Genomic DNA, 72,089 nt, shown 5'->3' on the forward strand with positions numbered 1-72,089 from the left:
TCAGACACATTTTCTGTCATACCTAAGAAACTGCCAAATGTTTCCAAAAGAAGCACATGATGAGAACACTTCTTGATGAGAAAAATGAAAAGAAAATATGTGCCTGACTTTTCCAAAAGCCTGTTAGGAGTTCTGTCTAAATTTCTGTTTTCCTCCCATGTATGGCTTTCAAATGAACCTTACACCCAACACCAAATGGACAGAATTAGCCTTTTCCACATTTTTCCAGTGACTAGGGGAAATATGCCCCCTCCACCCCACCTTCTGCTCTATCTCTCACTGTGAGGTTGTTTAGTTTCGCTGTGTTAGCATCCAATGCAAGTCATTTTTGCTGTGTGTAACTGGGTCTTTTAACTCTTGTAAAGCCTTTGAAGTTTCCTCTTTCTGCAAAGAGGTCAACGCGGTCTTTCTTTTGCCCTTTCAAAAGGACCTTTCATTCATTCCTGTGTTTGGTCAAGTTGTTGTGGGTTCTGCTCTGGCCTGGCACCATGAGTCCCCTCTACACAAGCAATTGCTGCTTTCGTGGCTACTGCTGTTTGTACTCCTTATTGCTTCTTTCATTTATCTTCGCTGACACACCAAAGGAAAGAGGGGGCCGAAAGGGGAGAATTTGGCTGTAAGCTAAATTGATTGCATGTTATATTTCATGGAAGTCTGGCAGGAAGAGTTGAGTGATCTCAAGAGTTTCGGGAATATTTTCGTTCCTATTGTGCAAATCAATCAAAGCGCGCTCGGCCCCGGCTGCCCGCCCCCCTGGCAGCCCCGAGCAGAGCTCGCTGCATTGTCAACAAAGGTTTGAATAGAACAAAAGTCTCCCAAGTGGACACTGCATTCACTTGATGGGGTCACATATTACCCAACATTTAATAAAACTCACATGAATTTGAAAAGGATTCCCAGATAGATCAATGAGCGGAAAAATAGTAAATTTAGCAGGTTGGAGGGATTTCCTAAAATCAAGGTGATGGTATTACATGTGACAGTTACTGTTCTGTTTGGATTTTAAGTATCATGGGTGTCTTGGGACTATTAGAATGAATTCTTGCCAAATAAACATATCCGCCACTTTCCTGGGATGCTTCCACCCACCGTGCATCTGTCATGTAGGAATTTGTTTAAAGTGGGTTGCTTTTTCCTAAGCCTTCATCCCCAACCCCAGCTGACCAGCAGAAATGGGGAGGTTCAGGCAACACCTAAGGCATTACCCCCTTAAGTGCTTTAGCAGAGATGTCTCCAGGAGATCATGCTCCCTCCCTTTGTGCCAGAGCAATGTCTTAACCTTCTCTAAAAAACAGAACCACAATCCTGCCACCTCATCCTGCCTTTTCCTTTAAAATCCAGAAGATCCCCAGGCTGTAGCCACTCTGCTCACCTAATATTCCACCAGGTCCTGAAAAAAAGGTGATCTTGGTAATAGTGATTCTTGCTGCAGTAACAAACTCTTAAATGCTGGCACAACGTGGGAGTTTTTAATTTCATGCTTGAAAGCAGAGTGAGAAATAATGACTGTGCATTCTCCCTCAGCAGAGGCACAGCCTTAAGCTATCTAAGGAACACAAGGCCATATGGTGTGTCACTGTTCAAAAATTCAAAAAGAATCCAAAGGAGTACTTGGTGCTTGTTCCTCCACCCTTATCTGGCTCCCCACTAGCTTTGGCAATCCCTGTCACAAGTGAGAGTTGAGGGAATGCTGAGTCTGGAGTCATCACTCAGCCAACAAGTTAGTGCTTCTGCAAGATACACAGAACTTGCTGACTGCTGGCACCTTATTTTGGACACAAGTCAGACTAGAAGGAGAGAATGGGTGCTTGCAAAAACCTGTGGTTCTGGGCAGGCCTTCATTCTGCAAAAACTTCAGTGCACCCAGTTTGAATTTTGTAATTCTGTTTGCCAGAACATCTTGCATTTGGGGGCCTTATTAATCACCCCTCTCTGCAGCAGGACACAAAACAGACCATTCATTTGGAGTGTTTGTTTTTTGGCAACTCAGCACAAATTTATGTCCAATTAACATATTTACGAGAGGAGGAATATGCAAGTACAATTTTAAATCAATATAAATATGGATTATGAAGAATGAAATCAGAAGAAAATCCCTGAAAAGGAGCATAGAGGGACATACTTTCAATATGAGAATTATGTTCATACTGTTTCATTCTATGTCTCTAAAGAACAAACATTTATTTTTAGAAAATTATACAGGATTAAATTTTCCAGCTGGCTGTCCAAATTATTTGCACCAATGCCATGCTTCTGCAGCCAGAAAAGCAATAGTGCACAAAATGTACATAGATTTGCCCTTTATACATTGTCATGCACAGCTACTCTGTAAAATAGTTTCAGCTGGATGGTTCAGAAACCCAAATTGCAACTTCATTGGAAAGGCTGAGATTTTCAGAAGAGTTTAGGGATCCACTTCTACTAAATGTAGGTGACAGTTATTGTCTGGCTACAATAATCTCTTCAAAAAATTACAGCCTGAAAATCCCATGTGATAACTATCAGTTCAAGAATCTAGCAGAAAAATTGTATTCTTGCTGGCACTTTGCAAAGGCAGCCAGAAAACCACAGTTAAGGAACATTTAAAAACAGAACAAAACATTGCTGTTGAAGAAAGTGAGTACTGTGATGTCCAGCCAGTTTATTTCATAAACTTTTCAAACATAAAGCTCTCACACTGCCACACAGCAACCCAGTTTGAAGCCACCTGATCCACCCCAGCCATAAGCATTAACACTGTACAAGAAAAGATTATTATCTGGCACAATTCTGCATTCCAGCAAGGATGCTAACTGTTGATTCCATGGATGCTAAGCTAAACATTGTTTCTAATCAAAAGTAAATAATCTACTTAAAGCCCACAGCTGTTTTCAAGGTCTCAGATTTATAGATAGAATAGGTATGTGGGATACACTTTATTATTAACCTCAGAGTTAATTGTTCAGTTTTCTACCTGCACCATCAATTATCAAACCAACTTCATTGACTAGTACTGGATGAGCTGTTATGTACCAGAGCTCAAAAGAAAGGTATGCTGATAAGAGAAAATGTGTGTTTAAGACTCATCTGCTGTTGAAAACCCTCAGAGCATGAGGTGAATCCCCTCCCTCCCTCCCTCATGCTTCTGCCCATGCTGCACTTGGTGCAGCCTTGAACACAGCTGATTTTCTGGACTGAAAGTGCTGGGTCGTGTTCAGCTTCTTATCAACCAACACAATCAACAACCTTCTCCTCAGGGCTTGTTCTTAATCCATTCTCTGCCCAGCCTCTATCTGTGCCTGGGATTGTTGCCCACCCAGGGGCAAGACTTTGCACTGGGCCTTGCTGAATTTCACGGATTTCTCATGGGCACACCTCTCAAGCCTGTCCAGGTCTTTCTCAATGGCATCCCTTTCCTCCAGCATGCTGACCACACCAACACAGCTTGGTGGTGGTGGGAAACTTGCTGGGGGTACACTCAACCCCACTCCCCATGTTCCCAACAAAGATATCAATCAGTATAAGTTAAAATTAAAGAATTCTGATTTCCACCAAATGTTATTCTGATTTGCCTTGGTTTATTCCTTGGTTGATTTAGTAAAGGAGGTTGGTGGACAGTTTTAAGCGTTCTCACCATGGACTGGCACATCCCACCAGGGGCAGCAGCAACATGAGGGAGCACAGTAAGTGGGGGACAGAGACAGAAAAAGGCATGGGATGCACATCACATCTTGGGAGTGAAAAATCCCATGGGAAAAATTACCTGCAGTCTCAGTCAGGACTGCAGGAAGCCTGTAAGACTTGGATAAAATTTGCCTCTTTTCTCCATGTGTGCATTTCAATCACAACTCATTCCACTCTCTCAGATACACTGTTAATATTTGACTGGAGTCACTGACAAGTGTGTTTGGGTTGTGCTGTGTAGACACTGGTGAAAAGGCCTAGGTTGATTTGGCTCTGCTTCAGCGCTGAATCTGTGAACCAATACATCCAGAAGGTATCATTTAAAGTGTAAGTCAAAATCTGTTTCCTCAAGTTTTCCAGCAATCCACCTTCTGCAGATATTTCAGATGGTCAAGTCTGATCATACAAATATTATGGAAAGCAAACACCAAACAGCTGTGAGCCAAATAAATCAATTGCAAATCCAGGGAGGACATTTGCAGAATTCAATAGGAACCATTATCCTTAGCTCCCAAGGAAAACGGGTCTCAGTTCCTCTTGCTGAAAGTGTATTATTTTGTGCAATTAACTAAGAAGTTGATGGATCAAGGATTTGAGGGCCAGATCTGGGATGTACTGGAAGGGGTGAACAGTGAGGAATATTTCTATCTACTTAAGCTTGGGCTTAGCCTGCAGTGCAGTGCAGTCACATGGAGCATTTGCTGTATGGATGCTGTGCTGGATCTAGAACTGTTATACAATTAAAAAATACAGTACAATCATTTAAATGTGGGGGGTTTAAACTAGACCTCCTGCATTGAGTACTTCCAGTATTTTTCTCTTTCATTTTTCTTCTTTTTAACTTTATCAATTTATTTATTTTCTCTTTGGCTTCTGGAATGTAATCAGCTGGAAAACCAGGCACAGAGAAAACATCGTTGTGGGGCTTCCAGCCAGGTCCAGCAGTGCCCCAGGAAGCACCAGGGCACCATGACTTTGCCTGGTATCAGGAGGCACTCAGCACCTACACGGCTGGCCAGTGTAAATGAATGCTGGCAGCAGACCCGTACTCTGGGAGCAAAGGTGATATATAATTAGTCCATATGACTTCTGTTGATAATAATTGCAGGTAACTGGCTGCATTCTGCTGGTCCAAATGACTGTCACCATATGCCAAGGGCACAAGTTATCTGCAAAGGTTTCATATTTCATTTCGAGCAAGGAGTTATCCATTAATAAAAACAGAAGGCGATTACACAAATGTGCTCTCTGCCAAGGCTGCCTAGCAGAGCACATGCAGAGCTTTTTAGGCAGTGCCTCCCCCCTGAGCAGCACTGCCCCTGTGCCTCCCTCTGCAGCACAGCCAGGCATGGGAGGGGCTCCCAGGGAATGGTAGAAACGCCTGAGTAATTCACTGTGGGGAAATGCAACAAGTAAATACTTGAACTGTGTTTTCCAGTGAAAAGGAAACAAGACCATCTTGCAGCGGGAGAAGGGGCATGAAAAGATGTTAATCGCATGAGCAGTAATCTCTTTGGCTGCTCAGTGTGCCACACTTGGGCTTTGTTTGCCTTTACTTATCTGGCTTACTTACCCCAATCCGTGTGATCATGGAGGTGCTGGAGGGCCTCTTTAAGTGTGCACAAGATCAGCTACTGGAGAAGGGCAATGAAACGTTAAGGAGGAAAGGTGGGACCACTGCAAAAGCAACCTTCAAGGCCACCTATCTCGACAAAAGGGCTCTGACAGGCAATAAATGCAAAAAATCATTGAGACAGCAATGAATTATGAAGGCTATTAAAACCCACAACTGAATTTACAGAATCAGCTTCCCCTGATGTATTATAAAAATGCTTTACCCCAGGAACTGGAGATATCCAAATTTGTATTGCAGATTAATTACGGCTTTATTTAGCAGAACTGCAGAGGGGCAGTTCGCCTCAGTCAAAATAGCACGGGTGTTAATAGTGTTAAACTTTCTGAATCTCATATACTGCCAGGAAATCATTAACATTACATTTAACAATTTCAGGTACTTCTGGTTTTGAACTAGAATTTTATTATTTATGGAATTTTGATTGCAGAAAAAACATACCCAGCACTTGTATTTAGATTCTGTTTACAAAGGAGCTCTGTCTTCTCCCTGGAACTTGCATAAGAACAGAAAAGTAGATTATGGGGTTTCTTAATAGTTCTTCACAAAGAGTCTTCTGTTTCTGACAAATGGTTTATGCAAATGTATTCTCTGAACTGCTTTAAGCTGTACTCATGGAAAAATGACATTTTGCAAGAGGGAACAATGAATATTCAATGCATCATTTCTTAGGTGAGCTAATGGACAGCTTGTATTCTACAGCCACTGCTATTCTCTAATTTTGAAATTTTGACAGAGGGCAGAGAAGTATCAACAGAGAGTGGGAACTGAAAAGCACTGGTTCTTCCATCAGAATTCCAATAAAGGCAATTCAGGACTTTAAATTACAGGCTGGAAGCAAATTTTCAGTTTCCCCAAGCTCAACTAAAGGACTGTTTTACAAAGGGCAGTACAGAGAAAAAAAAAATCTATCTGCATCCTTGAAATCATAGCTACTGCTGGGCTGTGGAAGGGCAAGAGGGTGACGGCTTCACAAAAGCCTCCCATAGATATTAATCCCTGGTGTGAATGGCACAAAAAAAGAAGCAATTTGGAATGTACAGGCTGTGTCTTACAGGCCTTATTCATAAGAGCAGACACGCTGAAGTCAAAAGCTTTGTTTGTATTGGGCTAGGACTTGCCTGAAAGCAAAGGAGCCTGCATTTTGTAGTCCTGTTCAGAAAGGATGGGCTGCAGGAGGAATTTGACCTTTCTATGACAAAACCAATTTAAGTAATCAATTCACATGCAACTCCAATTTAAGCCATCAATTCACATACAACTACTGTATAAAAAAGAGTGTTAATTTGATAGAGAGTAAGAAACCAAAAGGAGGAAGAAAGGCAAAGTAAAGAAGCTGGAATGTAAATGTCTTAAGCCTCCTTTGCCTCTCATGCACCTCATATGACAGAGGTAAGATTTTTGAGTTGAGTTCCACAAGTGAACAAAACAGTTTAGGGAAAGTAGGCAGGCTTTGCTCACTCTTTTCTGCACTCCCGCAGTTTTTGACAAGTATTTTTCTGGTTTGGAGATAGGATGCAAATGGTTCTCAAGGGTTGCTTTCAAGAGTAACAGTATCTCATCTTGTCCAATTCCTTTGTGTTTAGCTCTTAGTAGTCTTCTACATTTACCAGAAAGCTGGATAACTATATCTGTGAAACTTAGACATTTAGAGATAAAGAATTGTTTAGAAAATCTCCACCCAGATGGAAAAGAGGATCAAATCTCTTACGTTCATTTATAGGAAAGCTATTCAGCATATGAAGCAGGGTAACTAATACCTTTGATTGCTCACCTTCTCAAGTTTATCACATTAAGTGCAACTAGAGATTGGAAAACAATTTCGTGGATATAAATGTCTCCTAGTAAGGACATTTAAATAACAGGTGACCTCAACAGAGAAACTTCTGGACATGCTTTAAAACTCAGCCTTCCAAACAGGGAATTTAACAGCATTATTGTAAAAACATATACGCAGTAGACATCTCATTTCCACACAGTCATCTGAAATTAATAGTCCAAATTCAGAGTTTAGTTACCTCATCATAATTCCTGAATTAGTTCAACCTATAAGCCTTGGATTCAACAAGGCAATTGTGGAGAAGAACTCAAAAACTGAGATTGGAGATCCTGCGCTACAGTATCAGATCACACTGAATCTGCCTCAGTTGTTTTTACAAACTATTCCCAGAAAAATCAGAAACTCACTGCTTAGTCCAGGTCTATATTATATAGCCTATAATAGTAATATATGCCAAAAAGATTGCAGTATTGCACCCTTTTTTAGTTCCATTAGCAGAAGTGCTTTCAGAAATTTTCTGAACTAACTGTTGGGGGGAGCAATGAGCAATCACAATCTGCGTGTAGAAATATCCACTGCTAGACATTTAAATTAATCTTCCAGGATGGTGAAAAAACCCTACTTTGTGGAGGGGGATGAGATTTTTGAACAAATATTTTAAATAGCCTTTTGTGGACTGTACCTGCTACTATCAAGATTTTAAGCTGGGCATGGTTTCCAACTTTTCTTGGACAGCATTTCTGGCTGACAAACAAACAAATTCAAAAGTAATTCACAGAGGAAAAAATTTGCTGAAAACACCAAAGACGTGCTTCATTTGTAGATTTAATTAAGATATCACGCCAATAGAAAAGCACTTAGCCGCAGAATAACAATTTTTTGCTGCTGTGTATGCACCAAGACTAAGCTGAAGAGCTTATTTTCAAAGTAGGAGATACTGGTCCTGCCACAGCTGCCAAGAGAAGTGATATAACACTGTTACAGACAATGTCTGGAGATGGTTTAATAATTTAAGCTCGTGGAAATCCTGATCGGCCGCTTGACAGAGAGGAGGAGACTGTGAGAGGAAAGGTCAGGTCTGTACTTACTCTTCCCCTCGAGGTCAATTGCTGGACACTGTCAGACCCTGCAGACAGAGTTACTGGCTGATTAGTCAGACCCAGCAAGGCCATTTTGGAGCAGATGAAAGTAGCCTGCCTGACAGATTCTCAGTGTCACCACAGCTCTGGATCTCCCACTTCACGTGACCTCTCGAAATCCAGTCGCTGCTTAGTGCAGGGTAAGGAACTGGAGTTTGTGTCATCTGCCCAGTTTGCTACCTGACACCATTCAGGACAAGCCCGATCAACAATCAACACCTACAGGTAATCCATGAGCAAAGCTGGGCTGTTCTCACAGGGTGAAGCCGTGGCTGAGAAGCCGCACTTCTCACTGAGGGTCACAGCTGGGAAAGGGACAGAAAATTAGAGAGAACGGAGTAGGTGGAGCACTGTGACAGCTCCCTGGGGGACCATGGTCCTCTGTTACCTATATGGAGCCTAAACAGGTAAGAAAAGCCTGTTGTGTAGGGCCAGAGGGACGGGGAGATTTGGGATGCTGTATCCAGTGCTGATCACTCCCTCACTGATGCATTCAGTTCAGGCTTTACACAGCAGAAGCTTTAGGTTAACTTATATATTTTTAACAAGTAAAAGGCCAGCTAGGTTATTTTCAGCAAATAAAAATGAATCATTACTTTGATTTGCAATTTTCAGGGACTATTCCTTCTGACAAATAAATAAACAAGTACAAATGCATCTAAACTAGTAAATTAATGGCCTCAGTTTGCCCAAATATTTGCATGCCAAATTGCAGCTAAAATATCTCTCATCTTTCCATCAGGCTGTTTTGTTTGTTGTAAGTAAAACCTTGATGCACACAAAGCCAGAAAACACCATGTCCCAGTTATTTTCCCCAGACAGGCACAGATAGGTCTTACTATGTTTGCAAATCACATTTCTGACACTGAACTTATTGTGAAAAGAATATGGCTTAAAACTTGACCAGAAACAATACTGAGACTGCAACAGAAATTGGAGTGTAAACTCTGGCTCCTAATATTGTAACCTCAAAGTTTCTCTCAAATTCCTTCTTGGGAGTTATTCTTGCACTGCTTAGAATGATACTAAAATACTTCTTATATAAGTGCTCAGGAAAAGCTGTACATGGGGAATAAACTACTGAGCTGGCATTAATTTAATTTAACTCTAGTGTTCTGCAATATGGCATCTCCACTGCATAAGGTTCTTCTATCTATCAACTTGAAGAGACAAGTTTGACATTAAATTTATTTCTTGGATAAATTACTAGATGCTTCTGAAGTCTAAACTGAAGCATGAAGTGATAGTGTCTGCTGAAGCCATCAGTTCTTATTGACAAGTCTGGTTAAATTATCAGGTTGTATGTAATTTTATTTGAGTGTAGGAAAATGAAGGCTATAGCCAAGAACTTGGTGGGGTTTTCTTTCCTGAGATGATGATTTATTCATTTTGGCTTCAATAGCTACGGTGTCAGGCGTATTTTATATTTTTCCAACTTTGACACTTCAAACATTTGATTTCCCTTTGCAACTTCCAGCCTAAAACATGTTTCCCATTATATATATTCAAGTGACTGCCTTGCACACACTGACTCATGAGGCTGGTTTTTATTTTCACAAAATATATAACCCTATTTGAATAAAATACAGATGGTGTCCAATACATTAAACACAGCAAATTTGCCATTCCCTTCTCCATCCCCTCTGTGTTCCCTTCCCCAGATTTTCTGTGGCTGTATGAAATCTTATCAGCCTCAACAGCTTGGACAGGACAGGGCAACAGAAATTTGATGCCATTTATATATGGTTTGCTGCAATAAACAATGTGCATTTTTTTAATTATTAGCATTTTTCTGTAGGATTCTGCAGTTGGAGCTCTGCTTTAAATGAGATTTGTGCCCCTTGGAAGGTACTGAACAGGCAGCTTCACATTGTCCTGTGGTAGAGTTTTGAATAATGGGCAATCAACATGGCATATGGCACCAAGGCCCCAGGTGACAGCTGGAGCAGATTCAGCTGCCCCTTACATCACCAAGCAATTTAGAAGGAAAAAAAAAAAGCAGCCATATACAAGTGTATTGGAAATTACCTAAGTAAATTAGTAAAAACTGCTAAAATTTATTGAAGGAAAACCTGTTCTAGGTTTGCTCTGAAAGCATAACTATACTTCATAGTATACACACATATAACATTTACTTGGAATGCACAAGGTTTGGGGTTTTAAATGAGATTCTATCAGCATCACTAGATGGCATTGGAGGGTGCTTTATCTCATCATAAGAAAACAGTCTATAGTAATTTTTATTAGGAACACTAAGTTTACACACTGAATTTATCCCAGGCAAGCTGAAGGCATGTTCTGTGGTGAGGGAATTGCAACATGAGGCAAGAACCAAACCTGGCTGAGCAGCTACAGCATTGCTGCAGTTTCCTTCTGTCACACACAAAGGAGTCCACCACCTCTGAGCAAGAAGGGGAGGGCTGAAATCTGGAGAGAAATAAATTGCAAAGGGTACTGAAGAAATTGTGAGCTGGTATTACACGGGCTAGTGACTTCAGAGAGGTAAGAGTTAATCTCTCCCTGAGATGTAGGGTGGACTTTTTGGGCTGCGTATTTGCTTTTCCCCCACAGCAAACTATACAATTATTATAAAAATAGTATTTCTGTTTTCCTTACACCTTTTTTACTATATAGTTCTCATGGTCCTTTCCTATTACTTTTAGAATGAGAGATGTTTGCCACCCAGTGATATTTGTAGTTAGCTTCAACGTCCACTTTGGAATTACTGTTAACTTTGGCCACGGATTCTTGTCCATTGGTTGTTACTGCACAGAAGCCATGCAGAATCAACTGCACCACAGCTACCCCGGTTTCTGAACTGCAAGAGTATTATAATATTATTATACTCATAGAGCTCTCCTTTACGCCTACTCTTCAGTAGTTGGTAAAAAGAGGCAAAGAGGAGTTTGTTCACCTATGAATACACAATTCCAGGAGCTCAGTCTCTAAGAAATGAACTGTATATCAGAATAACTATAGGCCATGGAACATATGTTACAATGTAAGGCAGCAAAATGGTGATTTCTTTTCACATCTGCCACGTTGACCCATAATCCAAGTCATTAAACTTTTCAATTCTCCAGGTAAACAGTATCTGTTCACAAATTCACTTCATGAATGTGCATTATTTTTTGCCACTGTAATATTTTTTCTGCTTAAGAGCTGTCATTGACCAAAGTTCTATAATGAATCATAAATCAGAGCCATGTACAAATCAAAAGCTGACATTTAATTGAAGTGTTTCCATTCTTTAAACAGGCTTTAGGTTTGTATCTTGTGGGGGTTAAAAGACATGTAAAACATGTAGAAATAGTAGCATGCATGTTGATCCACTGCTTGTGCCCAAGAATGAGGCAATATTTGCCAGTAAGTCATATGAGGTTTTTCATAGGTCATGAACTTGCACAAACCCAAGGTCTTCTATAAAACATTAAATACACCCACTTCTAGAAGTGCCACTGTGCCCCTGGTCACCCATTTGTCTGACTGGCTGCTCTGCATTTCTTCTACTCTATTTATGGAAAGCTGTAATTCATAAATACCAATTTGTACCATTATCTTCATACATGCCAGGTACTTGTAGTATTGAAAACTGGAACTTGTTCTTAGGGCATACTTGAAGTTGGCAGAAGGATGATAAATAGGAATGGCATTATGCCTATGAAACATTGAGTGTAAATGTGTAGAATTCATATTCCTTTCCTGGTATTATTTATTAAATAATATGTCTTTAATTTTCTGTCTCTTGTTAAAGCTTCTCTCTAAATGAAAGCTAAGTCTTTGCATTGTCATTGTTTAAATGTCACAGGAACCTACACATGTTCACATGGTGTTGTACATATGAGAAAATCAGTGTATTTTTCCTCACTTAGATGGCTCAAACATTTAGGTCCAAGAGGTAGGTTTTACTGAGTGCCTTCTCTGTAGATACTCGAAAACCTAACAGGATGATACTGTTTTATGTGAGGATAAATCAAGGATTAACTCACCTATACTGGTAAAATTAAGCTAAGTAAGATCAGATTCTGACTTTATGAATTTCAAATAGCCACTGGATAGTTTAGTCTTCCTTCTCAGTCTCCCAGTCATTTGCTAAAAAACTGTGGTTAGCAGGGATTTTTTTGTTTAAAAGCCACAATTTCCAATAAATGTGTTGTTCACCCTCTGGCTTAACATCAAAGATGGTTTCATAACGAGGGTGGCTCCTACTGAATTATATTTCCCATCAGTTTGCAGAGAAGTGGGGCACCCATTACACAAAGGCAACTGTTGACTGTACACACCACAGAGGAAAGTGACACAACATCTTGTTTCCTTCACGTTTTTTAAATGCACCTCTTAGAAGCATCCATTCCAATTAGGAAAAAATCACTCGTACTTGCAACAAACTTACTTCTTAGAGTTCAAATGCCCAGGCCCATGTCTGTGTTGAAGGAAGGGCAGGGAGTCTGCATGCCCTGGGAACTCTAGAGAAGGGCAGACCAACAGGTTTCCCTCCTGCTTAAAACAGAGAAAAAATATATTTTCATGACCAAAAAAGAAAATGATTCAATGATCACATCTCAAAAAACATTAAGCAGAGTATGACTGTGAAGTCTTTATATACTGCCTGCTTTCCACCAGTGTTCCTATTCTTTTTTGAGTCCCATTTTTTTTTCTGCAGTCAATTGATGAAAACTTCAGATGAGTCTTTTCAACCCAAATCTGTTTGACTTCTTTCAACACTATTTCACATTTTGACCAAAAGGTTAGGTGTATGTTTTCCTCCAAAAAACTTGTGAAGAGTCTTTCCACTCCATTTTTCCCCCCTGACTCCTTAATAGTAGGTTGTAGTTGAGCCTTCACAGAATTTAGTGCTAAAGAACAAAATATAAGGCTCTTCCTACTAAATCTGAACATCACTGTTCACATCATCACTGTTCATATTAGTACTTCCTGACAGGCAACATAATATGATCTCTGGATATTCACTACCACCCTCCATATGCTTTGAATTACAAATCCTCTTGGTACAAGTTGATAAGGTGAATTCCAGAGGCAGGGACACGGTCTTTGCTATGCACCTACCACGGTCAGGTCCTGCTCTAGGTGAAGGTCTCCCAGAATGAAGAGCTGCCTTCATGCCAAGTTGTTGTCCTCCCTGCATCCCACAAATCTCACGGATCTTATGGGAAACTTTGATAATGGCTGGCAGAAGGACTAAGCAAAATGCCTCAGTGAAGCAGTGAGAGGCAGGACAAATCACAAATATTTGTACTACACTGAACTCCATTATCTCATGCTGAAGGAGTACCTCTCTGATATTCTTTGCCAGCATCTCACTGCCCATCCAACCTCCTTCACTCCTTATACAAATTTACCTGAACTTCTCAGCTGGAAACAGGGCCCACTTGTTTTCAGGCTTTGTCTCATGGCAATGAATTCTCATGGCAGTATTACTAATTCCACCATAGATTTCTCCCAGATGGGATGTGAGTTGTGACCAACTGTTTGAAGCTGATTACAGGAGACCTCAGCTTTCTACTTAAGAAGACACACTGAAGTTGGGGAGAAAGCTCTGAAAAATGAGTTGAGATAAAGCAGTAGGCTCAGACAAGACAGAGAAAAACAGAAGAATGCATTTTTATTTTGGTTTAAGCAAAGATTAAAGCTTTCAGCACGTGTCCCCTGCAATCCTCAGGACATCAGGTGATGCTGGTCAGTGCTTGTTTCATCGCCTAGAACTTGTTCCCAGTGGTGGGGCCAGAATCACCTCCTCACCAAACCATCAGGAGACAGTGGGCAGCTCTTGGAGGTGCTCTGAGCCTCAGACCAGCCAGGGCAGCGTGGTGCCGGACTGGGCCAAACACTCAGCACAGCCCCTTGCAGAGCTGCAGCACCCATTGCCTCACACAGCTCTCACTTCTCCAGATGAACTCAACATCCTGTTTAGCACTTCATTTTGTGCACAGGCAATTGGTTTTTCACTGAGGAAATAAGCTCTCTCTGTTCAGCATGACACGTACATAAATACGTATACACATACACACACGTGCATGTGCACACACAGACAGCAGTCGTTTAAAGCCCTGTGGGTGTCTTCTTTCATATTTCTACCTGGTGGCTTGAGGAAGCCAGGAAATGTAAAAAGCAGTCAAAAAGTTAGGGGAAAAAACAGATAGAAATGCCTTTTTCACAGAAAACATGAAGCAGGTCCCAGGCTGAGTGGCTCAGACCTGCCGACTCACTTTGTGCCTTGCTTCCTCCTCTTCCTCCTCCTCTGTGGCTTCTCAAGGGTTTCCATGCCACGTGTGCCAGTCAGGCACTGCTGAATCAGACCCACTGCTGCAAAAACCACTTTCTCCACATAAATTCAGAATTTTACCAGTGCTTATTATGGCTGTTCTCTTATTGTAGTATCACACCTCTCTCACTAAGATTTTAATCAGCATTTCCATTGGAAAGCCTTACTCTCAGAGTTATAAAACCTGCCTGCATAAAGTTGATTACCACTGAAATTTAAAATCCAGCTTCTTGGCTCACAGCTATGTTTCTTTCTTGCTTACATGATCTCTGTTTGCAAAAGCTGATATAAATTGGTTTGGCAACCTTGTTTAATTCTAGGCATAAACAATTCCTGACTTAAGAGGCATTTTTTCCAGTGAGCAGAAAGCGATGGAATGAAATTATTGAAGTTACCTACTACAACTTTAAAGTATTGCCCTGAATGTCTTTTCTTTTTCTTTTAAATGTTGGCATTTTTTACATAGGAATGCAACTAAAGAATTTAAATTTAAAGAATGTTTTTAAATGCTGAGTATTTTTGGAACTGTGCAGTGCTTAATGGGAAGGAAATCACAGGAGGTTAAAGACTTTCAAAATACATACCAGCACCTCAGTGCCAACAACCCATATCACTTCAATGAACTGTGCAGTATGTGTTGGCATGATTTATGCAGCAATTTTAAAAGAATCCGTAGTGTTTGTTTATTACCACAGTATGATTGATGGGTTCCTAAGTGCACGGTGACACAATCAGCTGAGCTATTACGGCTGGGAGTTTGATAATTTGTGAGTTACAGCCATTACAGGGTGTCCCTTCAGCCAATTGCCAGAGCCATTAGGGCATGGGTGACCTCAGGGAAACTGGGGTGAGGCGAGATCCACTGTTTGTGGTGTCACTGTCAGACCTTCCCTCCTGCACAGCCACACTGCTGCCCGACCTCCCTGACTCTCCTGCTCTCCTTCCTTGCCCCTCCCTGGCAGGGGCTGCTGCCTGGCTTCCCTTTTGGCCCAATGAGCAATTTCAGCAAGTCCTGCTCTCACCACTGCCCCTTCCAAGCTGAAAGACTGACACCAGCATAAAGTAAAGCACAGAGCAGCAAAGGCTGCTCAACCACTGTCTGCTGACCATGACTCACTTTATGACAGGCAAGCATGTAGACAAAGCCACCAAGTACTCTAGGTACCAACAGACCCCCCCCCCTTCCCTGGGAAACACTGGAACAACCTCAGTCCTTTCTAGAAAAAATATCCCAAGTTTAGGTTTAGGTTTACATACAATGCACTGGATTTAGGCATTTATTTGAAACACAAACACACAAAAACCAAGAATAAAAGAAATTTTATTTATCTTTTATTTTTATTTTTTTTTTACAAAAATAAACAATTTGAGAAACAAAAGCACATTTTTTTTCCTGACTGTACAAACTACAAAACAGTATGACATTGGTCACTTTAGCATTTACTTCATTGCTTTCACTGAAAGCAAATTCTTTAGACACACCCCGCCTTTAAGATGCATTTTATATAGAATTAAGGCTAGCATTCATTTGACATCATTAAGGTCATTTACTTCATTCACTCTAAGAATCAGCAAGCGATGCTTTAGAAAACCAAGGACCTGATGATAAAAGATACGAATAACTGCAAGATAGTCGTTAAATTAGTGCTGTTCAACCAGCTGGACTGCTTTGCCAGTCTGTTGAAGATGTGGCTTCCTGAACAATTCAAACTGATTCAACGAAAGTCTTAAGCACAGGCTTAATTGTAAGCATATGCTTAGGCCTATCCAGCAAAGCACTCAGCACTCGGGTGAGACCCTGCCCTTTCAGTGGGACTATTCATATGCTTATGTGATTTGCTAGATCTACAAAATGGCTCTTTCAAATTAAAAATGAAACTTTATGATAACAGTGGAAGCAAAAAATGAAAATTAGTTGCAGTCTTGCAATTCTAAACATAAGCAATCCCTTCCATTTGACAAATATGCCGGCATTGCATATTCCATAGCTTTAACACAAATGCTGATTGTCCTCAGTATCGTTTGCTATTCAGCAGACAAACTGATACGCTTCAGTTCCTCTGTTGTGATTGTACGTGCCCAAATAAATATCAGTGTTGAGGATATAGGCTTCCCAGAGAAATGATCAGCTTTCATCCCTGGACACACATGTATAGGTCAGAAATGTTATGCTAACCTTGGTTAGAAAAGCCAGAGCTGCCAGCTGATTTATAACCAAAATTATACTCTAACAGTGTATCATCTCTTGTACTTTGCTTTGGGTTGTTTTGGTTTATTTTTAAATCACATTTTCAAAATCTTGTTTTATTGCACATTCATCCTGGTCATGCAGGTTATTTCTTTAAAGTTTCCTTTAGCACTCTATAGAGTAGAATGAGTAATAGTGCAATTATTTCTCCGGCCACAGCCGCCTTCTACCTAACAGCTGCCTATATTTATACACAAACAGCTCTTATCACTCATGTGTCAGACTGAGCCATTTTAGGTGTCAGTCTGTCACCTTCACATATGTTATCTTGTCAGGATCAGGCACAATATGATTTGAGGCCATCTTGAAGAAGACAAGCTGCCGACCTGCATTGAATAGAAAAGGGGGAGGGGAAAAATACTTAGAAGTGATGAGCAAAAGGTTGCCTACCTTTAGATACTGACATTCAAATTCTACTTCAACCTATGCATTTTTCAGGCCATGCAAGACTGAACTCGCTCTTAACTTCAGCTGGTATAAAACTGGATGTTTTTTGTCTAAAATGGCACCAAAGTTCCCCTGGTTTCCATATCTTTTCTCTAACCACGGTCAAAATACAGATGTGCACAGCTAACACAGTAAATGAAGGAAATGTCTGAAGTTATTAATACTAATCCCATGTGGTCTTTAAAAAAAGTATTTTGAGACTCCTACTGATAAAAACAGGCTTTAGTTTAGGGCTCAAATGAAGGACATCCTTCATGTTTGGTTCTACAGAAGCAGAATCATATTTGCACACTTGATCCTTACAAAACTGATCAGTGCAATGTGTGTTAAACATGACTTTCTCTGAAACGGCTCTCACTGATCACTTTGTAGCTCTGGGCTTTAAACAAGCAGGAACAAGCTTTCTAGTCCTCAGACAAAAAGCAGCAGCAAGTGACAACAGCCTGGGCAGCATAAGGCACCTGCTACACGTATATCCAAGGCTAGTGGGGGCTGAATTTGGCAAGGTTTGTTTGTTTGAGATCTGTGGGAGCCACAGCACAGCTCTTCTATCTCCTCACACTCACTGACCTGGCATTCACATTCCTGCCTCCCAAGGAGCTGCTGCTGCCCCACAGACCTACAAAATCACTGTCTTTCCTTGCAGCAAGGACCACAGAGATACACTCCATATCTGCTGTACTTCTGCCTTCCCTCTCTAAACTTGGGAAAATCAAATGCTATTTGCTCCCAGCCTGCCTCTCTAGGGGGCTCCCATAACACTATTTTCTTTTAAAGTATCATATGGCAAATGGGATGTCTCAACCACTGAGCAAATTTCCGAGCTGCAGGTTTCAGGGACTCAAGTGCTCATGAATTAGGAATGAGATGGCAAAAGGAATGACAAATAAGATTACAACTATTGCTACTAGGTCCCATTAGCTTTTAGTATTGTAACCTGAGATAGGAGCTGCTATAAACTTCCTATGAATCCCCCTGAGCCAGAATAAATACTTTTTTAGTGTATTAATTATTTTCAATATTCTAGCTACAGATAGTCTGACATGATGACCTAGTAGTCACTGGTTAACCATAGGCAAGGTTAACAGAAATTAGTTTTCTCTTGGTTCCGTGGAAGTGCCTGTTAACACCTCCCAGAAGCACAAAAATGCAAAAAAATAACATTCCAGATCCTGTGGTTTGGTAACCTGGGGTCCACATGCTTGGCCCTCTAGTGCCAGCTCCTGTGAGCCTGTCTGTAGTTTCTGCTCCCCTGACAGATGGCAAAAGAGAAGCCTCAGCAAAAAAGAAGCTGCCTCAGCTGAACCTTCAGAAACTACCTCCCCTCTAGATGCTGCTGGTAGCTCCCACAGCCCAGCACAACACACTCCTCAAGTTGTATTAAAACCCTTAGAGCAGCCAGAATAGGTGATTCAATTGCTGCTTCTGCTCCTCAGCATCCAGGACCTACCTGTCCAAGTCGTCTGGTTAGTTAGGACAAAAGCTTTGCACTGGGAGTAGCTGTCACAGATCTCGATGGCTTCGTTGACATCAAACACAGAGAGGAGGCAGCCCTTGTGATGGTAGGATGGCCAGCATCTGTAGTTCTCATCAGGAATATGGGCTTCAGGCACCCGTCTGTACTCTGCAAATCAGAGCAAGGCAGTCGTTAGAAAGCTCCAGTAAACTGGTTGTTTTTAACTGGCAAGATTTATTAGAACAGCTTAGGAGCAGGATATATGACGGAAAAGCTGACGGTTTAGACTGTACCCTCCCTGGTTTACTCCCAAATGTGTTTATAGCTCTGCACCTTACTTTCCTTTTCCTTTCCTCCTTTCTTCTTCTCACCTCTTTCTCCAGAAAGCGTCTGTAAATAAACAGTCTGTGCACAAAACCCCTTCCCCACTGCGGAGGCGAGGCTTTGGTTTTATTAGGAGTTTTACACGAAGAATGTCCCATTGAATAAACAGCATCCATTTGAATGAACTGACCCACTGTCCTACTTCTCAACAGTGAGCAGGATTGTCGGGGTGAGACCTGACCAGGCGTTCCCAGCCCTCCCTCTCCCTCAGAAGAGCATGCTATTTTTTTTGTGGCTCCTTTAGAGAAGGGAGAAAAGACAGGCTTTTAATTAAGCAAACTTTTTTTGCTTGCTCAGATTAGGACAAAAGAGGAGTCGCTTGATGGGCCTCTGGAGAGAATGGGGGGTGGAAAAAGTAGTGGGAGCATGTCAGCGTGGTCCTCGCCCAGCGCCTCCGCGCTGCCCCATCGACTGCTCCTCTCCCTTGGCTGCCGTTCAGTCTCACTTGCCTTTATGAGCTGCCTCTTGTTCTCTGTTCACAGCTCCTCTCACTTTCCCAGCCACTAACGGGGCTTTCTCTAATGAATGCATCAGCAAACTCAGCTGATCATTTATAAACGTTTCTATTTAGCCTCCAGACGCACAAATTAATGGTTCCCTCCTGTCTCTCCTCCCCACGTCCTATTCAAAAAACTAAATACATTCTATATTTCTTCTAATTGTATCTATTATGGAAACCAGAGCTGCCTGCCCTGACTCACAGCCTATTCTTAAGTCACTTTGGTTCAAGCATTTTCTGCCTGGCTCTGCTGATTCAGCCTGCTAATATTTCATACAGCACATTGTACGAACACCACCGAGTCAAAAGCGAGTGTGTCTGCTACTCCAAACTGTCAGTATTTCCACTGGGAAAAGAAGTGCACATTCACAAGTGCTCATTCTCACCACACAGTCTGAAATAGTGGGAAACAAATGTAGTTACTGCGTTCTATTTTAAGCCTTAGCTCATTAAAAGTATCATAAGAAACATTCCCAAATAAGAAGCAAAATCAGAGCTGATCATGTCCCAGTTAAATCAAAAGCAAAAAAGTTTCCTTAATTGAGGAAATGCAGATTCATGCTCATGAAGAAAAAACTATCAAAATTTAGCTCCACATGATGACTGGTCATTTATCCATCAAAAATATTTATACATTTCTTCTGAAGAGAACTCAGAGTCCATTTTTCCCAGTTTCTGTATCAAATGTAGTGTAACAATAATTGGATGTAACAGAATGTTCTCTTATCTCCACATGGCAATTTCTGAGTATTGATTTGTACCTCACAGCCTAGGACAGTAAAATGATGTGCACAATGAAAAGAAGAAAAAAAAAATCAATTCCTTGTAGTTAGCACCACATTTAACCATTTGTATCAGCATGCATGCTATGTTGACTGGATATAAAATGTAAATTATCCAAGATCCTCTTTGCACACCACAGAATGGCCACCTCACACTGCACTGTGCCAAGCCCCAGGCCACAGAGGGCATTCACAGAAGCGTGGTCCTTGCTGTGGCAGCGAGAGATGAAGCATTTGCCTCATTCTCCATGACAGCAGGGAGCATGTCCCAGTCCTTCTCCAGGGCACCTTGGGAGTCTGAGAGATTCCAGGCTGGGGCTGGGAGGAAGCTGCAGCATCCTGGCACTAAGAGAGCAGCCCCACATCACATCATGTATTTTTCTTTATGCAAGGGAGAAGCCCATTTTGAGAACCTTTATTTAATATTTAAAATATTTATACTCCTCTGAGCACAGATATGCTTCTTAATAGGCCCATAGCATTTCCCTTCTCCTCAGCACTGCTCCCTATACAGCTCTCAGGGGTTAGGCTCTTGGCTGACACACACAGACTTCAAAAGAGCAGCAGTGATTTACACAATCTGAGGCTCTGTCAGAGGTAGGAGATAAAGTTCTCCCTTTCCATTGCTTTTTTCAAGGTGCCCAAGCCTGGTAAATCATCGGGGCAGCTCAGATACATTAATCAATGGAGTTGGGCCAGCAGTAACTGTGATGGCAAGGTCCTGGTTTTAGTATGCAAGCGATGATGGAAACAGCCATGCCAGAGCCCTGTGGCTGCCCCTTCTCCCTTCGCTGCTCCCTGCCAGTTCCTACATGGGAAACCCACAAATGTCTCCAGTGACTCCTGGGAACAGGTAACAGGAACATGGCAGTGTGACACAAGCAAAGAGCATTTTCCTTTAGCTGTGGGATCACCACACAGGTGGAAACACAGCCACTGGAATCAAAGGGAAAACACGCAGTCACACAGGCTCCACAATGGCAGCCTCTGGCAGGGCCTCCAGCTGGCACAGGACACTGGATACCTGCAGTCTGCAGGCTGAGCCTGTGCTGCCCACAGGGAGGGGAGGATGCAGTGAAGGGGAAAGGCAAGAAGGCAGCCCCTCTCCCTACCTGCATGGCAAACAGCAGTGATGGCTGCCTGGGAGTGCCTTCCTATAGGAGCATCCCAATGGGAAGGCAGCCACAGGGAGTAGAGAGCAGGACATGTGATGGCCCTGCACCCTGGTTCCTTTTCCCACACCAGCCAGGCACTCCTGGGAAGACAACACAGGACCTCCTCTTAAACTATTACAGAACTGATCAGAAACTCATTGCAACACCAAGCAAGTGGTGATCTAAGCAAACTGAGCTTCTCTTCAAAACTCACTCCATCTCCAGCAGAGTCAGGCAGATGCCTTGTCCATTTGCATGGTAAAGGCAAATATCCCTGGAATCTCTTACTTGCATAGTGTTGATTTAGGGAGCTTTACCCTTTAGCTCTCAATTGTATGAGTCACCAAGAAATGCACTCCCCTCACATGAACTAGAAGGACTCTGCTGAAGGATGCTCCTCCACTGACATGTGTCCCAGCAATGACATTAGGTCCAGCCCTCAGGAGAGCTGGGCTTCCCCATCACCTTTAAATGGGTCACCACAGTGCAGCTACTCAATTAAGCAGTACTCCAATGGTTTAAAGACAGCTCCAGCCCAAGGTTTTGTCCTGCCAAGACCTGAAACTTGCTTAAATGGAGTCCTTGGAATTTGAAGGCTCACAGCAGTAAATCACATCATAAAAAGGTCAAAGTTCTGGTCAATTTCCAGACTAATGGTGTTTAAAACCAATAAATGCTTGCCTAATACTATAAATGCAGCCATAAATTTACACTTTTGCGTACATACACATAGCTTGACAGAGAGTACATAAAGTCTATCAAGGTAATGGCAAGGAATAGATCAGAGAAATGCAAGGCATTCCTACTGGTATCAGCAGAAAAAGAACCCTTTCCTCAATCTACTAATTTTGTGAGGATTAAAGCAAATAAATGCAATGCAGTAAGCTTGATCTTGATGCCACTTAGAATGCATTTACTCCAGAGTTTAACACAGGGGAGGTAATACAAGAGCTCACAGTTACACAGATAGATTCTACTCCAAAGCATTTTTTCTTGTAAACGTTTTGGAACTTCAAGACGCCTTATTATGTTGAATTCAGGCAATCCTCAAAAGGTTTGTTTTGTGATATTTTTACAAAGTTGTTCTAATCAATCAAAACATGCTGCTTTGACCAGGCCAAAATCTTAGAAGCTTCTTAGAATGTTAAGTCACACCCGCATGATGGCCATAGTGATCCTTAAACCAAGATCACTCACATCTTTAAAAGCAATCTGCAGCATCACTGACCAGTGCAAGAGCTATAAAAAAAAGCAAAAACTTTAAATTCTTATTCTATTTTTTTTCCATCAAAAACCACCTGCATTGTGCCAAAGCCGACTACTATCTATAAACATACTTGTTTTCACTGTACTAGACTGAATCATATAAAGAGCTCCACAAGTATATTATAAACTATGTGAAACCGCCTGTGGTTTCCCCCTTTTAGCCTGTCTGAATCACCCTAAATCTGACTTTAATCAGTCCTAATGACCGTTTATTTCAGCCACAGCAGCCAGACTGCATTTTTACTACCAACTACAGCTACTCGTTGGAGATTTGCCCAGTTGTCTTATCACCTGCCAATACACTGTGGGTCAATGACAGAGACACAACCACGTTCATCCTTGAGAGAGAAATCACATTGCTCCTTTTTCTCCCTCCCTTTTTCCTCCAGTCTCAAGAGGAACACTGGCAGTTGACTCTGGAATTGCTTTTAATTGCTTTGCTCACAAGTAAGCAGAAAGAGCCTGATCTTGCCAATATCAGCAAAACGTGGTATTGAGCAGTGTTTTGCTCTACAAACAGTCCCCTTCGATTCCCAGGGAGCTTTTGGAGAACAGTATTGGATCCAAAAGAGACAACAATACACTGATGTTTTTAGCATGCTTCATTTTACGCTGAACTTTTCCTCATGTTCCAATACCTCACATTTAAACATGCTCCCTGCACAGTTCGCTGCAGAGAGCGACTTTTCGGTTCGTCTGAGGAAGCGAGGGGGCAGGGCTGTCCCTGCCTCTGCTTCCAATCAGCCCTGACGCATCCCAACTGTTTGGGAAGACAGGCTGGCCTGGCAGGACAGGGCTTTGCCTTTGTCAGAGCAGGAGATAGCCGTGCTCCTCTGGGGAGTGTTCCCATCCCCTGGCAGTGTCCTGGGCCGGGAGCGAGGCGGGTCTTGGCGCTTTGTAGGCGCTGCCATTGTGCTCGAGCAGAGCCGTATTTAAACCGGTCTGCAGGCTGTCACTGAAACACAAATAAATAACCAGGGGAATGACATGTTCCCTTACATTTTATTCCTGTTAACATGACACAGCTGGAGCATTTTTCCTGCCTCGTGCTCCACATCCCAGGGAGCCGTTCAGTACCCACAGCCACCTCTGTGGTACACACCAATTCACCAAAGGCAACAAGCCCAAAATATCCTACAGATGCCTAAACATTGCATGTGGTCCACTCCATCATAAATGCAGCAATGTTGACAATGGACAAGCCAGAAGTTGCCTAGGGTCATGTGTTGGGATACTTAAGCTTGAAGACAGATGCCCACAGGACATTTATAAAAGACACTCGACAACTTCTTTAGTGTTCTGGAAGGGAACTGAGGACCTCAGCAAAAAGTATTTTCCTGTGCAGTGCCAAGTTGGACAGGGAGAAGTTTAGCAACAGCAGAACACATTGCTCAGGGAACAGGGTAAACGGCACAGTGGTGGAGATACAAGTGAGCAACAAGCAACTGGTTGCACAGCTGCACAGCTGCACAGACCCACACGGGTGCAAGGGAACCTGCTCCTCTATTCCTGTGTGCTGGCATTGCCTGGCCCCTGATGTGAGACCTCCAAGCAAGGCAGGGTGTAAAGGGAGACTTCCTGCCCTGTGCACCTTTCCCCTTCAGCCCTGAGGTCTCTGGGACATTAAGGGCACATGTATAAAAATAATTTATACTGACAAGATTTATTATAGTATATTACGATAGATCAGGAATCTGGGCTGCAGTTTGTTCCTGATTTCAATAATTCTTGGGTGGATTTACAATTTCCTAAGCAGGTTGCTATAGTGACCCTGCAGAATATTTTTTTCAAAACCCTGTTGTACTGTAAATATTTACATACAGCATAATCCTGCCAAATTGTCTTGAGACAAAGGAAAACACAACGTGTCTTTGCTTTATGTCCAGCCTTCCAGCTTTTTTAGCTTTGAGAATGTGCTTTCAGCTAACAACAGCAGCTAATTACAGTTTTCTGGGGGCTTGCGCACCCCCAGACCTACTAATGGGTCATTTATTAGCTTTAATGAATAACAAAGCTATTAGATTTATGAGTGTTAGCTGATTTCACGCATTTCTGAGTAAATTCTGAGTTAACTGAAGGGCTGGGGCTTAGCTCAAGGGCTAGATACTCAGTACAAATCACAGTCACTTGATTGAAGTAATAAAAACACTGATACTGGGGCATGACTTTACTGATGAACATCAGTAGGTTTTTTTATAGTCTCCTTAATCTGGATAATTAATGGAATGATCTAATCATTTTTAGATAACATATATCACAAAAAATACACGGTTCCTGTTTTAATTCACATTCTTCTGGATTCCAGCAAGGGAGGCCAAGAGCCAATAGAATATAAAAGCATTTGTTCCTGATGTTGTTTTAAATGCTGCAATGTTCCCATATCAACATGAACAGCAGTGTGATTTATGATTGCAGAACACATACACAGCTATCAAATGTCTCCCACGCCTCCACTCTAAGATACTAAACCAAAGTCCAGAGCATAATATAATTTACAGCACTATAAAATCTTTACAACTGAAGCACAGTGAAAGCTTAATATCCAAGACCTTCTGTAATATGACTATGTCATCTTGTTAAACTTTATTTATGGGAACACTAGGGCTGACAAGAACTTTCTTCGTGTCACTTCCCTACTGCTTATCAATATCACCTTTCTCACTTTGTGGTGCTCACAGGAGGAGGTCTTCCTTTCAAAAGCATAAGTTCACATAGATAACACACTGTTTCCTCAACATTAATGTTTTAGTTATGGCCTTACATGACTTGCCCAAGATCATGATCTTGTCTTTCCTAGTACGAATTTACAATGTCCTATCCAAGATAATGCATAATTCCAAGCATTTAAGACCTAAGAAAAATTCTAAAGCATCATTACCTGAATCTTCTGTAGTTTCTTTTCAAAAACAAAACACAACAAAACCTTACAGTTCTTGGATCTGAATTCTCCTCCCCTTCTTCTAGGATTTTAAAATAGATTGTGCACCAGAAAAGCATCATCACAAAATTATTTCATCACAAACTTTTACATGCCTGGAGACTGGCATCACAAATTCTTGTCATTTCTACTATTTGTGAGGGCAGAAGTCCCTGGAGTGAGTCACCTTGTGAGATTTCAATGATGTGGAGGAAAATGAATGCAAATTTGTGCCTCCCCCATCTTGGCACCCATTGGGGTATGAATGCAAAGCTGATGAACTCCAATCTGGCCTGAGAAACAAATTATCATCTTTACTTTTATCTTAACTTAGCACTGGACTGAAAAACACCCTTCTTTAACTTTCTCTATGCTGCAGAGCAACACAGAAAGCATTTTATAAAATCATGCAATCTTAAAAATATTTTTTTGTCAAAACAGGGCCAAAGCAGGACCTCAACCTACAGCTTGGGAAAATATCGCAGTTGTTCCTTTTCATCCCTGTCCATCCCTCTACCAAGATCTATACAAAATATTCCATCTGCTCAGCTGTTCAGCCTTGGTTTCAGTGGTGAGGATGCAATCTCAGCTGGAAACATCCTGCTAGTAGAAGAGGCTGATTCCATGGACACCACTCCCCTCCAGGACACCTGTCACCCTCTCCTGCAACTCCACCATACCCCAGGAGAATTCCTCATTCCATTATCTCCAAAAAAATTCTAATCAATAATTTCTAATTCCATAATCTCTGGATTGAAAATTTTAAAAATTAATTCCAACACGGTATTAGTATTAAATATCAGTCAAATATCAGTTGAGGAAAGATTATGGTTGGAATCAAAATTATAAAAGTGGATATGTAGGCACATTTTAACCATCATTATATGACTTCTTCATATTTTTCTGGCAAGGAAAGGGAGTCTTAAAATAGAAATAAATTAAAACACTTCTTCTGTTTGGTTAAAGTGGCCTTAGAACAAACTAGAAACAGGCCTGCACATCTTAAAGGCATGGCAGCTAAATCTGAGAACACATCTAATCTAAGTGTAATTTCTAGTAAGATATCCAATTCCTCAGACTTGTCCCTGAGGTTGAGAACATTTTCCTATCAAGGAATTAAATATTACACTCATGGTATTTAATGTACATTATCCAATATCTTACACAAAGCTTCTACAGATTTTCAACATCTTTGGTCACACTGTGAAGTGCCTAAGTCCATTAGCAGTGTCCTGCAAATAAAACAGGCTCCTTGCAGAGCAGGGCATTACCAACCATGAATATGGGTGTAGTGGATTCTGTGTTATGTTATCCAAGACTCTACAGAATTAAGCTCACACAAAAATGTGTAATTATTACAGTAGCTAAATATACACGGAGCTCTGCTTCGTATCAGTGGAAACCTGCACTGATACATTGACTACTGCTGTCCAAAGCTTCTCTCCTTGGGAGTCTTTATAAACATGACAGATCTCTAAAATTCAATAACTTCACCTCATCCTGATACAGCAATGAAATCTGGAATCAACCAGCATCATAACTTCAGCTCTCCTGGCACTTCTTCAACAATGGACATGTTTGTACTATTGATTGTACTGCTGAAAATAATTTTGCTGTGTTGACAGGTATCACTCAGCACAGATTGTGATGAAAAGCTGAAAATTAGAAAGTTAAATGAACACCTGCAACAATTTTCCTGCCAATTTTACAACAAAATAAATATTGAATTATTCTGATAAGTGGGTCAAATTCATCCTTGAGGTATCATGGTCCATTGAGGTTAACAGAGCTACAACCAGAATGAATTTGGCTCCTGTGTCTCTTTCACTGAGCAAATGCTTCACTGAACTTTTCAATCCCCCTGTGCCAACATTCATCTTCATTTAGAAGCCATCTTTCCCTCTTTGCTGAGCTTTTGCAGCAAAGCCATAATTTTCCTATCAACTTCCAGTCAATTATGTTGACAGTTTGACATGAACATTGTACGTACACAAAAATAATTTGCAAAACAGCTTTTACAATTGTTGGGCTTAACAGTCATTTCCAGGACCCATAATATCCTTTGACAGGTACAATTCCACAGCTATCCTTCTAGGAAGAACATGCACCACTTCGTACCACAGCTTGAATAGCATACAGACGTAGCATGAAAAAGATACTGTTATTCAGCCTTGTTTTCATCCTGTTCTTTTTTCTAGTTTTTTTATTCTATTGCTAGCAGAAGCTGAGGGACATACCATTTTTCCCTTGCAAAGGAAATAAAAATTTTAGTCTTCCAATCTACAAATGCTTATGTTACAAGAAATTCCTTTTAAGTCCCAGGAAACCCATGGGGGGTTACGGCCCCATGATTGCATTCTCCCCAGTTTATGTTCAGGCAGGTTCTGATACTACAACAGTATTGTGTGGATGTGATGAAACGCATTTTCCATAAATCTGTCATGGAGCACTCCTTTTGGATTTCCTTATTCCCATTACAGCCTGCTCACACTTATGGATGTCCAGCTACATCACATAGTGAAAAGAGTTACAGGAGGCTCCCAGGAAGCAAAAAGCAGATAAAATACTATCACATGCATGATTTCAAGGACGACTGAGCTTTGTTTGCCACACATTAGCCCTTGCAAACCTCACAACAATGACAAAGTCTCAGATTTTAAGTATGGAGAAAGATGACTTTACCGGCTTTCGGCACCCGGGTTGTGTTCTGCAGGTACTCCCCACTCTTATACAGATTCAAAACTCTCTCCAGCTGAGCAGCTGTCTCATCTATTCCCCAGTGAAGTTCTCCTTTAAAAGTAGAGGAAAAGAATGACTTAGATGAGGAACATCCTGCACAGGACAAAACAAGGTTTCATTTGGATGAAGCACTAAGCTTGGGAGTCCTGTGGTGTCCTGCTCCATGGCAGGGCTGTGACATGGGCAGGAAATCCCTGAGATCCTACAAGTCAGGTTTAACACCTGACATGACCCAGGCATTCCAGAGACTGGCTTATCCAGCTGGTATCCCCAGGCCTGCAGACACAAAACACTCAGAAGAGATCAACATCAGCCAATACAGGAAACTCCAAAGCTTTGCTTGCTCACTGGCAAAGCATCATTTGCTTGCTCATTAGCCCAGCATCATTTATTTTCCCTTCAGATGCCACTCTGAGGCACTGAAAAACCACCAAACCACTGTTACAGGCAATTACTCTTGTCTCAGAGCCACTACCTTGGTAATCAGTGAAGACCTATGGGAATGCCATTTGTGCATCTGGCTTCTGAGGTATAAAACACTATTGGTATCATTGACAATGAGAAAGTATCCTGGGTTTTATCATTAAAATTTCCCTTTCCAGGAACAGAAGCTCTTCCAGACCTCACAAGAAATTGCATTTTGATGCAGTTCACCCCAGTGCTGAGGTGTCAGGATGAAACAAATATGTCTGCGAAGCCTAGATAAATCTAAAAATGGGATTTCTCTGGTATATGAGCCCATTCTTGCCTTCTTGGTATGGGAGAAATTTTATCCTGGAGAGAAAAACAATCTAGTTCTATTGCAATGAGCACAAAAACAGCACCCTCCCTTCCCAACCATAATAATTACATTAAAAAAGCAACTACTTGGCATTACCATGTTTATTGTGATTACCTGTTGCATTGACTATCTTATCCAGTAATGGTCTCAGTGAGGGTGGAGCACTGTGTGGAAGAAGATAGGTAAAAAAAAACCTGCAATAGAAAAGTAACCGATATTGACTTTTTTTTTTTTTTAACAAGATTTTACAAATATCTGATAACTCCTGAACATCATAAGGAATAAATTCTTATTGCATATATGCCACTGACCTATTCAGGAAATATAATGGAATTCTATACTCAAATAAATATGCAGCTGAGAGTATTCACACATAGCTGTCTGGCATACCTAGACCCCACTCCTACATACAAGGCTGCCTTGTACCTATGTGTAAATGTTCCATTAATACAGCAATTTGCTGTGAAGCCCCATGGATTGTGACTATTTGCAAAGCTGTCTACTTTAACAAACTAAAAGGATGCCATCAACTCTGTAAATCTTGGGCTTAGTTTTTATTAAAACCTTGAAAGTGCATAAATTAGATTTCTGTTCATTTCTAATAAATGAAATTACTATTTTCTTTACTACCATTTTCTTAGACTTTCAAATTAATTGCCAAGAGAAAGCCACCTTCTCTTGTTTTAATGCTGCTGGAATACAGAATGTCCTCTCTGTTCCTATGATTTATCTATAATCAAGATGCATGCATGTAGGTATTCACTGATGGAGCAAAATCACAGAATCACAAAATCACAGAATGGGGGTCATTGGAAAGCACCACTGGAGGTCAGCTAAGTCCAGCCTCCCTGCTCAAGCAGGGCTCCCTAGAACAAGTTACTTGGGATTGTGTCCTTGTGGCTTTTAAATACCTACAGAGAAGGAAATGCCACAACTCTGTTTTAATGTTTTTTATTGCAAAAGAAAAAACAATGTGCCATTACCATCCCTTGAAGTACATTTAATTTTCATGTTCTTCCTTTAGAGTTCTACTATTCTGCCAATACTACTACCCATTGTAACTAACACAGTGTCACAATAACCTAAGATGGAAATAGACAGGTCAGGATCTGACAATACAAACAGAACTACTGGACATAAATATCAGTTAATGAAAAGAACAGGAACACAACTGGGAAATTGTCCTGTTTCACATCTAACTTGCAAAGCAAAGTAAACAATTTTTCATATACAGAGGCCACATTGTCAAATGGAAAACCCCAAGTGACTCATGCTCAGGAGGGAGACCAGCAGGTGCTTTCCATAAGTGTAAATTAGAAAATTCAGTTACTGATACCAAAATATTGGTCACAGAGGCAGGTATTACTGAGCTGACACTCTATTTGCACAATAAATATTTCTTTGATAATGTAACTCCCTTTTTCATCCCGAACAAAAATAATGTTTATGGTTTTCCCAAGTGGGATAATCCACTGGTAGGTTTTCCTGACGATGAGTATGAAACGGACAATATAAATACACACAGAAATCTGAAGAGCAGCACAACATTTGTAACAAATAACTTATCTGGTAAATTTTAGCTCATTGTTTTTGCTTAGAGATTATCCCTAAAGCTGAGTCCAACTGATTGTGAATAGTTCTTTGCAAAAATTCAGTAGCTGTCATTAAGTTTTCTCAATGCTGGCTGGAAGCAAGTCACGGAGGTTATTGTTTTTCCGTAGCTACAGGGCTACAGAAACATGCAACTGTTCTACTGCAAACACCCACATGTGAAATCCTGACATGTACAGACACTGAAGTCTGCACAACTCAATTTCAGTGACATTTGTTATTCATCGATTCCAGGGCCAGTGGTATCCCCTGTGATATGCATAACACACATTGTCAAACCCTTTTATATTCGTTCCTGCAAATTGTTTCTTTTTGAGACCTATCTGATGCTAATTTAAGAATTCTCAATGATGGAGAATTCATCTCAGCCATTGGTTAATAGTTCAAAATATTAATTATGTTTACTTTCAAAACTGTCCAGTGCTTTGAAAATTGTTCCCCCAAACATTTGGAGGAAAACACAGTGTGTCACACATTTGTGACAGGAGGTAACCATTTGAAAGTCAAGATGGGCCAGTTCTTGTCAAGGTTTCTCTCAAATGTTTTCTCTCCTTTAATTATTTACCTCATAAAGGAACCAGTGAGATGGTTAAGTATGCTTTCAAGGTTAGGGTGTGTTGTATTTTAAAATTACAAGGGGTTTATGCATTGTTTGACATATTGCTGCTTTTGACTTCTATCTAACAGCACCAGAGGGCAACCTCTAAGCCTACAGCACCAGAGTGCACCTATGAAAATAACAAATTTAGCAGCCTATCCCTAATGAAGTGAGGATTTCACCTTCCAAGACAAGTGCATAGGGTTTGCTGTAATGCCTTAGCATGGGTGGTCACAGCCTCCCACACCGTGAATCCACCATTCAACAAAACTATGGAATTAAGGCAAGCAAGGGCTGAGAACACTGGGGCACTGTGCATGAATTCCACACTAGAGAGCAGTTCAAAGGCAACACTAAAAACTGTATTAGAAAAGGACCACTTCCTTCAGTGTGATGAGAAACCTGCCACATGCCCACCACACCACAGACATGTCCCCACTTACAACTGAGATGGATGGGTGCCTATTAAAGGCTTCTTACCCAGAAACAGTAAAAGTCTTAACCAAAAGCTAGCAAGCTAAGCAAGATCTTTAAGCCAAGCAAATGGAAACGGAAAATCTCGCAGGACACACTAAATGCTGCACTGCACAACTGCAGATGGCTCTCATGTGGTGCAGCCCATTTCAGTGTGGTCAGCTAATGCGACACACATGCTGGTGAGAGCCCAGCAACCAAAGCAGAAGGCTCTCTTTGGAGCAGCCTCTCCTCGCTGTGGTCTGGAAGGGAGTGAATGGCACGGCACTTGAAAGGGAAGTCTAAGAAATGAGCCCACCATTACGGCACTGCTCTGAGTGCCATCCTGCTATCTGGATCAGCCAAGGTGGCCACCCGTCATCAGACAGGATGAGCACGGCACTGAGCATCCACTACTGGCTCCCTGGAGCAGTGACATGTCTCCCCCAGCATCCCACACAGCCCTCCATGGGTGTGATGGCTGATGGGAGAGAGCCAAGACCACAAACACAAAGCCATTTCCCAAAAGGACCCAGCTGTAAATCTGGACACACCTTTAGAATCAAATTTGGAAGATGGCTGCAATAGACGAATGCGTCCTTCAGCATGGCCGACTGGTCCAGCCAGCCTGGCCCATCACCCACATGTCCCCCACTGTGGCACAGCACTGGGAGTCCCCCAGCACCTGCTCACACAGACCCGGGTGGGATGGGAGGGAAGGGTGAAAAGATCACCCTTGCTTTAAAAGGTTTGGGCTTAGACCCCAGATTGTCAGAAACTGAGTGTGGTCCCAGCAGCTCCAAGGACGCACTGGGGCTGTGATCATCCTACCACAGCAGGCTCCAGCAAGGCAGGGAGCACTGTGCCAGAAGGCAGGATATGAACTGAGCTCTAAGTGTCCCCCTGAAGCCAGCCCTTTGCTCAGCTGGTGGTGCAAAACATGTGAAGACTCCTCTTAACTCACACTGAAGAACTGCTGGAATTGTCTCACCATGGAGCTTGTGGGCCCCCAGTTCCCAAAGTGCTTACACTTCACTCCTATGAAAATCTCCACTTGAATGAAGAATTCAGTGGGCTTCAACCAACACAGAATTAGACTGAGTGGTGAATCACACTCAGAGTATGCAAAATATTTAAAACATTATAAATGCCACATTATTTTTGAAAATGAAACAATTATTCATGGCTTCACTTACTCCTGGGCATTGGTTCTGAGACAGTATGTGCTCATTGATGTGAATAACTATAAATGATGCTGGAGCTCTAGGCCCACTTTTAACTCTACATGACTTTATCTGATCACAGACCTGTAGGCATTATAGAGATTCCTCTTCTCGTTCATGCTCTGACACCGTCCCTCAACCGAGCAGGGCAGGGTGAAGTTTCTTGCAGGGAATTCCATGAAGCAGTCGCTGTTACTGGTGCAAGAGCTCTCCTCAACGCTGGCATCATCCAGATCTGTCACCTTCAGCTCCCCATCCACAATCACAAACTGCCGAGGGCGAAAATCCAGTAATGTCACCGAGCCAAGAGGAGAGTGAGCCAAGTAATGCAGAAGCCGAACTAAGCTGAGACATATCTGAAACACAAAAATGTGGGCACCTTGCATTATTTTCTCAGTGTAAGGTATACAACAAAACCACTTTAGCTGCAGATATGTTAATACATTTATGACGTAATATAAGCATTATAACTTACCCTCAAAGCTAAATGTTGCAACCAAGGTATTTTTCACGGGATTAACATAGCTGATTGTAAAACCCTGAGAGACTTGAAACAAAAAATAAGCTTCTTTACAAGTGCTTTCCCACACTATTCCTGAAGCAGGGCTCATTGTTGCTGTTCTTACTTTTAACAGAAATAAAAGCATTAACTTTTAATAACACATTATGCACAGGCGTTGACCACACAGTCTGATCCTGCTATTTTACAAACTCTAAGTCTGGAAATTTTTGCTGGATTGCCCTGCACCCACACCTGGAGCTCCAACTGCAGACATGTCTGTATTGCCTCTGTACTGATCCCACCTCTTGACTGTTTTTATAAATTTTTTCCACTGTTGCCTCTCATTTTTTCCTTGTTCCTTCTTCCTCCCGGGAAGAGAAGCTCCACAGGTTCAATGTAACTCTTCAACACTACTCAGGCTAAGTGCTTATGTCTGTCTGCCTTGATGGGTCTGCCTTGACAGACACTCATGCACCACTTTGAGCCTGAGGTGGGAGCACTGTGTTTCACTTTTCCACTGCAGGTTAGAAACTGGAGTCATTTTAGCTAGACAGCAACCCTGATGAACATTGAATTCAACCCCCTTTCCAAAGTCCTGTTTTCAATTCATGCATTCCTTTAGAGTCCACTATGTAACCTATTAATTCAAATGTAGCAGTAATACGAACATAGTTAAATACTGGAATTTTTATTTTATGTATTAAATAAATAACAGGTCTTATTCAGCAAGCTTTTTACTGTTTATATATAATCTTTGTTTTCTATTAAAATACAATGTTAAGGGCCTGTGCATTGAAGTAGTCAAATCCAAATTCAGTCTAGCGGCTTAAACAATACACTCAAGGGTGCACCTCAATGCATCTTTGATAAGAAAGCTGAGCATAGCTGAAGTTATCCCTCACCTACTTGTGGGACATTAGAACCATCTCATGCTTCTACATAATCCTTCTCCTGGCTGACCAGACGAGAACATTTTTCTCCTACTTATGGGATACCATAGTTTATATGGAGATGTTTGTAGGCATATACAAGCCTGGTTATGGGATGCTAAACTTGACCACCCTTACCTCCCCTTGGAAGGACACAGCACTCATGTCTGTGTTACCCTGCAATACACTGTAGAGAAAAAGCCCATTCAGCCCAAGCTAACCTATAATATAGGTATCTTCAAATGCCATCAAACTCAGAATTTAGCTTGAACAAACCCACAGGTTGTCATCCAGAATTATTTCCTTTTCTCAAATGCCAAAAAGCCCTCTGCTCCTGCACCAACAACCTCTGTGCCCAAGCCAAACAGGCTCTGCCATGCAGACCTGCTGGAGGCTGGGACTTCACACGTGTGAAGGCTTTGCTCTGTGTCACACACCTCTGGCTTGCTCAGCTTACTGCTGAGTCAGTCCACACAAGGAAATTATCCATTGTAGAAATAACCCCATGGATTTATGCAGTCATTTTCAGGACTGGACTACAAACAAGTCTCACATATCAAGAAGACGATTTTATTTCCTTCCTTTCTGTATTAGTTGCATCCTAGACAAATGAATGAGCATGACATAATTTAGGACTTCATTACAGTGGTCGCAGGAACATTTCACCTGTAATTCTACCTCTGTGAAGGATCTCATCTTCATCAATTCTCCTTTATGTCCCTTTGCAACTGCTCACTCAGAAATATCCACACTAGAAAGAAACTTCTCTGTTTATTACCCATAATCTCACGTATCTCTTGGTCATTTATTTTGTACATAATTGCTGTCACGATCCATTATTTGCATTCCCTGGATGAGATGAGCTAAAGAACAGGTGCTCCTGTGTTTTGGGAACCCTTCTGAGTACCTCTGCTGCTTATCAACACCACGCTTCTTCCAGGAAAAGGGAGCTGAAGCTTAGTGCAGAGAACACACTTGCTGCAGCTGTATAAGTAAAATAAACTCTGCCAGGGAACATTCCTGTGCACAGAAACTTAATCCCACATGCACACTGGCCAGCACGGTCTCTGGCCAGGTCTGACCAGTACCGAGGCTGTTCTCCTGCACTGTCCCCAGGCAGGATCCAGAAGGCAGCATGGAACCATTTCCAACAGGTCCCAATCCTGCTCAGAGCCTTCAGAGAGTGCAAGAATGCAACAGCACAGCCGTGGGCTGCACCTTGCTCTTTCCACTCAGAGCTCACTCAGGCGCACTTTTAATTTTCTGGCACAGATGTAGCTGAGCAATGCAAAGTGTTTCAGATGGAGACTGCTGCTGCCTTTCAATGTCCTAGGGAGTTAACCTCAGACAAGGACACTTCTCCATATGCATCAAGCCAGACGGCACTGTCTTGATCAAAGCATTGCTGCAGTCTGGCTTCATTTTGGACAAATTAAGTGTGACCTTGGTGCTCCTAGTGAATTGCCAGTGCAGTGGACAAACTGGGTTTGAGATTTGTGTACGTTTATTCCACTCTTTCCCCAGGAAAAAACGAACAGAGCAGGAAGCAGTAGAAAACAATTATAAACCAAACCTATGATAAGGATCAGGAGAGAGATGTAACATCCTTCTATTGTTTAAATCCCAGTTGCAGAGCACAATGCCAAAAATCCTGGGCCTCTAGCTTCAACAAGTAAGAAATGTTTCAACATATCATGTAAAAACCATATAACTAGTTACAATTAGATAATATTGACAGGCAAAATAACACAGTAGCTTAAACACTACAGAAGCGGAGTGCTAAATACTGCTTCTAAACCATATGCAAAACAAACATTTAATAAATGTGAATTACGCTGAAAAGTAGACAACCCCTGCTTCATAATATTATTTACTATACTATTTCTCGCTCTCCTCAAAGTCCTTATGAAACAGTTGTTACTCACCCGAAATCTGTCTTCCCAGGAAGTCTGTAACAGCTGAATCATCTCTAAAGGCGAGCCCAGTTCAGTGATGGTCGTCAGTGTGTCTGGGATGTCATTGCTGTCTTGGTAGCAATAGCCGTAGAGCTGAAAACAACACAGCCAGGCAACATCAATGCAGTGCCCCTTGGCACATGGATTCCCAAAGGAGGCTGTGAGCAGTGTTTCTGGCAGTATTTGTCACCCTGCAGGGAACCCATGCTGAAGGACTACAACCAGTGGGAGCAACCCACTCTGGACCAGTTTATGAAGAACTGTAACCAATGGGAAAGACCCAACACTACAGGTGTTCAAGGAGGATTATCTCCTAAGGGAGGGACCCCACACTGGAGCAGGGGAATTCTCCCAGGAGGCATCTCCTGAGGAGCAAAGAGCCACAGAAACAACATATGATTAACTGACCGCAACCCTCATTCCCACTCCTCTGCACTGCTCAGGAAAGAAGGCAGGGAAATCAGGAGGGGAGTAGAGCCCAGGAAGAAGGGAGGAGTGGGCGGAAGGTGCTTTTAAGATTTGGTTTTATCTTTCATTACCCTACTATGATTTGATAAACTAAATTAATTTTTTCCCAAGTCGAGTATTTTGCCCATGATATTAATTCCTGAGTGATTTCTCCCTCGCTTAAATGCAATCCACAAGCCTTTTGTAACATTCTCTCTCCCTTCTCCAGCTGAGGAGGGGAGTGAGAGAATGGCTTTTGTGGGTACCTTGCATCCAGATAGGGACAACCCATGACAAATATACAAGACAAAAAATAACAATAATAATTTAACACATCTATGAATGCAGAAACAGAAAACTATCTGAGTAAAGGTAATTAAACCTATGCAATACCTGACTAAATAATACTGATTTTATGCTTCAAAAATATTGTAAAATAGTTTTAATGACATTTTCCATAGGATTACTGTTTGTGCCTTGAGTGGCAATGTGTATTTCAATGACACAGCACCTTGAAAAGCAATCAAAGAGCCAACATTTATCTTCCCAACCAGAAATTGCCTCTCACTATATCTGATGAATTTCTGTGTACAGTATCATTAAAGCAGGGCAAATACTCTAAAATACTATTTGCCAGTAGCTTCTACAATTTAAAAGCATTGAAATGGCAATTTCAGCCATACTCCAGCTTCTTCTTTTATTTGCTTTCCAAGGATATTTGAATGATTTCCACTTGCACAAATAATTGCACTAGAATAATATTTAAAGACTGTGGAGGAGAGGCTGTCTTGCTTTATATGGAGTGGGACAATGTCTGACAGACTGGGGGACAGGCTTTTATGAACTCCCTGCCAAGCCCTGGCAGAGAGGATATTAAATGAGCCAGATAAGGATCTGATCACAACTTTCCAGCCAGAACAGCATGCACATGAAATAAAATGAAATGTAATCTCTGTCCCCAGTCAAATAAAACATACAGCAAAAGGGTTGGTGTGAAAATGCAGCATTAAAAAGAATGCCCTGTTGCTACTCCTCTACTGCCTTGCCTGGAGCAATTTGATTTTTTTCAAACCTCTTTTAATTTTAAAAAGCTCAGGGAAGGTTCCTCAGTGCTGAGGGCACTCGGGTATGGCCCTGCAGAGGAAGCCAGGCTCAAGCAGCCAGAACAGGGAGCAATCCCAGATCATGAGGAAAGCAGAGTGCCATGGCCACAGGGAGTGGCTGAGGCTGCGAGCAGATTCCAGCATCCAGCACATTCTTACAGCTTGTGACCTCCCCAGGCAGAAAAGCAAAGACCAGGCTAAAGTCAGCAAATACGGGATTTGTTATGAGCCACGCTGCTAGTTTTGACTGTAGCTGTCTACATTTAAAGGAAAAAAGGGTGCCAAAAAATGTAAAAGAAGTAAACAATTTTTCTTTTTGGTGTAAAAATGGCACAGTATTTCAAAACAGCTGCTTAAACATGGACATTAACCTAAACAAAAAAAAAAGAGCTAGAAGATTTTATTTTAAAACATGCCAAAAAGAGGATTTGTGATAGATGCCGATATGAACATTTAAAGTAGGAAAATGGACGTTTGTCTTTACTGCCACAACCATGACAAAGATACTAACAGCAATAATTTCTCCATCCAGAGACATTCAAACCAGACTTGGGTTTGTTCCTTATCATCCATGACACCACTTTTGTGCAGTTTAATGCCAGGAGTTAAATCTTAGAAGATCACATCAACACAACTGTTTAAGCTATCTGTGCTAACCAAAAGTAGAATTAAATGAAAATATTTACTACAACATAGATTACTTTCTCAGGGAAGGTTGGATCCTGCAGTCCTTTCCAGCTACTACTCACCCCTTGTGTGTGTGGGCACACTAAGGAGGCAGGATGAAGCTTGGCAGGTTTGAAAACCCTCACTTCTGAGTGTCAAAATCTAGCATCTGTTTGTGTATCATCTGCAGAATTCAGCTCTTGTCTTTAGCACAGTAATACTATCCACTGGGAAAAAAGCCATAAGGGAAATTAGCAAGCAATCCAGACTGGAAAATGACAGTATTGCAGTAACTGTTGGTTCACAGTAACACTGAATACAAAAAATGGTACCAGCCTCCATCAGACACTGTCAACATTTGTGAAAACAACTCTGAGAATAGAAACACAGAAGACAAACAATTATCCATTGCTTTTGATTATACAAACAAAATACATATACATATTGTATATATGTATATATGTATACATATGTGTATATATATATATACACAATATATATATATATAAAAATTAGTCTCACTATCTATTTATGTGCATATGATCACAGGAGTATTAGATTATAATTAGAGTACCTATTTGTGTCTTTTGTATCTCAATCCATGAATGCCAACAGTAAAAACAACAAGTTAGATTTGCTCTCAGCTGGAATTTTGCCCATAATTCTTTCATTTTAGTGTCCAGTTTGTACCTTGGCAAAAGTCTTCACTGCCCAAGAATCCGACTATACCTATAAACTAACCTGAGCTTTGTATTGATTTTAGTTAAGTGAAACCTCTCCAGATACAGTGTTAGTACACAATTATATAGAGTTTAAAAAGCACAGAATTCTGAGATATAAAAGATTTATTGGGCCGTATTTATACTTTTCTAAATGAACTCCTGAAACTAAATGCAAAAATGCACATGTAATTACATGGCCATATTTGTATGTGCAATTACCATGATTACAAACTGGGCAAGTCCCAACAGCCAGTTAAGCATCTGAAATGGTTACATTCATCCTCTCCTGATGAACCACCACCCAGCACACAGATGTTACAAAATACAGAATATATATAGATGTGAAATATTCCCAGGCAGCAATGCTGAGGCCTTTCGTTTAAAAAGCTGACTTACACAACACAAGAAGCAAGTACAAGGGTACTACCCTGAAACTTTTTTTTTTTTAACTTTGTTTTGTTTTTGTCCAATCCATTTTAAGGTCAGAAATGAGACAGAATGGTTTGTATTCCCAGACAGTGAAGTAAGAAACAGATAGCTGGTGCATACAATAACAAGAAAAATAACCACACAGGGAAACTGAATATAGCTGGAAGCAAAAGATGAGCCAAAATATCTCCTCTATCTGAAATTCTATTAGGTTGGACATCATTCTCAGCGTCACAAAGCTACACTTCAGACATATTGAAGAGTGATGGTTTTCATACGCTTTTTCAGTATGGTTCCAATTAAATGAATGGAAAGAAATACAATCCCACATCTTTTTGCTATCTCAAGTCACTGCATTTAAATGCCACCCCAATATATTTTTGTGTAGAATCTAATAGCAAACAGTCACGATACTGGGATGCCTTTCTGTCTGTTTAGAAAAATGTATGCCAGATATGAAATGTTGACCTGTTCTCACATCGTGTGTTGTAATTCATTTCTTTCGAGTAGCCCCGTTTACCAAATTATTCCCTCGCTGCCTGGATTTTCTCGATCGTAAAGGCTCAGTCCTGCATTAGTCTTTCTGCACCCAAAATTCCCACTGACTCCCAACAGTTTTCAGGCACACTGGGCATACAGGGTCAGCCCCTGTGAAAGTTATATTGCATTGTAGGAGCGTGTGTCCCTACAGCCAGCCAGTTCACCTCCCTTTATAATTCCCTTTTACTACAAATTATGAGGACAGAGGTCCCCCTTTCAGAGGACTCAGGGCAGCAGGGGAGGGCAAAAGCAGAGGTCAGCCTCTACACAAAAGCCAACAAGCTTACTGAACAAAAACACAAAATAAAGAAGCTTATTAAGCTGTCATCAGCAGGGTAAGTCTGTGCCAACGATGAGCCCTCCTGCACTGGTGTAGACACCCCAGCTGGACTTTCAGAAAAATAAAAGTCAAACCAGAACTATTGCCAAAGTGTTACATTTCCTTTATGAGGGTTGCTCAGTCACAAACAGTAGGACCCACCTTTTCCAAACAGGTCTCCAGCCACTTTCCCCAAGCTGGGGCTCTGCTGGCTCAGCTAAACTCTGCTGCCAGGGCAAAATGCCCCTGCAGATAATACCATTTCCCTAAAAATTACAACACATTTTGAATATTCTTCTTTCTCTACGACCACAAAAACTGGCAATTTTTCTTTTTTAATGAACATGAGATTTCTGGGAGTCCTGGAATGTGAACCTCAAGCACACTGTTACCAGCTGTAATATAAGTGACAGGCTCAACTGCATTACACCAGAAGTAAATTTCAGAAACCTCTCTTCTCTTTCAATTTGGACTGCTATTCTCTTTTAATTTTGACTACAGTAGGACCCAACTTCTGCCCACAATAGAAAAGTGCAATGAAATATAATCTCACATGTATGAAGAGTGACAGCATTCAACACTTGACACAGCCTTTCTTTTCAGAAATACATGGCCAGAATTGCTTAATCAAAACTGGTTGTGTTGAGATTGTATTTTGTAGTGTTTTGATGCCCAGGGGAAATAAAAAGCTCCTACTGGCCTTTTGATGAGCTATTTGCTTGAGCTGCTATGCTTCAAAACCAGAACGGCGTGTTTTAGAAGCTCTTGCTACTTTATTGCTAAATTAATGTAATATTTTTAGGGTTCAGTCCTTGGATTCACATTTCACCCTTGAAGCACTCAGACAGTCCATCCCTGCAAGAGCAGAAATCCCCAGCACAGCCTGATACAGCTATGCTATACCAGTACATGATTTGAGACATTTCTGTCGCTTTAAGATTTATTAATCACTCATGTTTTAAAATTTTCTCTTCATTGCTGATGCTACACACATATATAAATATACATAGATATTCACACAAACACATAAATTCATACATATTTTTTGCATATATGACATATATGCATATGCCTGTTCTGATATCTAACGTATACACACAACATTTGCATGTGTATTTCAAAATGTTTTATATGTTTTTAAAATACACATTAAAAGACTTTTATATTGCAAATCAGCCCAAAAGCACATGCAAACCTGTAACATGCATGGAACCTAGAAAATGCAGGGAACTCAACACCTAAATTTACTAAAGATCGATCCAATGCTGACTTTCCTGCTATAGAATATATCAAGATGACACACAAGAAATAAATTGATTTTCTCCCATTGAAATGCAGCAATGAAGCCCTGCAAAATGCTGAGTTTCGCTGGAAAGAGACTCACATAGACCATCCCCAGCAGCATGAAAAGCCTTTTGAGAGTGGGACCCAAACTGTGCACTGACAGCTGTGAGGTGGGATTTTGTCTGCTGCCGGATTTTGGAACCGAGAATAAGTAATGGGTAATTCAAATATTAAACTCTAAAATCACTCTAAAAGTTTTGCCTGGGTTTTATTTATAAATGTATTATTATGATTAGCACTGAACTCCAGGAGAACTAAAAGGTACAAGAATCTCATTCCTGGCACTGTTACTAAACATTTTCATTAATAGAAAAGTTGGACTGTAGTACTCAGAAACAGACACTATGTGTATTTACCCATATCTTTTGCTATATCCATAAAGGTCCACAGATATCTCCATATATTTTAGAGGTATATGTGTGTATACATATCCATACATACCTGCTGGCCTGACACACATTATGTTGGCTATAATCTTATGATTTAGTAACGTTATCTCCCTTTTACTCTCCCTGCTTTCCTTATACTCTGAAGTGGAAAATTCTTCTACTAAAAACGTTTACAGCACTTTGAATTTGCATTGCACTGCACAAGCTCAAGGCCCAACCCTGCAAATATTTAGTCACTCAAGCAGCCTACTCTTGTAAAGCCTTCCAGTGAAGACAAATGGATCACTCATACAACCATGATTCCAATGGAAACAGGCTGATATCACTGGAGGCATAGTTCATTATCTTGTAAATCGCCAGATCAGAAGCTCCCCTGACCTCCATCCACAGCCACAGCATTTAGAGTTCCACTGCACCACAAGTTTAACCCTTTGTCATGACATGACTTTGTGTTACAAAACTGTCAAATAACCTCTGTGCATCACAGGTTTGGAAATGCTTGTCTTGGATTCATTAAAATAATTCCATCTGTATAATTCTTCTTTCTTAGGTATGAGACATATCTTTTTGAACTTTATCATGGCAAGCTTTAAAATAAGCTTGGAGTCTATCTACAGCTGCATAATCCAAGAAAAAGGCAAGTCTATCCAAACTCAAAGTTGTTCCAAATATGGCCTGAAACAATATAAAATATCCATGTTTGGTGTCTGTTACCTAAACTGAGCAGTTCAGCTGAGTGTGATGAAAAATAACAAGTCCTTTAAAATTAGTCTAGAGTCAATATTAGTATTAGCACAATGCCTGTGAGAACTATTTCTTGTCAAGTTTTTCACGGCCATCACTCAAATGAAAAATGGCAAGAGAAATTAGATGTCATGGGGGGTCTACCTGAACCATCAGATGACTGTGTTGACACAAAAATCCATAAAAAACATATTTTAAAAATCCCAGCTTGCGTATTTGACATAGACACTTGACAAACCAGGTCTGCAACACTTTCAAGTACAGCCTGAGCTGATGCCTGAATCTACCAACACTGTGTCCATGCAGAGAGTAGAAACACAGAGCATCAGAACTATGCCAGCCCTGGTGTCCTCTCTGGCCAACACCACATCCCTGCCTGCCCTTCCCAAACACAGCAGAACTAGAAGACAGAAGAGCATGTGCAAAAGGCCCACAGTCATCCACTTCAGGGATAGGATTGGAGAGGATATTTCAGTTGGTCAGTTGGAAGGGACAGGAAACGATCATGTAGTCTAACTTCCAGACCATTTCAGGGCTGACCAGAAGTGAAAGGTGTTATTGAGGGCATTGTTCAAATGCTTCCTTAACACTGATGGGTTTGGGGCATTGACCACCTCTCCAGGAAGCCTGTTCCAGTGTTTGACCACCCTTCTTAATGTCAGGTCTCAAACTTCCCCAGTGCAGCTTTGGACAATTCCCATGTGAATTATTACAGGATACCAGGGAGAAGAGATTTACCTAGTTATCCCACACTGAGGGAATGAAAGGATAAGTTATAAAAACCATGTGCTTCCCCCTGCAATTCTGTCCTGGTCATAACTAATTCCAGGCCAGGATATTGACGGCCCGGAATGACCTTGCTCATTCATTGTTGCTCCCAGGAAAAAAAAGGCAAGCAACAAGGGAGAACGTGATGATACCCACAGCATCCTGTGGTGACCACTGATCTCTCCAAGCCACTGAGAAGAAGAAGCAGTGCTGGGCTCTCCTCAAAGAAACTGAATGAGGTTGCAAGTCATCAATTCAAATAAAGGAGGAAGAAATTCAAACCAGTCTTCTGGAATGATTTACGTGGCACATAAAACTGAGAACCAACCATAGAAATCATTCAACAAATGACTGGGATTAGTTTTATGAATGCTACTTTTAAAAGGAGGGACAATGTAGCCCTTCTAAGTTATGTGATGACACGTGTCTTATGGAAAGTCATTCCTGCCAGCAGCTTTGCAAGTTGAACGCCCTCTGCCATCTCATGGAATTCAAAGGGGAAAAAATACTATTTGGTGACTTCAGCATCAAGATGTGCAGCGTGCCTTCCAGGGACAGGAACAGTTAAGAGTGGGTTTGCAATTGTATCAGCTCTAGGCTTCCAGCAGCTCTGGAGTTCTTGTTAACAGATCCTTTCTTCACTCTTAAAAGTGCAGGATAACATCTGGGCCTTTTGGGAAGCAGTCTCACAATAAAGAAGCACTTTGTGTAATTCTTCTTTCCTCGCCAAACCGCATCTGTCTGCTCTCCCTGCCCTTCTCCACTCCAGCCCCAGCTCCTTGGGGCTGTGGGGACATCTGTTAGCAGCAGCGACTGTCTCTGCCGAGCCATCAGTAGGTGGCACTGCCTGCTTTTTTCTCTCACCACAACAATGTCCATCCTCAACACCTTGTGTCGACCACCACTGGCCATCTCCAAGGGTGCCCAAGAGACGTAAAAGCCCCAGCTCCTTCAATGTGCACCTTTGCAGCTGGCAATGTCAAGCAATGGATTGACTGGGACAAAGACGCCGCTCCATCACGGCTCACCAGGCAGTGGTGGTGGCAGGAATTTCCAGAGGAAGGAGGTGGCCAGCAAGAGTGCCAACCTCCCCTGCCACTGATGAGATACGGCAGGCTCATCTGTCTGAGATCTGAGGTTCCCCTGATCCCAATGCCAGCTAAACAGCCACTATCAGCCTGGTCTGGCACCGCGTGGTGGCCTCATTCATCTTTAACAAACCTGTCCTATGAGCAGCTCAACTGAGGTAATTTAGGAAAACATTAGAAAACACTCCCAGTCTAACGTGACCTTCCTAAAGGCAGGAATCCTGTATTGTGGGGTGCATAGTGAGAGCCCATCCAGCCCCAGCCTCAAAAGTCAATTCTTCTTAGGCACTTGGTTTTGAAAGATCTCCAAGAGCTGGGAACCTCTGCTGCCCCATCCAAAAATTAACAATGAAAAATTCTCCATATAGACTCCCACCAGCTGCTATCAGCAATTGCAGCACTTTTCTCAGCTCAGTAGTTCCCCGAGCTCTGATGGCCAAACTCCAGCCAGACACGGATAGGACTTGTTGCTGGGAATCCTGCACCACTGCCACCACAAAAGGCATTCAGTGCCCACCCGCTGGCAGCAGGGAAGAGGTCCCTGAGTAGCTGTTTCCACTACAGCACAATCTCCCCTTCCCCCCTGCCTTCTGTGAAAACAACAGTGGATTCCTGTAAAAAGGATGGTGAAGGACCAGACCTTCAAGAGTCCATACAATTCCTATGCAAATAAGTTTGCGCTGGAAATTAATTGTATATTGACTTTTTTGAGACTTGGAAAGATTGCCTACTTCCACCTGGAATAAGCAAACCGTATACAAAGCTTTATTATTATAATTATCACATTAAAATTAAAACTGCCTGTATCCTGTTGGCTATGCATATGTATAGGGAAACCATCAGGGTAAAAAAATCTCTTAATTATCACATGTAAAGAAAAGAAAATCCTGTTTAAAAACGAGTATTTAAAAATACTGTGATCAGCTAGCACGTCTTAAGTCTACTTGTCAGCAGTAAGTGATGTATTATTTGCGGTCTATTTTAATCAATTAATTTTGCAAGAGACAATTATTGTCCCCGTAATCATGACCATCTTAAAAAAATCAGTTACAAACACAATAGAACTAAATGACCCGATTCATACAGAAATTGCTTTGGTATTTGGATGGTGACTTTTCTAGTTCGGATGCCATCTCAGTATTTCATTTCACATTTTAACATCACACTCAGGCTAAATAAGCCAAATGAACCGGCCTCGTCTGGGCAGCCAGCAAGCCACTGGTGCTGTTAGCAGCTAGTGTCTTCCATAAGCATCAGACAAAGCCAAGCCTTTTCCCTGAGCTTTTGTGTGTGTTTTAAAAAGAGAGTGGTAGGTCCTTCTTAAATGAATCATTGTGAACTCACACTGAAAGTGCTGATAAATAGCTGTCACAGAAATAAGCTTGCACTTTTACAAACGTCTGCAGTTTCAGACCTTCCCTCCCTTCTCTTCAGCAATGAAAACGAAGGAAGAATAGCACCAACCCTAATTCTGATACTCCAGGGCTATAATTACATTATTACAGTAAATCAAACATTGCCTTTGTGTCACTACATTGTTTGAAATTAACTGCAAATGGTTTGATTTTCTTTTCTTCCTCAAATACGGGCAGGGAGGAATTAAAGCACACTAAATCATCTTAAAACGCACAAGAAAGGATTCAGACAGCAGCATTTGAACTCGGCAAGAAAAGAAATCGCAGCACGGAGCGAAAGGAAGAGAATCGGGCAGCGCATTTGACACAGAGCGACTGCAAAGCAATTAGCGGGCCGCTAAATCCTCTGGTACAATAAATCAGTGACCCAGTTCCCCCGGCTTCCCCGGTGCCCTTCATTATAAAATCCGCTTTAAGGAACTGCCCCTCTCTTGGCCACTCCAAAGCAAATGTATTTCCAGTGCAGCTGCACCTGCCCTTCGCAGCCCCAGACGGCGGGGCCGGGGGGGGGATGGCCCAGCGCTGCCCCTTCGTGCCAGTGACGGGCAGAACATGGAAATAAAAACAGGAAGGCAAGCCGCCTTCGCCTCAGCGTGGCCTAATGCGAAACCACTCTCCCTCTTGCTGCTTTTCCGTGTTGCTTTTGCTAGGCTTGATTCAGCACATCTGCCAGAGCTGACACATCTGGCTCCTTCCCCGGGTGGAGGGCACGGTGGATATGTCAACATGTTGTCTGAAGGCACCGGTACTTTCTGCAAAGAACTGTTTTCCGCTCTATCATATATTGTACAACAATAAAGTCTTTTTTTAAAAGGATCGCTAAAAAAAAAAAAAAAAAAAAAAAAAAAAAAAAAAAAAAAAAAGCTGATTTTGACAAGAGACAGGCCAGAATGAGAACTGCTGAGACAGTAAAGAACAAGCCTGTTATCTTACAAACTACACTTCAGGCTGTCAGCTGCCAGAGATTTACAGGAAAACCCCCTTTCCTTAGGACTGAACCGACGCGAAACTTTATTTTCAGCAGAAGAAACTCATGAAGGCACTCAGGGCCAGCAGTCCCTGGCCGGGGATGCCCGGGAGGGTTCCAGGGGATGCCCGGGAGGGTTCCAGGGGATGCCCGGGAGGGTTCCAGCCGAGGCTGCCGCCCGCCTGCCTGGACGCCTCCCCGGGGGTCGCTCCCTGCCAGGCCCGCGGCGTGGGGAGGCGGAGGAAGAGCTCCCGCTGGCCTCCAGCAGCCCCGCTTCGCCTCCAGCCCCGCCGCCCTGGCCGATCCCTCCCGGTTCCCCCGCCTGCCCCGGCCGGGGTTCCCCCCCAGCCCTGTCCTCCCCCGGTGACAGGAGGGTGGCACGTCCTCGCTGCTATTTATAGCAGCCGGATCGTATTTGGGTACGCCGGGAGCCGCCGGGGAGCGGGGAAAAGGAGCGAAGCCGAGGTAAGAAGGGCAGAGAATCTCCCCAGTAGATGTGGCACCGTGCCTTTGGCGTCTGTAGCCAGTGCGGTTCTCCTGCTCCAGTGGGAGCTGCACCGCCTGTCAAAAGCCAGAGGGAGAAGGAGACGCTGCCTTTGCACTGATTCCTCTGCCTCGGCAGCAAACCCTAGACACACTAAACTCTAAACCCGGGACCGGCTTTTGCTGGAAACAAATAAAAAATCCTGAAGTCAGCCGGTCCTGTCCTGTGTGAGATTTTACCAGAGGCACAAGCAATATATTTCATGTTGTTCCCTGGTGCCCATTTTCCGCACCGGCTCTTTGACTCCTGCATGACACCGGAGACTCGCTGCTGGCCCGACAGTGTCCAGATAGCGCCTGTCAGGTCCATATTTACCGTCTCCTTTCAAGGTAATGCCTTATCACCCCCTGGCCCCGTGCGCCCCACAACGCCGTGATTAAAGAACAAAGAGGGGCATGGCCGGGGCTCGGGGTTCTGATGCTGCAGGAGGGCAGGAGAAGGGAAACACAATGACAAAATCGGAACGAATCTGAAAACATGTTTCTGATTTAAGCCTAATCTATTTTTAAACGGGGTGGCATGTAAATACGAAACTCTAACTAACAGGCGGGATTTTTGCCCAAGAGAGCGTTTTCCCAGCACGGAGGCTGGGCGTGTTTCTCCTGGCGCTGGTGGAAGTGCCTGCTCATCCTCCTCCAGCCGCTCCTGCCCCGGCCCCCCCATCCGGCATCTCGCCTGCGCTTTCCCCCCTTCAGAGTCCACCTGACATCCCGCACCGGAGAAGGGAATAACTGTGGTCCCTCCACATCATTGAGAACCGGAGGAGTGAATTCCTGTGGCTCCTGCAAGGTCTGCTCTGGGGAGATGAGCTGCCCGTGCTGCCAGAGGGTCCCCGCCCGCACCTGCGGGGACAGACAGCACCCCTCCTTCCTTTGTATGAGAGGAACGGCTCCAAATTAATGCCAAATTAATCCTCCCAGAGAAGAAAACTACACACCAGTAACACGGGAAAGAATTGCTAGTGCCTTACCAAAATGACTCAACTTTAAAAAACACACACACTGGCCAAACCCACACAGAGAACAAAAAAAAAACAAAACCAAAATAAAACTAATCTTGGGGGCGAAACAAAACCTTCTCAGAGCAAGCAGTAACGATGGCTGCACCCAAGTACGGCTGTTCCAAGCGGAATTTATCACAGCCTAAGAGGAGCAACAAATATCCTTCCTAGGAGCACAGGTTTTTGTGGTTTGCAAGACGTTCTCCCTGTGCATTACAGAGGAAAGAGTATGGAAAAGGGAAGGAAGGAAGGAAGGAAGGAAGGAAGGAAGGAAGGAAGGAAGGAAGGAAGGAAGGAAGGAAGGAAGGAAGGAAGGTTAATATCTATTTTCTTGTTGTGGATAAATCATGACTAGTCTTTCTTTGAACAGCATATGAAACTCGAGAGCTTTGATCGCTGGGATCTGAAGTTCTCGTGGGGGAGCTGGTTCTCCTGCTGCAGCTGCCGAAGAAGAAACACAAAACTCCTTTACCCGGTTCAGTTCAAAAAGCACCTACTGTGAGACCGTCTGGTCTAACGTTCATTTTTTATTCTACCGCAACGCTCACGCTATGCGAAACGCAATAGGAATTTCCATAGCAGCATTTACATCCAAATGGACCCGCTGAGATTCACGCTGATGTGTAACAGCCCTACAATGCAGCCCCTTCTGGCAAGTGCCGCGCTGCCGGCTCATCGGCCAGCGGGATTCCCACCCGGGCCGTCCTGGGCGAGCCCCCTGGGCTGACCCGTGTGTGCCGGGGCTGTGCCGAGCCAACTCAGCCCGCCGGGAGTCCCAGCAGAGCCTGCCAGGGGTTACCCACCGCTGCCTTCTCTCCGGGGCTACCGCAGCCAGCGGCGTTTGCCTTCAACCCGGGCTGTATTTCCCGCATTCGGGGAGTGGTTTTGGATTCACGAGTCCTTTCCTCAGCCTCCCCTCGCCCCTTTCCTCACCTCAGTATTCGTTTTGTTTAGGAGGGAGCGGGCTCAGAGCGCAAGGCGCGGGGGGATGCCGGGCAGAGGGGGGGATGCCGGGCAGAGGGGGGATGCCGGGCAGAGGGGGGATGCCGGGCAGAGGGGGGATGCCGGGCAGGAGGGGGGATGCCGGGCAGAGGGGGGATGCCGGGCAGAGGGGGGATGCCGGGCAGAGGGGGGATGCCGGGCAGGAGGGGGGATGCCGGGCAGAGGGGGGATGCCGGGCAGAGGGGGGATGCCGGGCAGGAGGGGGGATGCCGGGCAGGAGGGGGGATGCCGGGCAGGAGGGGGGATGCCGGGCAGAGGGGGGATGCCGGGCAGAGGGGGGATGCCGGGCAGAGGGGAGATGCCGGGCAGAGGGGGGATGCCGGGCAGGAGGGGGGATGCCGGGCAGGAGGGGGAACGCGGCGCTCCCGGCCTCGCCCCGCCGGGGACATTCACTTGTCGCCGGGGCTGAGCACGGCCGCTGCCAGCGGAAAGCGCCGTTGGGACGGACGGTCCGGATTCGCCCTGCCAGGGACAGGGACAGGGACATCTCCCCACCGCGCCTGCCGAAGGGGGTGAGGCTGCCCAGGGAACAGGGGACGGGTGTGTGAGTGTGAACTCTCGGGGGCTCGGGGCACGGTCCCGGCCCGCTCCCCGCTCCTCCGACAGGTTGCCCGCGGCGGGACTGAGAAACGCGGGGAGAGAAGGCGGCGCGACCCACCCGGCCCGGTACCTGCAGGACGTTGTCGTGGCGCAGCCGCTGCAGCAGGATCATCTCCTTGACGATCTTGTAGGCGGCCAGGCGGTAGCAGTCCCCCAGGGCGGAGAACTGCCGCACGCAGTGGGCGATGTCGTGCCCGCCGAAATCCACCGCCTTCAGCGCCACGGCCAGCGTGCGGTTGAGCACCGCCTTGTAGACGGCCTTGGTGTAGCCCGAGCCCAGGTACTGCACGCCGCCCACGTCGCGGATGTCGCGGCAGCCCAGCAGCGGCGGCTCCAGCGAGAGCTCTGCCCAGGCGCCGGCCCCCGGCCCCGCCGCCGCCCTGCCCCGCGGTCCCGGCTGCTCGGCCGAGGTGCGCGGCGGCGCCAGGTCCATCAGCCGCCGCTCCCGGGGCCGCAGCGGCCGCCGCCCCGCCGAAGCCGCCGCCGGGGCCGCCCGGTGCTGGCGGTAGCGCAGCACCTCCTCGTAGCGCTGGCGGATCTGCCGCGCCAGGGCGGCCCGAACGCCGCCGATCTCCTCCTCCGGCGGGTCGAGGGGCGCGCCGGGCGGGGAGGAGGGGGGCAGCTCCCGGCGGGGCGGCGGCGGGTGCTCGGAGCCGGGGATGAAGAGGAGGTTGAGCAGGGTGCCCAGGAGGAAGGCGAGGCAGCAGCCGCCCGCCACCGCCGTCTTCCTGCGCCTCATCGCCGCTTCGCTGACGGCTCCTCCAGCCTTTCGGGCGTCTCTCCTTTCGCCCCTTCCCCGGGAACCAGCTCCGAGGCTTTTTTTTTTTTTTTACTCTCCTTTTTTTCTCCCCCTCCCGGCTATGCCGGCGGCAGAACGGCCGCGGGCGCTCAGCCGGAGCTCAGCCCCTTACGACGCGCCCGCATGACACTTGCCTCCCTGCTTTTAAGGCTCTGAAGCACTTATTATTAGCGGGACACGGGGCGGGCGGGCGGGCGGGGGGATCCCGGTCCCGCTGCCCCCGCCGACGCGCGCTGATTGACAGCCCGGCCCTTCCCGCGGCCCGGCCGAGCAGCAGGGGGGCCTGGGAAACGTAGTTCCCCCGCAGCAGCCCCGCCGGCCGCCGGCCAGCCCGGGAGCCGGGACTACATCTCCCAGCCTCGGCCGAGCCCCCCGGCGGGGAAGGCGCGGACAGGGGCGGGACGGGAGGGAGGACCCCCCCCCCCCCCCCCTCGACGGGCGCTACCGGGCAGGGCAGGGCAGGGAGCTGTGGGGTTGTGGGGCTGTGGCTCTCCCCACGCGTGGCCCCGCAGCCCGGGTGGTTTGGGCGGGATGCCCTTATTCCCCTCGCCGGCAGCCAAGGGTTTGGGGTTTGGGGTTTGGGGTGGGGGGCTGTGTTGTACGAGCGCCCACAGTGAGCCACACAAAGGAGCGGGTTTCGATGTCTTTTCCGCACCAAAATAAAGCGAAAGGCGGCGGCTGTGGGTTCGTCATTGGGAGTGAAAATTGCGGCGGTCGCGCCCCCTCCAGCCGCGGCACAGCAGAGGGGAGAGGGGACAGGGCTGTGTCGCCCACGGGAAAGAACAGCCACAAATCACGGGCCCGGCAGGGGGTAGCCCCTGCCCGCTTGGAGATGTGAATTGCAGGGGTGAGCGCTAATGACATGGTTATCCATCAAGCCCGCATTACGATGCTGTTAGCAACTAATTAACAAATACAATCGGCCCGCGAAGCTTCCACAAAAGGAGAGACCATCAACAAGAGAAAAGCCCGTAAAGAGTCAGGCGAGGCAAAGTTCACCACAATAGAAGTGGGAAATCATTTCCAACGAGGGAAAGAGACGAGACATTTCGGTAATACACATCGGACAGACCGGAGGGGAAAAAAAAAAACAAAACCACACACACACACACACACACAAAAAAAAAAAAAAAAAAAAAAAAAAAAAAAAAAAAAAAAAAAAAAAAAAAAAATCAGCCGCTGTTCCCGGGAACTAGGGGCTCGGTTAATGTCAGGGTTTCCTCCAGTACTGACAGAAAACGGACAAAAGTGACGGGAGGGAGCGTAATCACCAATTAAAATAAAAATAACAACTGTAGGAAGGAGGAGGGGGGGTTGTGCTGTCTGCCCCCGAAGGGACAGCAGGCTCCCGGGCTCCCAGCCCAGGCTCCGCGGGCGCGCCGCTCCCGCATCCCGCTGCGCGCCCCAGCGGTGCTCGCTCTGTTCTTGCCTATTGGGAACAGCGTTTTACCCTCCAGAGGCAGCCTGTTCCCGCTGCGATAAGTGGGATTTTCACGGGTATAGAGGACGAGTAGCAGGCTGGATTTATTTTTTTTCCCCCCCAAGTTAAAGGCGTTCATAACGGTAGGAAATGCATTCCCAAAGATGCTGTGACACCTGCAGCCCTCCCTGTTCGGAGCGGGATGCCCGGAGCCCCTCCAGGCCACGGGAGGCTCGGGCTGCCTTCCCGCGGTGGGAACACACCAGCCCACCCCGCTGCCGGCCCCTGGCAGGGCAGAGGGATCCTGGGCAGGGCACGGTGCATTATTCCAGCCGCTCATCCCGTACCCAGCGCGGAGGGGCCGGGATGCGCTCTTCCCTCTGCCCACCGCGTCCTCCGGGCAAATCACGGCCATTCCTCCGTGCCTTTGGAACGTGCACGCCCGGCCGGATTTACGGCTTGGCTGACAGGAGCCAACACGTTTTATTATTGCGCAGATAAGAGTCAATACAGCCGCGCTCGCTCGGAGCGGCTGTGCAGCCCCACGGAGTCGTTACCAGCGGGCGGCGTGAGCCCAGCCGAATAGGGTTTACAGGCCAGAGCGGGCTCATGGAGAGGGAAGCCGGCTTCTCCGAGGAGCTGTGCCCATCACCATGCCGGAGTGTGGCCCTGGGGATGCTGCAGCCCCGTGGGGGAGGCTGAAGGCCCCGGCAGAGAAAGAGATCTTGTTTTGCCATATAGCTGGCGTGGTACCCGCAGCCCCGGGTGTTCGGAGGAGGTGCACATCTTCAGTGCCCGCTTTTCTGCAGGTCGGGAGGCGGAGGGTTCTCCCATGAGCATCCCCGGGCGCGCCCACCGTGTTTGTGCAGTTTACAGGAACACAACCGGACTGCAGAACAGATGCTCCGCACCAGCGGCCCACCTGTTTTTCGCATCACGCTCCATCTCAAAGCCGCTTTTCTTCATTATATCCATCCCGACAGATACCATGAAATACATCACTCATTTAGATATGGGAGCCGGCCTCTGGAGGACGACTTGGCGCGGAGCACTTTGATGTTGAGAGACAGATTTCAAAAGATAGAAAGGCCCTTCGATGTTTCTAATTACCCCGCGCCCGGGGCCTGCCACTCATTAGGGGGGCGATGCCGAGGCGGGGGACACGGCCCGGTTCGGTTCGGTTCGGTCCGGCTGCTCGAGGAGGGCCCATCCGCCTCCTCCATCCTCCCACCGGGGAGAACCACACGGCTGTGCATCAGCAGAGCTCCCCTAAAGCCGGCAGCGAGCCGTGACCAGCAGCCTGAGCTGGCGTGAGGGCTCAGCAGCCTTTGCTGCATCCCCAGCGTGTCCCCGCCACTGGAGAAGGTTCGGGCCAGGGCCCTTTTGCCAGAGGCTGCTCTGAAGGCATTACAGCCCTTGCTAACACTTCTGCCCACATGCGAGCCTTTTATCTCGGCAGCGCTCTTGGAAAAGCTGATTCACTGCGGGGAAAGTGAGGACTGAGGGGTATTTTTTCATATGCAACAAGCTGCTCTTTATTTAGCCCTCACAGCCCCTATTTCTATCAATATTCCTAAAGCTGAGAGATGAAACACGGAAAAATTAAAACCATGCTAGCACACTTAATAAGATTAAGATCGTGGCAATGCATTGGCTGCTCCTTGGGGAAATAATTTTGTTGCTGCAGGAGCCATGGCCATCCTGGAGGCAAAGCTTGTGTATGAGAAAGACAGTTGGGAGTTGGCTCCAAACCCAACCAGGAGCCACCTCGAATGGCCGTGCTCCTGTGCCCTGCTCCCAGCCCAAATGCTTAGGCATCACTTCTCTATGGAGTCAATGAAATTTGCTCCATTATCCCTGTTTTACCAGCAGGTATCTTCAAGTGAAGCCCACTGTTAATCTCAAAGGATTTTGACTCGAGGCTGCAAAAAAGAAATCCCACATTTTTAAGCATAGGTTGCTTCAAGATCTCCCTTAAAAAGCCACGAATGGAAGCTTGCAGCTGAAATAATTCAGAGTTTGTTCTTCCAGAACTGTCCTCTGCTCACATGATTCCCCTTTGACACTTAAGGAATTAATTTTATTTTAAATTTTAGGTTACATCATAACCTTTTGAATTCCTGGCCACCTGTTCTGGAAGAAGGAAGAAGGGGTTTCTTGAATAGTCCATCCTCAGACATGAGGCCAGAAGTCCCTTGAAAACAGAGTCTGTGGACTGCATGCCTTTTCACTGAGAGCTCTTCCATGGCCAACTTCTCTGTCATTCCCTGCTTTGCCAAGGACTTGTCAGCTTTCAGGGCAGGGTGGAAAGCCTCTCTTTCCTCAGGGATGTGGGGCCAGCAGTGGACTCTTCCACGTGTACATTTTGCAGCTTTTTTAAAGTTTTCTTACAATGTCTATGGTGTTTTTTTACTTTGTACAGGATCTCTTTTTTTGATGTTCTTTTTTTTTTTCCTGAGGAAACCCACTCCCTTGTATATTTGAAGCAAGCTGAGATGATGGCAATTGTATTAGTTCTGGCTGGAGCAAAAATGCATAATGAAACACTGGATGTGTGGTATGAGTCCAAAATAAATGGTCACTTAGCAGAGCCAGCAAAAACCTACGAACTCAGACAGCCTGCAAAAAAGAAAACTTGGATTTTACCTGCAGTGGTCTGCATTTTTCCAAAGGGAAAAATGAACTTTGGAGTTCAGAGAGCTTGGGAAGAGACACTGGGGCACTGAGCCTTTTTCATTACATTTGCAAATTGTGATGATCCTTGCATTTTTCATGAATATAGCATCTGTAAGTGGGAGAAAGTGTTTTATCTCCTAACCTGTTATTCTCAAAGCACAGCAGTTTGGGTTTTATGTGCCAGATGTCAGTTTGTCCTGATTCTTCAGGCAGCTGGGATTAAAGCTTCCCTGGATCCGAGAGGTGTTATAAGGATAACTCCGTTAATGTATGTGGAAATCTGGGACTGCAGCGATAAAGACCCTGTAAATATTTACACAGACAGACGAGCTTGTGGAAATTTTACATTATTAGCTTAACTTCATTACAAGGAAGTAGTTGAGAAAGTCAGCAGTATATTACCTTCACTTTTTTTTTTTTTTTTTTTTTTTTTTTTTTTTTTTTTTTTTTATTAAACATTGACAACACATCTGGTGCGGCTTCAAGCCACTAGATTCAGAGGGTCACTCTTTTAAATATTTTATAATCTGCAGGGAAATATCAAGTCTCAGGCAAAAGAAAAAAAGAAATATAGCTGCTATAAGAATAAATCTTGCCAGTCCGACCTTTTACACTTTTAAGAGTTAATAAAATAGTGAGTAAAGAACAACCAGAGAAAATAATTTATTTGGACATTCAAAAGCCTTTTGATAAACACCCATACAAGAAACTGCTAAGGAAACTTGGTAACCACAAAGTGAGAGGTAAAGTCCTGTCATGGATTAAAATCTGGTTATAAATGGGTGTGGAATAAATGGCCAATTCTAGTAGGGAAAGAGATTAATAATGAGGTGCCCTAGAGAGCAAGACTCAGACCAGTATTGTTTAATGCTTTATTAATAACCTGGGGGTGAATACTGAAGTGGCAAAAATTGATGTCAATAGAAAAATACCTAGCTTAGGTCAGGAGCAACTGAAGAATTTAATAAAATGTTAGGACCATATGTAGAAGTATGAGGGCAGCTCGGGAAGTGCCTTCAAAACCTACAGCAGCTGTCTTGCTCCTTATGGCACATGGACATGTCTCAAGAAAGCTGGGAGTGGGTAGTCAGAGGACAGGCAGATATTTCCAAGCACCTCAAGTACCTTTTGGCTCTTCTCAGCTGCTGTTCAGCTCCCCTAGCTAGTTATGCCAGGAGGAAAGAGTGAGCTCCCACATGGCCTCTCTACCAGTCTCTGAGTAGTACCTTCATTAGCTCCTCTAGTAATTGTTTAAAAAAAACCCCAAATATTGTGAGTTTCCATGGCTGATCATTCCCTAAAGACCTAAAGACATGCCAACAACTCTGGAGGTCACCTCTCACAGATATTTTAAAAATTACGTGTTGGGTCTGATGAGCCTGACATGGTAACAAACCTCAGGCCCACTAAATGTGAGGATGTAAGATCCTGAGTGGTGCCTGGCGCCTGGAGAAACAAAACTGCCAGCACTGGTGGGGTGCAAATATCTATGTGAACATAGTGGTCACATTATCTAGTGCATAAAATAAGAGGTAAAGCTACAAGCCTGGACAACTGGGTGAGTTGTTTAGAGGAGTTGTTTACTCTGCGGCCTCTTCTTCCCGCTGATTTCACTTTTGCAGTGTGGCTGTGTCTTAACTGAGCTGTGCTGACATGAACTGAACTGTAGCACCCTGAGCCAGCACAGGCCTGAGCTCACACTGCACACTCTGATTGTTTTTGATTGTGTTTGAGCCTGATACACCGACACATGTTCTCACCAGCAACTCTGCACGACCATCCATGTAATCCCTGCACCTCCTGTAATCCTAGTGCTGCCAGTCCTCAGTCCCAACTGCTCTGTCTCCACAGTGCCACCCAAACACAGCACAGACTCCTGAAGGTAATGACATTCATGCTTTTCACAGGGATTTAGTATTGTTTTGTTTTTACCCAGTGGGTCATTTCCAAGGATACTATTCTGGAAAAGAAAGCAACTCATAACGAAAGATTTTTTTTAAAGCCTCTTGATATGGCTTACAAAGTATTTTGAAGTACCACCAACAAAAGAAATTGTTTTTAAATCCCCTCTTTCATTTGATGATTTATATTACATTTGAAATGCCCTGTGTTCCCAGCATTGGAACCTCAGAGGAGTAGGTGGGGCTCTATCCTAAGGGGAACTGGAAGGCACCACACTCCAGTGGGAAGTCCACATGCACATGAGAAGTGACTTACCTCTGATGCTGCAGCATCCAGGAGACAGCCAAGGCTCTCCCCTCTCAGTGAATCACACTGCCTTGCCTTATCCCCACATTTGTAGTTCAATCCAAGCTCTCCATGGCTTGTAGGCACTCTTGGGATTCTTACCTTTACTTCTTTTATTTCATAGTCTGAAATGGAAAACCACACACACATGCACATAGCATCTGGTCAGCCTAATAAACAATAACCTCATACTTTAATGCAAGGGGTGGGCTCCCAGTGAATGGGCTTCATTTGTGGAGCTTTATGAATTGACATCAAAGGAGGACCTGCTCAGAAGTGAAGAAAAACCTTCAGAAGCGCTGGTCTAATCACTCAGCACGTGGAACCAGGGGTTCTGCCGAGGATCACACCGGAAAGGAGCAATTTTACAGGGCAGGAATGGGTGCTGTCTGTGCTCCTAAGCCACAATTCTCTGTGGCCATGGCTCACACACTTGTTATGGGAGGCAAAATGTTCAGGCAACATCCTGGTTATATTTGCAGTATTTATGATACTACACACAAGCATAGTGTGCAGGCATGTTAACATGAAGGTCACTAAATGTCTTGGGATTTATGGCTTAAAGTTGGTACATTTCCTGATTAGTACCATCACTCTTCTCCATGCAAAGATAAGATCTGGGAGCTTGTTCTGGGAATCGGGATAGGCCAGAGTCTAGGGCAACCTGTGGCCCTGGGCAGCTGCAGAATTAAAGCAAGAAAGACTAAAACTCAAGTATGTGACTTCTGACCACTGAGGAAGGGCCCTGGCATTCCTTGGAAGTGGCTGCCCTCTGCCTGCCTCGCTGGCCTGATGTGGGCGGAGGTATGGCTGCCTCCACTGTGTCTTTAGCACTCCTCTCTTCAGGCTCTGCATGAGGTCTTTTTATCTTTCCCATCTTCTCCTCCGAGACTTCTTCTCCCAGCACACCCCTTTTTCCTTCATGAAGCCCCTCCAGTCATCCCTTCTGATTCTTTCTCCTGTCAACAGAGAAAATGGCAATTTCTCAGCCTCCTCCTCCTCCTGTGCCCTCTTGCATGCAGTGACTGAGCCACTTCTAGCAGGGCAGTGCTGGTTCCTCTCCTCCTTAGCTCCCAGAACAATAAGCAAAGGCTGGCATTTTGTTAATCCAGGCATAATTAATCACCACCAATGTTTTTATTTTAATTCATCTGTTTACATAGTGTTGAAGAGGTTTAGGAGCTGTGAGCTTTTATGCGTGACTGTAGAAGATAAAGATGCAGATATTTTGCCAGACCATAAAATCCTTTGCAGAAGTAGTAGTTTTTTAGGGGGCTTAAACAATTTTGGATTAAAATCAGCACAGAAATAGAAGTGTCAGATTCGAGAGGTACAGAAGGATGCTGTCTGAATCTTAGTTGTTCCAGCAGCACAATGGAACAATGGAAAGGAGCGGAAGCAGAGTATTTTGTACTCAGGAGATGATTTCTTGCTATTTACCAGTTCACAAAGACATAGAGAAGAGGAGGACCTAGATCTGTAATTTATTTCTGTGCCTTTGGTATCTACCTCCAAGGATGCTGGCAGGCAGGATAATGGCAGTAGTGGTTTCTAGAGCTGGGAATGCAGTACTTTCTATGAGAGAAAGGGAAAGATGTCAGGTCCCTTTACAGCCTTTCCTTTGAATAGACAAGATGTTTGAATTGTTTCTCAGAGTCACTGAAAAAAAAGGCATGTGAAAATGTCAGAGAATTTCCTCTTTCCCTTTCCCACCCAAATACAAAATCAAATAAAAGCAAACACATGGGACAGAAACACAAGAGCAGCCCCCTCTGCACGTATTCGCTGTGATACACAGGCTGTTTCCAGATGTATGGGTTAGATTTCATCCAACTACTGCTTAAAGCTCAGCCTGAGAGTACACACGGACCAAGCTGGAAACTTCTGGGGAAACTCACCTCACTCAGTGGTGAGGCTCCTGCCTTTGGATAAGATATTGGTCACTGCATCTACTTTGTGACCCTTTTGCCATCTCTCCATTCCAATTAGACCGTTTTCAAGCGTGCTAAAGTATGAAGTGCCTGGTGTATATTTAAAAATGAGAAATAAGTTATATGGGGTTTTTTTTTGTCTTTTGCCTGAATTTTTAAATGAACTGTTGGCATAGTTTAGGGAATTTACAGCCCTGTTAGCATGAGCAGTGAAGTACACTCAGATAAACACTGCATCGTTGATAAAAACCAATTGCATCATGTTAAACAACCTCACAAACAGTTCAGGATTTTCATACGTCACGTGGATGAATATCCCACAAAACTGCTTTTACTAATTGAATATTTGTGTGTGTGGTTGGACCCTGGATGGGAATTTCTCAGACATAAGTATGCATTCAGTAATAGTGAGTATATGGGTAAAAGGGATCACCTTTGCAGACCTGATGCCTGAGGCTGTAGTTATTACTGCCTAACTTGCTGCTTAATATTTTTGGTCCTGATTCCAATCCTGGTGGTTAGGATTGTCCTGCAGTCCAGGAGACCTACATATGTGAAGCCCAGAGGGACCAGAGTTATCCCTTGTCCCTCATCTAGCAGGAGACTACATGATGGGTTCCCTCCACCATGAATACTCATAATGGGCTGAGCGTTACAAACTACTACAGAAATTATTCTATGCTGCAGTGCTTTTTTATCAGCTGCTATATAAAAGCACCCAGTTAGTCCCTGATTCAAATATTAATTAAAGAAACAGACACACAGCACACACATTTCCAGGAGTTGGGGCAGGTTTAACAACACAGAAGGTGGATTTAAAGCCCATTTTGCTGGCATCAACTTTGGGGCAGTTAATGCACTGACTCACAGATGGGGGAAGATGTCCAGTGGGTTTCTGCCAGGCCAGCCAAGCCTTGAATTGGCTTCAGAGTCAGGATGCTCACACATGCATGGCTCAGCACATTGCCACGGGAACAGGAGCACCCTGCAGCCTTGGCTGGTGGAGACTGACCTGCCAACAGGGATTGGGCACCCCTAGGTCAAGGGTTAAAGGCATTTCTGAGGATTCTTCAGGCTATAGGCTGTTATTCAGGAGAAAAATAAAACAATACTTCTCCCCCAAATTTTTAAAAGTTGTTTTAATCCTCAAATCCAGGTGAATTCTGGAGCCACCTCTGAATCTAGCAAAATCACACCGATCTCAACTGCTTTGACAGAAATGCTGAGAATTTTATATTTGTTGAGCACCCCAATGGGTTGAAAATATTCCTGAGAGATCATTAGGCTCTCAGATACTGCTCCAATTCACAGAAATTAAACCTTCCATCATCTGGTTTTTATATTTGGGAATGTCAGCTATACTTCCTATCACATATTTTGTTGCTTCAATGCACTGAGCCTTCTGTGAATATCAAAACACATAACTCAGCTCTCAAGCATTTCTTTTGTAAATATTGATAATGGTTTCAAGTTCTTTATTAAATAACTTTTTAATGAGTTTGAGGACAAAGAACTATTTTTTCACAGTCTCACAAAGATAAGAATCATAACATATCTTTCTGTACCATGGAACACATGGTTCTCAATACCTCATTGTACAGCATAGGCTTTCCTCACTTTAAAAAAGTTTACTTAAACAAAAAAAAGCCCCACAATTATGAGAAATAAAACCTAAGCAGGTCATACGAAAATGTCCAAAATTGCACACAAATGCTATGTGACAGCTTCGCAGGAAAGTGTGTGCTGACATTGGAGCAGCCTTAGAAAGCTCCATTTAGTCCAACAGCAAGAAGAGCTAGAAAATGCCACCATCTTAATGCCACCACTGCTTGATGAGGTTCAATGTATAGACCTGTCCTTGCTCAGCATTATTTATTGCCTGTGCTTTTGCCAGAAAGGATCCCTGTGTACATTCTTAAGATCGAAGACAATAAAATATTATGATGAGGTTCACCAGGGGAAGTTTCAAGGGGGAGGTTTTTTATCAGTTTACAAGCATGGTCAAAGTCCTGCAGGAGAGCTCGTCTTTGGAGCTGGCTGTAAACAATTTACGTGGGAAGGTAATAGGAAGACTTTAGGGTGCCTTGGAAAATATTAAATTATAGAAGTTCTGACCTCTGTCTTCTACACCTGGCCCAGAAGACCAATGTTCACTGGCATATATGCAGCTCTCTAGGAAACTGCACACTGTCAGTGAAAGAAGGGTTATTTTTTTAATACATTTCAATTAAAAGTTGGACTGGGTAGCAGTATACTAAATCAAATATGTTGTACAACTAATTTTCTCTATAAAAAGCCAAATGTTTACCTTTGAACTTAAAAATGTTGCCTTCAGGCAAATTGTGTTCCAGCCAGCTGTAGTTCAAAATGCCTGGTGCAGGTTCTGTAGCTTGCTTCTTCATTCAACACTCAAAATCATTCATGTTTGCTAAGTGGAATTAAAAGCCAGCTAGGAACGGATTACTGGTCCCCTGATATTAGCCTTTCTTCTCACACATTCCCTTGAAGACTTTCGGGTCTAATAATAACGTTTTCCTGTGCTGATCCTATTGACAGCTTGAAACCTTAATGACAATCCACTTTGAATGTAAATACCTGGTTTTACTTGCATGTTTATTCAAGGGAATTTGTATTGAATCACATGGCTGGGACTGAAAACAGAGGTCAAGAGACAAACAAGAAAGTTTAGGTGATTTTAGATGGTGCTTTAGGCCCAGCCCATGACTGGACATGTCAAAGTTCTGCTTTCCCAGTAGGCTAAGAGAAAAATACCTCAGGCTCTCCAGTCTCCACCTGATCAATTATTCTTGTTAAAATTAGATACAAATACATGCATTTGCACTGGTGGCTGGGGTTTTTGGGTTTGTTTCTTTTTTTCTTGCAGTCAAGATGACAACAAAGCCACAGGATATCTGTATTGAACATGAAACCAAACAATAAGGACTGGGAGAGGAGCTGTTGTTGATTACCAGCCAGCAAGTTCTTATTTGCATCTATTATTTTAATAATGTTGAGATGTGCCTTAAGTGTTTAGGATGTGTTAGGGCACCAAGAGCATTCCAAGGGTATCTTTTCAGCCGTTTCCAGTTAAGAAGTCTGTATTACTGAGTTGTGAATCAGAAGAACCATTCAATCTTCCATCTTTGTCATTGTGCCAACACACAGGAAATGACCTCTCCCTAAAAGCTGAGCACCTGCAACTCTCATTAAGGTCGGCCTAATGTCACCCATTGCTTTTCAAACTCCAAAAAGGGCCTCTTACAATCTACCTGTTTCAAATTCCCTGAGGATTTATTGGCTCAGAACATAGATTACTTGTCTTGGTATCAGGGATTTCCTTTCTTTTGAACAGGAACATAAAAACACAAAGAAAGCCTAAACTCAAGTAACGTGCAAATATTGTGTTTGATTCCAGCCCATATATTCAAAGTTACAGACGAATGCCTGACTTTAACTTGAAATGTGATGCCTTGAGTCTGCACATGATCTTGCGGCGTATAAAATGTTTGGAAGCCTTTGAAAAAACGGAAATATTCTTGGCTTTGGTTGCACTCTTATTATTATGCTTTCTTTAATGTATTTATAGTTGGCTCAATAGATCTTTATGTATATCAAGCTTGGGTAGCAAGTTTCAGGACTCATGAAATCTGTGTTGTTCCTGGTTGTAATGGCAGCACACAGTCAGGTCTGTTATGGACTTTACACATGTTGTGTCTTTACATGAGAGGGCCCCCACACATAAATGGTATAGTCCAAAAGCTTGATCCAAATCTTCCTGAAATGTACAGCGTGGAAGTTTATTTCATTGATATGCAGGACTAAAAGTTTGAAACACTGAGCTCTCCTTTCTTAAGAAGTGAGCAGTAAATTACAAGCACCTGCAACTTTACACTGACCTGAAATTGCCCTACTTCTGCCCTTTTAAATTCAGACAAAGCAATAAAATTTAATGTATACATGCACTTACTGCATTAAAATTAATGGTTTCATTTCCAGACTGGTTACTGACCATGAGCTTAAATGAAATTAGTTCTCCTAAAAGATGACTAAGTACCCTTAGCAGTGAGTACTGGTTTTTAGACATAGTTAAAATGCACCATAGAGGGCAATGAAAATTTCATGCTCAACATGCTCAAATGCCTTAGTGATCTCAGGGTTTTTTGATAGGTTCTGACAAGAAATAATCTCTGAGCTCCATTCAACAGCTCACTCAAGTCTGAATTAAAAGGGAAAATACATCAGTCATCTTTGAAAGGTTTAAATGTAATCCCTTCTAATGAATATTTTTTTTTCCATTGCTGTATGTTCACTTATAATCCTATCAGAAGTCTTCTGTAAGAACACCTGAGCAACTTCATACATGGCTTCTTTTAAAGAAGAGATTGTACATTCATCAGTCATGTTCAGCAATGTTCTCCCAGGGGTGACTTTCATGTTATGAGAGTAAAACTTTAAGCACATAATTAATCAGCAGTCAGAGCTAGCTGACTGTGAATGGACATGAAGAGCCTGCAATCAGAACAAATTAACAGTCACGTAGCCTGCAGTGCCTGCACACTTAGAGTTCCATTCAGCCAGATGCTGCCTGACTCCAGGAAGGACACAGTCCCTATCCCTCAAGTACTGGAAGGAAACCCTTTGCCATTCTGTGAAGTGATCTTCAAGGATTTTAAGCAATCCAAAAGCTGATGTTGTTACCTGTACAAAGATCGATCAGTGGTTCACTCTTCAATCAGTTGGCTTGGAAGGCATTGAATTGCTCAAAGGCTGGAATATGAATGAAGAGGAGTTAGTGTGTTCTCAGATAATAGATGGGAAATTGTCTCTGTACTAGGAGATGTCTGGAAAACATAGTGTTAAATAACCTTGGACTGTGATTTCTCTGGGACCTCATAAGCCCTGAAGACAAGGCTGGTTCCATTGAATGCTGTGTGCTCTCACAAGTCCCATTCAAAATCTGGCAAAATATTATCTCCACACCTGGTCATGGTAGGCAGCTAAAGGATGATGGCAATGTTTTTGTGTGGGGACTGTTGCACTTGCAGCCCTTTATAGTGCAGTAATCTTTTCACAGTGTTGCACTCAGTACATGTGCTTTTAACAGAGGAGCAAAGTTGCAAAGTGCGTTGTGTATCCAACTTTGGAGATATATCCAGAATAGAGGGGCTCTCCCTGAGTGTCCTCTGTCTACCATGTTGACAGGTGTACGTACATACTTAGTAATCAACATCCAGAAGCTTTTGCAAGTTTAACTATCAACATCTGGAAAGTTGGCAGAACCAAGCTTGGGATTTTGATTACAGTTTTTTTCACAAGGTGTGCAATTGTCCTGGCAAGTAAAGCCCTTAAGCCCCATAAGGAGATTTAGAGTATGCAATTACTTTAAAGGAAGACCATTTAAGGGACACTGAAAGCCTCACAAAGTTTTACAGCTTTTGTGGCAAAACCTTCTGACTCTTAACTGCCAAACTCAATCCAATGGTAACCATTTCCCTTCTGAGTGGAAAAATGCCCTGGTGGGTGTTTTTAATCCTACACATAGTTCAGCAGCTGGGGATCTATGGGCAGAATACTACAGGTATTTTTTGGTTCCTTCTATTATGTCAGGGGAAAAAAAAATGAGTTGTGTAGGTAACCTGACATTCCCCTTCTTTTCTCCCTGACTATGAGCTCTGCAGTGCTGCCAGGAAACAGAAACATCTTTATGTTATATTGCAACAATGGACCAAAGGACATATACCTGAATCTAATCACCATATGTGAGACAGGCAGCCTGGTGTCTAGGAACAACGAGGAAGAAGCCCTTTTGTAAGATGTTTTCTCATGGTAAAGGTTTTTTTAAAAATGCTGTTGAGCAGCTAATGTCACATTTACTTCCCTGTTTTTGTTTTAACACAGACTGTCTTACGTAAAAGGAGACTCCAACACACTCACCCACACTCCTTGCCTGAGGCAGTGAACGTAGCAATTCCATCTATCAGTTACACCAAACCACAGCACGCTTTTCTAAGCTGAGCTTCTTATTGTCTCTCAGTCTGCAGAATAACTGAGGGCAACAGAACAGTCACTGGCACTGTAAATGTTTTCAGACTCTGAAGCCAGTAATATGCAACCTTATTTGAATTAAATTACCTCTTTTAGAGAGTCTGAAACCGGATGACTTCATATAATTCATTATGTTTAAGAAGGCAGTTTAGTGTGGCAAGTTAAAACCCATTAAATTGCTCTGTAGTTTTCTTGGCTGTGGTTGTTTTTCTTAAGCGAAAGTAATTAAACATAAATATTTACTAATATCCCAGGCTGTGAAACTCTATAGCAAGAGGAACAAGGAGAACCAACCCAGTGCTGGCTTCCTGCATTAATGCCCCACGCTGGCTGAAACATGCTTGCTGGCTTTTGCACAAACAGGGCTGGCTGATGTGGAGCTCTGATGGAGAAATGGAAGCTGAGCACTTGAATTAGTTTAAAAAAGAGGAGAAGACCACTACTCTGATGTGATCTCTTTTTAATATGCAGTATTCATGCAATGGTCAGTAAGACATCACAAGTAAATTGGCATTTTCCCTGCTGATCCCGGACAAAGACCTGCTCCAAAAATCTTCTGACAATGGAAAAAACTTCACCACATTGCATCAAGGCAGCATTTTTGTAAAGCCTGTGAATGAGCACAGGTGAGCCCAGCCACTGATTCATTCCCTTGCCACCCCACCTCACTGCTGCTCTCCCCACCACCACGAGTGCTGGGGGAGAACCAACACCAGCAAATAACAACCAGGGCTGGTGGCCCCAGCTTAGCCTAAAGTTTCTGCAAGTCAAGAGCTCCTTCTTGCCAGGCTACTGCAAAGTTGGTGAGATGGTAGACACTAGTAGAAGCAAACTGTTGTTAGTTTGGATAAGATAAACTCCCAATGTGAATGTTCTTGGGGGGCCTGTCAGGATACCAGCAAATGGGTCCAGACTAGTGTGCCCAGTGAACTCCTGAGGGTTAATACTCCATCTGAGACATCTTCAGATCTGATTTTTGAGAGATAGGCATCGAGGATTTAGCCTTGAAATAGCACTCTGTACTCTCTCTTTATACCCCATTTGAAACTAGGGGGCCTCTTCCAATTTTTTAGAACTCCAAGATAACACAATTAAGCAGACTTAAATTAGTTCCATTACTTACTGGAAGCTGATCTATGGACAGATTTTTGCCCTTTCTGCACAGACTGGGTCCACTTCATGCTTATGTTACAACCTCTCCTCGCCAACATCTGATAAAATAATTCTCGTAAAAGACCCAAGACCTCCTACTCTGTCAGAAAAGTATGAACCTGCTTAGCTTGAAGAAGGTGATTTCAATTGCTGACCCAGGGGCACTGCTGGCAAAGTGAGGTACCATGCATTGGAAAAAAGAGCAACAAACCCCTAATGTGGGTGGTGATTAGGGTCAGCCTATGCCCCATCCTCCCCCCTCTCTTTGTGTGCTGCTTTCTCTCGCACACACGTGGTGGGACGTAAGAGCTCTCAGTGCCTCGCAGCACCAGGCTGGGCCAGCACAGCCTTTGCAGGGTAGGGGAGGACAGGAGGCCTTCCCAGCCCTGAGGGTCAGTACTGACCCCTCTGGCCCCAACACACCACTTCCATCACACAATTTGTGCTGATTCACCCCAGGACCACAGCAGCACCCATTAACTAAGGGCCAGTCCAGCAACATTACTAAAGACACCATGGAGGCTTAAACCCAAGCAGCTCAGCTGAAACAGGTGTCAGGCAGAAGAAAGCTTGAATTACATGGCTGGGGAGATTTGTTAGAACACTCTTAGACTGAGCATTTACCCAGAGATCTTGTTGTGTCATGTTTAATACTGCTGATGCTGCTGTGCCTTTTAATGTGCATGAGGATCATGGAGTTGTTGCATTCATGTTTGCCATCCACATGCACCCAGAAGGGACTGTGGAAGGTTTGCTTGGCAGGGTGTTCAGGGTGTTCCTCTTCTCAGGCAGGGAAGAGGATTAGACCAAGGATTATGAATTTGTGGAGTGACATTTTTGTGTCCTGTGAAGTAACAACTCCTGCCCAGCAAGCAGATGCTCCATGAAGAGTGATGCAGCACTCTTTTACTCCTCCCTGTTGACCTCTCAGCAGACACACTACGAGGGTTCAGGTCACTCCAGAACCAGTGTTTCTTTACATCCCCTGCCAAGCAGGGTGGCAGTTCACACAAAGCATGCTCTTAAGGCACATGATGTATTTCAGTCATGGTTAAGTCCAAAACCTTCTGCCAAGAACAAGCTTGTTAAAAGCTCCTTTAGTCAAAAAGATGAAATACTAAGCTGCCTGCCTTTACAAGACAATTGCTCATAGGAGCTGAAATTCAGACATTTTCCTTTGGAATAAGCTGGCTGGATCATTTCAGTCTTTTGGGGGTATAATGCACAAAGAAACTGCCAAAACAATTTTTAAAAATGAGTTCTATACGTGGCTGGGAAGCAGTCTGCGTGTTCTGCTGGAAGAGGCTGCCCCACACATGCTGGATGCCTGCAGATCCAAGCCTTCCTCCTCCTTGTGCTGGAGTGCTGTGGCCTTGGCTGCTGATGGGCAGAGCATCATTTAACACGGGGCTCCTGTGCTCCTTGGCAGCACTGTAGCAGTGGGCTGATTTTTCTGCCAAAAAGGGCCAATGGTAAAAAGGAATATCTCACATTTGCTAAGGCTGTTTGGTATATAGGAAGAAAACCAGTTTAAGCTGTATTTAGCAAAAAAATAAGCCCTTACCTAATTTATAAATCAGTCAGCCAGAGCATCCTCCACCTGTATTACCCCAGGCTGAATTTTTGTCAGATTTTTGTCACCAATTCAGTAGCATTTGATCAAATGGACACATACAAGTTTAACATGCAAGTCAAACTGCAAAAATAATTCAGGGTCAAAAGTGATAGTGTAGTAGATAGCATGTTTCTAGCCAAGTAAATACAACTAAATAAATATCAAGAGCAAGATTAGTGCTTTTATTTGAAATCTGGAAGGCAGCTTTCAATAGTCTGAGAACAGTCTTCTCCTTTTAGCCTTTGGCACACAGAGGACTCATGGAGTCCAAGATGCTTCATGGAACCATGGAATTGTTAGGGTTGGAAGAAACCTCTGAGACCAAGTCCAACCATTAATCCAGCACTCCTAAATCCACCACTAAACCATGTCCCTAAGTTCAACATCTATGTGTCTTTTGTATCCCTCCAGAGATGGTGACTCCATCAGTTCCCTGGGCAGTCTGTTCCAATCACTGAAAACCCATTTGGTGAAGAAAATTTTCCTAATATCCAGCTTAAACCTTCCTGGCAATTCCTGAGGCCATTTCCTCTTGTTCTATTGCTTGTTATCTCGGAGAGGAGTCTGACCCCACCTCACTACAGCAAAGTGTGATACTGCTGAGCCAGTCCTGGCTGGCTGTGTGCTGGTGGCTCTGAGAGCATTGCCATGGCAGTGCTGGACAGAAGAGAGATTAAATCTCTGCTAGGTCTGGGAAAGCATTTATGCTTTTATGTCCCAGGCAAATCTGGTTCCCAGTGCAGCCTAACAGAGACTGAACTGCTTTTCTTGCTCATTTTCTTATCCAAAGGGTCTAACAAACCCTCAGTAGATGTTGCAGCAAATCTGATGACAGCAAATGTGATAATTTCTGTACCTTCAGGGATTCTTCTGCAAATTTATCCTTTTACTCTAATTGCTGTGGATATTTCTGTCCCACAGTTTAATTCAACCGAGCAAATCAAGGAGAAAGCTGAAAAGGATAAAAGTTTCTTTCCATTGCATTTAATTGGGAGTTTCCCCACAACCTGTGTGGCAGTAATAGGCTTAGAGTCTTATTTGTACAGTAATGCTTGATTTACTTGTTTCTCCTCTTCTTCTTTTCTCTTCCCATGGTGCCACATTATTGTTTCAAACCACTGATCTTTGCTGTGGTCTCTTGTTTCCCACAACTTGCATTGCTGGGATGTTTACTTCCTGGATTAAATTCTAATTTAGCTACTACACTAATCCTTAAATAAATCTTTTTCAGTTCAACTCTTTCCCTTAGCTCTATACATCAATGTTTACACTAATTTAAATAGGCAGGATATTAGATTAAAGTTAATTGAGGGAGTCAACACGCTAATCCAGTTTCTACAGGTTTGCACCCCTGAAGAAAATATTAAGAGCAGCCATATAAATTTCCATTTCTCATAGAGCGGGGGAGAATATATTCAGAGGCTAACCCACTATTAGGTTTTAGAAACCCAAGTAGTTTGTATCATAAGTTTTGTCAAATAGTCAGACATAATGTAAGACAACACAGGCAGTTAAGCTGAATTCTCTTGCTTTCTCATTCCAAGACTCAGGAAAGCTGTCTGAACATAGCTGGAGAAACTACAGGTTTCCATGAGAGCAAAACACAACATATTATCCAAGTTTTACAATCCATACAGTACTTCCAAACAGTACAACTACAATTAAAAAAAAGAAAATCATTCTCAACAACTTGAATTAAATCCTTTGAATGTCATGTTTTTTAAGGAGACGAGACTGAATTTTTAAAACAGCTAATCTAGTACTTCGATTTCCAGCTCCCAAGTTATTTAGACTCTTGGTGTAAATTTTTACCTATGATCATGTACACAATTTGAAGTATATGAGCCTTTTTCTAAAAGCTGATACAGTGATATCTAAGCAATAAAAACATCATCAGATTAATATAGAGGGAATAAAAACCCCAAAACAACAACAAACACCACCACCCAAACATCTGAAAAAATTATGTTCCACAGAGGTTTTTGTCTGAAGATTATCTGTGCTCTGTGTTGGCTGCAAGTTCTAGCAATTTTCTTGCACTGTGAGGGTGCAAAAGGCTGTGTTAGGGACATGGATGCTGGTGGTGTTTTTTTATGGTTGACACTGGCTCTGAAATAGCAGCTTCCATTAATAATTTCATTATGTTCAATATTGCACGGGTGCATAAGAATAACCATAGCTGTGTATTTAATTTCCATTTTTAAGAGTTACAAAAACCCTAGCTATGGAGTGGAAACAGAACTACACGTAAAATACAAATCAATACCTGTGAAAAGTCTCCTTTTGAAAAATGCAAATCCACTTTTGTCTACGACAGCCTGGTGTTCCCAGAGCTGAAAGCCACATGGAATCACACCCCTCTCCTTTCAAACTCCTACCACCCACCTTTCTTTCATGTCTCCCTGAAACGAGTTAGATGCTGACTTACACCAATTAATAATGTGACCCAGGGTGAAAGTCAGCAGTCAATGTCAGGAAATCAAATTCTGAACTCCTATCAATCGCTTGCCCGTAGCCTAGGCACATATTTATGTAATAAATCCACTCACTGTACTATGTCGAATCCTGTTAAAGCCCGAATGCTCTGGGGCAGGAGTTGTAGCCTTTCCCTGCCAGGTAGGTGTTTACGAGCCTGGTAGCACCAGAAGCGTTTCTGGAGCCCACAAACATAATTTAGCTGCAGTAATGTGAAATTACTGAGCCTGTCTCGTGCCGACATGTGTTACACGCAATTGTAAAAAGGAAAAAAAAAGTTTAACAGCTTAGCCACAAAGGAATGTTTATATCTGATTACACTAACTGCTAATTTAATGGTAGTTAATCAGTGGCATGTAATACAAGCCGAGCAGCCCAATGGATTTATTGATGAATGGCATTTAAAGTTGTTGCTGGAAAAGCAGTGCAGCAGTTGGATTACACAAGCAGGCACAGAGCCCTATCACGCAGCAGTGCCTTTGCTAAAGGCAAAGTTCTGCTTCAGCCTACGGTGCTTCAAATCCTGAGCTACCCCAAACTTCCCTGAACAACAGGGCAGCACGAAAGCTCAGGCCCATTCCTGCACTGCACAGAAGAGATCCCCTGGGGTCATTAGCAGTAAGTGCCACACTGCTGAGATGAGCTGAGCAGGGACCCTCCACAAGCCTGTGTGCTGCTCCTCCCTGCCTTCCACCACTGGAACAAACGTTACCAGGGCTACAACTTGAAGCTGAAATGCTGGGGTGGGATTTTTATTCTGTGCTCCACATAGCTATGGGGTCTATAAGCTGCTAGGGGCACACCTCTTCCCAACTGATGGAAGCACGGGCTGAGAGAGGGATGCAGCCCAGCTAAACAACAGCATCATCTCCTTGCCTGTTCCTGGGTTGACAGGGTTCCTTTAGGGGCATGGTAAAGAACAGTACAGTTGCTTTATCCCCTCTGGCAAGTATTGATTAGCTCTTCAGCCCTCCAAACCTGACCCACACAGCTGCCACACACCATGGAGCTTGTTTTCCTTAGTATGAAATATGAACAAAGGGGGTCTGTGAAGCAATGCTGGAAGCAGATTCTCATGGAATGCATCTATGCCCAAGATTAAAAAGCAGAGAAAAACTTTTAAAGAAAATCAGACTGAAACTTTTCACTCACAGAGGCTTCTTGGAGACGCTGCTGCTCCCTGCTCTCCCCAGGGTGCTG

At 43.6% G+C, this 72,089-nt stretch overlaps 1 protein-coding gene and 1 long non-coding RNA gene across 2 annotated transcripts; one reads left to right on the top strand and one right to left on the bottom strand.

The window, feature by feature from the left end:
- Window positions 1-8,196: 8,196 nt before the first annotated feature.
- On the top strand, window positions 8,197-11,737 carry LOC310907869. Its single transcript, XR_014589736.1, has 3 exons — window positions 8,197-8,440; window positions 10,496-10,717; window positions 10,879-11,737. It is a non-coding gene; the product is annotated as an uncharacterized lncRNA (long non-coding RNA).
- A 4,115-nt stretch (window positions 11,738-15,852) lies between these two features.
- PKDCC (protein kinase domain containing, cytoplasmic) lies at window positions 15,853-51,496 on the bottom strand. The gene is made up of 7 exons (XM_083858364.1): window positions 50,600-51,496; window positions 36,413-36,535; window positions 33,141-33,412; window positions 29,286-29,365; window positions 28,334-28,441; window positions 18,644-18,817; window positions 15,853-17,072 (listed from the first exon to the last, which is right to left on the bottom strand). Exons 1-7 carry the CDS (start codon window positions 51,266-51,268, stop codon window positions 16,987-16,989), a joined length of 1,512 nt encoding a protein of 503 aa, XP_083714490.1. The 5' UTR covers window positions 51,269-51,496; the 3' UTR covers window positions 15,853-16,986.
- Between the last annotated feature and the right edge of the window lie 20,593 nt (window positions 51,497-72,089).

The sequence above is a fragment of the Zosterops lateralis genome, assembly GCF_965231275.1.
Source record: "Zosterops lateralis genome assembly, chromosome: 3".
NCBI classification, from domain to species: Eukaryota; Metazoa; Chordata; class Aves; order Passeriformes; family Zosteropidae; genus Zosterops; species Zosterops lateralis.

What these genes read in the sequence shown, in the direction of transcription:
- PKDCC (XM_083858364.1), bottom strand. Translation starts at nt 51,268, where the DNA reads ATGAGGCGCAGGAAGACGGCGGTGGCGGGCGGCTGCTGCCTCGCCTTC. An exon ending in GCCACGACAACGTCCTGCAG is followed by an intron (nt 36,536 to 50,599) that starts GTACCGGGCCGG and finishes TGTTGTTTTCAG; the next exon opens with CTCTACGGCTATTGCTACCA. An exon ending in TAACCAGACGACTTGGACAG is followed by an intron (nt 17,073 to 18,643) that starts GTAGGTCCTGGA and finishes TATTCAATGCAG; the next exon opens with GTCGGCAGCTTGTCTTCTTC.